The sequence below is a fragment of the Lepisma saccharinum genome, chromosome 18 (genome assembly GCF_977018435.1).
Source record: "Lepisma saccharinum chromosome 18, izLepSacc3.1, whole genome shotgun sequence".
Classification (NCBI taxonomy): Eukaryota; Metazoa; Arthropoda; class Insecta; order Zygentoma; family Lepismatidae; genus Lepisma; species Lepisma saccharinum.
Genome location: NC_139246.1, coordinates 71,998,103 through 72,070,191, shown reverse-complemented (window position 1 = coordinate 72,070,191; position 72,089 = coordinate 71,998,103). Strand labels below are relative to the sequence as shown.

Genomic DNA, 72,089 nt, shown 5'->3' with positions numbered 1-72,089 from the left:
GGCGGGTTAGGGGGCCGAGAAGGACGCAGGCTCGCGGATTTCATTAGCATAGTCACCCTATCGACTTTTATTTAGGCTAGCCCTGCATGTTTTCGTGTATGGTAAGGATGTAGCTTCCATCCTAAGAAATTATTTGAGTTTCGCGCCAAAACTGGATTTTCCGTTGAAACTTGAAAAACCGTCAAGATTTAGCATTTTTCGTGAATTTCAAATGGAGAATCAAACTTTTCCCGTGACTCGAACACTCCACCCACGGCTTACGTTACCCTCACGTTATCTTCACCAACCACCCTGCGTTAGGGGTTAGCGCGATTCACCGCCTGGAGCCAGTTTCAACGGTTTTTCAGGGGCGAAGGTGCATGTAGCTGGGGACAAAATCCGCCATTTTCCAAGATGGAGGCCGCGTTTTTGGAAATATCTCAAAATGGCATTTACGTTTTTTTGTTCTCTTGACTTGATCTACCTCCGTGTGAAATTTGAACTCGATAGCTCGAAATCGATGAAATGGCTTAGGGGGCCGAGAAGCACTTCTTGGGGGGACGAGAAGGACAATGTATTTTCCTTTCTTCAATTTTTCACACTTTGCGTGGTTCGAACCTTATCAAATTTCACAATATGAAAGGAGAGGTACCGAATTACCAGAATACCGAGTTTTGTCTTCCTCGGTTAGCCACAAGTACACTTTAACGGCATTTTCCCGAAATGGCGGGTTAGGGGGCCGAGAAGGACGCAGGCTCGCGGATTTCATTAGCAAAGTCACCCTTTCGACTTTTATTTAGGCTAGCCCTGCATGTTTTCGTGTATGGTAAGGATGTAGCTTCCATCCTAAGAAATTATTTGAGTTTCGCGCCAAAACTGGATTTTCCGTTGAAACTTGAAAAACCGTCAAGATTTAGCATTTTTCGTGAATTTCAAATGGAGAATCAAACTTTTCCCGTGACTCGAACACTCCACCCACGGCTTACCTTACCCTCACGTTATCTTCACCAACCACCCTGCGTTAGGGGTTAGCGCGATTCACCGCCTGGAGCCAGTTTCAACGGTTTTTCAGGGGCGAAGGTGCATGTAGCTGGGGACAAAATCCGCCATTTTCCAAGATGGAGGCCGCGTTTTTGGAAATATCTCAAAATGGCATTTACGTTTTTTTGTTCTCTTGACTTGATTTTCCTCCGTGTGAAATTTGAACTCGATAGCTCGAAATCGATGAAATGGCTTAGGGGGCCGAGAAGCACTTCTTGGGGGGGACGAGAAGGACAATGTATTTTCCTTTCTTCAATTTTTCACACTTTGCGTGGTTCGAACCTTATCAAATTTCACAATATGAAAGGAGAGGTACCGAATTACCAGAATACCGAGTTTTGTCTTCCTCGGTTAGCCACAAGTACACTTTAACGGCATTTTCCCGAAATGGCGGGTTAGGGGGCCGAGAAGGACGCAGGCTCGCGGATTTCATTAGCAAAGTCACCCTTTCGACTTTTATTTAGGCTAGCCCTGCATGTTTTCGTGTATGGTAAGGATGTAGCTTCCATCCTAAGAAATTATTTGAGTTTCGCGCCAAAACTGGATTTTCCGTTGAAACTTGAAAAACCGTCAAGATTTAGCATTTTTCGTGAATTTCAAATGGAGAATCAAACTTTTCCCGTGACTCGAACACTCCACCCACGGCTTACGTTACCCTCACGTTATCTTCACCAACCACCCTGCGTTAGGGGTTAGCGCGATTCACCGCCTGGAGCCAGTTTCAACGGTTTTTCAGGGGCGAAGGTGCATGTAGCTGGGGACAAAATCCGCCATTTTCCAAGATGGAGGCCGCGTTTTTGGAAATATCTCAAAATGGCATTTACGTTTTTTTGTTCTCTTGACTTGATCTACCTCCGTGTGAAATTTGAACTCGATAGCTCGAAATCGATGAAATGGCTTAGGGGGCCGAGAAGCACTTCTTGGGGGGACGAGAAGGACAATGTATTTTCCTTTCTTCAATTTTTCACACTTTGCGTGGTTCGAACCTTATCAAATTTCACAATATGAAAGGAGAGGTACCGAATTACCAGAATACCGAGTTTTGTCTTCCTCGGTTAGCCACAAGTACACTTTAACGGCATTTTCCCGAAATGGCGGGTTAGGGGGCCGAGAAGGACGCAGGCTCGCGGATTTCATTAGCAAAGTCACCCTTTCGACTTTTATTTAGGCTAGCCCTGCATGTTTTCGTGTATGGTAAGGATGTAGCTTCCATCCTAAGAAATTATTTGAGTTTCGCGCCAAAACTGGATTTTCCGTTGAAACTTGAAAAACCGTCAAGATTTAGCATTTTTCGTGAATTTCAAATGGAGAATCAAACTTTTCCCGTGACTCGAACACTCCACCCACGGCTTACCTTACCCTCACGTTATCTTCACCAACCACCCTGCGTTAGGGGTTAGCGCGATTCACAGCCTGGAGCCAGTTTCAACGGTTTTTCAGGGGCGAAGGTGCATGTAGCTGGGGACAAAATCCGCCATTTTCCAAGATGGAGGCCGCGTTTTTGGAAATATCTCAAAATGGCATTTACGTTTTTTTGTTCTCTTGACTTGATCTACCTCCGTGTGAAATTTGAACTCGATAGCTCGAAATCGATGAAATGGCTTAGGGGGCCGAGAAGCACTTCTTGGGGGGACGAGAAGGACAATGTATTTTCCTTTCTTCAATTTTTCACACTTTGCGTGGTTCGAACCTTATCAAATTTCACAATATGAAAGGAGAGGTACCGAATTACCAGAATACCGAGTTTTGTCTTCCTCGGTTAGCCACAAGTACACTTTAACGGCATTTTCCCGAAATGGCGGGTTAGGGGGCCGAGAAGGACGCAGGCTCGCGGATTTCATTAGCAAAGTCACCCTTCCGACTTTGCTTTAGGCTAGCCCTGCATGTTTTCGTGTAAGGGAATCATGCAGCTTCCATCCTGAGAAATATTGTGAGTTTCGCGCCAAAACTGGATTTTCCGTTGAAACTTGAAAAACCGTCAAGATTTAGCATTTTTCGTGAATTTCAAATGGGGAATCAAACTTTTCCCGTGACTCGAACACTCCACCCACGGCTTACCTTACCCTCACGTTATCTTCACCAACCACCCGGCGTTAGGGGTTAGCGCGATTCACCGCCTGGAGCCAGTTTCAACGGTTTTTCAGGGGCGAAGGTGCATGTAGCTGGGGACAAAATCCGCCATTTTCCAAGATGGAGGCCGCGTTTTTGGAAATATCTCAAAATGGCATTTACGTTTTTTTGTTCTCTTGACTTGATCTACCTCCGTGTGAAATTTGAACTCGATAGCTCGAAATCGATGAAATGGCTTAGGGGGCCGAGAAGCACTTCTTGGGGGGGACGAGAAGGACAATGTATTTTCCTTTCTTCAATTTTTCACACTTTGCGTGGTTCGAACCTTATCAAATTTCACAATATGAAAGGAGAGGTACCGAATTACCAGAATACCGAGTTTTGTCTTCCTCGGTTAGCCACAAGTACACTTTAACGGCATTTTCCCGAAATGGCGGGTTAGGGGGCCGAGAAGGACGCAGGCTCGCGGATTTCATTAGCAAAGTCACCCTTTCGACTTTTATTTAGGCTAGCCCTGCATGTTTTCGTGTATGGTAAGGATGTAGATTCCATCCTAAGAAATTATTTGAGTTTCGCGCCAAAACTGGATTTTCCGTTGAAACTTGAAAAACCGTCAAGATTTAGCATTTTTCGTGAATTTCAAATGGAGAATCAAACTTTTCCCGTGACTCGAACACTCCACCCACGGCTTACCTTACCCTCACGTTATCTTCACCAACCACCCTGCGTTAGGGGTTAGCGCGATTCACCGCCTGGAGCCAGTTTCAACGGTTTTTCAGGGGCGAAGGTGCATGTAGCTGGGGACAAAATCCGCCATTTTCCAAGATGGAGGCCGCGTTTTTGGAAATATCTCAAAATGGCATTTACGTTTTTTTGTTCTCTTGACTTGATCTACCTCCGTGTGAAATTTGAACTCGATAGCTCGAAATCGATGAAATGGCTTAGGGGGCCGAGAAGCACTTCTTGGGGGGGACGAGAAGGACAATGTATTTTCCTTTCTTCAATTTTTCACACTTTGCGTGGTTCGAACCTTATCAAATTTCACAATATGAAAGGAGAGGTACCGAATTACCAGAATACCGAGTTTTGTCTTCCTCGGTTAGCCACAAGTACACTTTAACGGCATTTTCCCGAAATGGCGGGTTAGGGGGCCGAGAAGGACGCAGGCTCGCGGATTTCATTAGCAAAGTCACCCTTTCGACTTTTATTTAGGCTAGCCCTGCATGTTTTCGTGTATGGTAAGGATGTAGCTTCCATCCTAAGAAATTATTTGAGTTTCGCGCCAAAACTGGATTTTCCGTTGAAACTTGAAAAACCGTCAAGATTTAGCATTTTTCTTGAATTTCAAATGGAGAATCAAACTTTTCCCGTGACTCGAACACTCCACCCACGGCTTACTTTACACTCACGTTATCTTCCCCTACCACCCTGCGTTAGGGGTTAGCGCGATTCACCGCCTGGAGCCAGTTTCGACGGTTTTTCAGGGGCGAAGGTGCATGTGGCTGGGGACAAAATCCGCCATTTTCCAAGATGGAGGCCGCGTTTTTGGAAATATCTCAAAATGGCATTTAAGTTTTTTTGTTCTCTTGACTTGATCTACCAACGTGTGAAATTTGAACTCGCTAGCTCGAAATCGAAAAAATGGCTTAGGGGGCGGAGAAGCACTTCTTGGGGGCCGAGAAGGACATTGTCTTTTCCTTTCTTCAATTTTTCACACTTCGCGTGGTTCGAACCTTATCAAATTTTACAATCTGAGAGGAGAGGTACCGAATTACCAGAATCCCGAGTTTTGTCTTCCTCGGTTAGCCACAAGTACACTTTGACGGCATTTTCCCGAAATGGCGGGTTAGGGGGCCGAGAAGGACGCAGGCTCGCGGATTTCATTAGCAAAGTCACCCTTTCGACTTTTATTTAGGCTAGCCCTGCATGTTTTCGTGTATGGTAAGGATGTAGCTTCCATCCTAAGAAATTATTTGAGTTTCGCGCCAAAACTGGATTTTCCGTTGAAACTTGAAAAACCGTCAAGATTTAGCATTTTTCGTGAATTTCAAATGGAGAATCAAACTTTTCCCGTGACTCGAACACTCCACCCACGGCTTACCTTACCCTCACGTTATCTTCACCAACCACCCTGCGTTAGGGGTTAGCGCGATTCACAGCCTGGAGCCAGTTTCAACGGTTTTTCAGGGGCGAAGGTGCATGTAGCTGGGGACAAAATCCGCCATTTTCCAAGATGGAGGCCGCGTTTTTGGAAATATCTCAAAATGGCATTTACGTTTTTTTGTTCTCTTGACTTGATCTACCTCCGTGTGAAATTTGAACTCGATAGCTCGAATTCGATGAAATGGCTTAGGGGGCCGAGAAGCACTTCTTGGGGGGACGAGAAGGACAATGTATTTTCCTTTCTTCAATTTTTCACACTTTGCGTGGTTCGAACCTTATCAAATTTCACAATATGAAAGGAGAGGTACCGAATTACCAGAATACCGAGTTTTGTCTTCCTCGGTTAGCCACAAGTACACTTTAACGGCATTTTCCCGAAATGGCGGGTTAGGGGGCCGAGAAGGACGCAGGCTCGCGGATTTCATTAGCAAAGTCACCCTTTCGACTTTTAATTAGGCTAGCCCTGCATGTTTTCGTGTATGGTAAGGATGTAGCTTCCATCCTAAGAAATTATTTGAGTTTCGCGCCAAAACTGGATTTTCCGTTGAAACTTGAAAAACCGTCAGGATTTAGCATTTTTCGTGAATTTCAAATGGAGAATCAAACTTTTCCCGTGACTCGAACACTCCACCCACGGCTTACGTTACCCTCACGTTATCTTCACCAACCACCCTGCGTTAGGGGTTAGCGCGATTCACCGCCTGGAGCCAGTTTCAACGGTTTTTCAGGGGCGAAGGTGCATGTAGCTGGGGACAAAATCCGCCATTTTCCAAGATGGAGGCCGCGTTTTTGGAAATATCTCAAAATGGCATTTACGTTTTTTTGTTCTCTTGACTTGATCTACCTCCGTGTGAAATTTGAACTCGCTAGCTCGAAATCGAAAAAATGGCTTAGGGGGCGGAGAAGCACTTCTTGGGGGCCGAGAAGGACATTGTCTTTTCCTTTCTTCAATTTTTCACACTTCGCGTGGTTCGAACCTTATCAAATTTTACAATCTGAGAGGAGAGGTACCGAATTACCAGAATCCCGAGTTTTGTCTTCCTCGGTTAGCCACAAGTACACTTTGACGGCATTTTCCCGAAATGGCGGGTTAGGGGGCCGAGAAGGACGCAGGCTCGCGGATTTCATTAGCAAAGTCACCCTTTCGACTTTTATTTAGGCTAGCCCTGCATGTTTTCGTGTATGGTAAGGATGTAGCTTCCATCCTAAGAAATTATTTGAGTTTCGCGCCAAAACTGGATTTTCCGTTGAAACTTGAAAAACCGTCAAGATTTAGCATTTTTCGTGAATTTCAAATGGAGAATCAAACTTTTCCCGTGACTCGAACACTCCACCCACGGCTTACCTTACCCTCACGTTATCTTCACCAACCACCCTGCGTTAGGGGTTAGCGCGATTCACAGCCTGGAGCCAGTTTCAACGGTTTTTCAGGGGCGAAGGTGCATGTAGCTGGGGACAAAATCCGCCATTTTCCAAGATGGAGGCCGCGTTTTTGGAAATATCTCAAAATGGCATTTACGTTTTTTTGTTCTCTTGACTTGATCTACCTCCGTGTGAAATTTGAACTCGATAGCTCGAATTCGATGAAATGGCTTAGGGGGCCGAGAAGCACTTCTTGGGGGGACGAGAAGGACAATGTATTTTCCTTTCTTCAATTTTTCACACTTTGCGTGGTTCGAACCTTATCAAATTTCACAATATGAAAGGAGAGGTACCGAATTACCAGAATACCGAGTTTTGTCTTCCTCGGTTAGCCACAAGTACACTTTAACGGCATTTTCCCGAAATGGCGGGTTAGGGGGCCGAGAAGGACGCAGGCTCGCGGATTTCATTAGCAAAGTCACCCTTTCGACTTTTAATTAGGCTAGCCCTGCATGTTTTCGTGTATGGTAAGGATGTAGCTTCCATCCTAAGAAATTATTTGAGTTTCGCGCCAAAACTGGATTTTCCGTTGAAACTTGAAAAACCGTCAGGATTTAGCATTTTTCGTGAATTTCAAATGGAGAATCAAACTTTTCCCGTGACTCGAACACTCCACCCACGGCTTACGTTACCCTCACGTTATCTTCACCAACCACCCTGCGTTAGGGGTTAGCGCGATTCACCGCCTGGAGCCAGTTTCAACGGTTTTTCAGGGGCGAAGGTGCATGTAGCTGGGGACAAAATCCGCCATTTTCCAAGATGGAGGCCGCGTTTTTGGAAATATCTCAAAATGGCATTTACGTTTTTTTGTTCTCTTGACTTGATCTACCTCCGTGTGAAATTTGAACTCGATAGCTCGAAATCGATGAAATGGCTTAGGGGGCCGAGAAGCACTTCTTGGGGGGGACGAGAAGGACAATGTATTTTCCTTTCTTCAATTTTTCACACTTTGCGTGGTTCGAACCTTATCAAATTTCACAATATGAAAGGAGAGGTACCGAATTACCAGAATCCCGAGTTTTGTCTTCCTCGGTTAGCCGCAAGTACACTTTGACGGCATTTTCCCGAAATGGCGGGTTAGGGGGCCGAGAAGGACGCAGGCTCGCGGATTTAATTAGGAAAGTCATCCTTCCGACTTTGCTTTAGGCTAGCCCTGCATGTTTTCTTGTAAGGGAATGACGCAGCTTCCCTCCCACCAAATTTTGTGAGTTTCGCGCCAAAACGGGATTTTCCGTTGAAACTTGAAAAACCGTCAAGATTTAGCATTTTTCTTGAATTTCAAATGGAGAATCAAACTTTTCCCGTGACTCGAACACTCCACCCACGGCTTACTTTACACTCACGTTATCTTCCCCTACCACCCTGCGTTAGGGGTTAGCGCGATTCACCGCCTGGAGCCAGTTTCGACGGTTTTTCAGGGGCGAAGGTGCATGTGGCTGGGGACAAAATCCGCCATTTTCCAAGATGGAGGCCGCGTTTTTGGAAATATCTCAAAATGGCATTTAAGTTTTTTTGTTCTCTTGACTTGATCTACCAACGTGTGAAATTTGAACTCGCTAGCTCGAAATCGAAAAAATGGCTTAGGGGGCGGAGAAGCACTTCTTGGGGGCCGAGAAGGACATTGTCTTTTCCTTTCTTCAATTTTTCACACTTCGCGTGGTTCGAACCTTATCAAATTTTACAATCTGAGAGGAGAGGTACCGAATTACCAGAATCCCGAGTTTTGTCTTCCTCGGTTAGCCGCAAGTACACTTTGACGGCATTTTCCCGAAATGGCGGGTTAGGGGGCCGAGAAGGACGCAGGCTCGCGGATTTCATTAGCAAAGTCACCCTTTCGACTTTTATTTAGGCTAGCCCTGCATGTTTTCGTGTATGGTAAGGATGTAGCTTCCATCCTAAGAAATTATTTGAGTTTCGCGCCAAAACTGGATTTTCCGTTGAAACTTGAAAAACCGTCAAGATTTAGCATTTTTCGTGAATTTCAAATGGAGAATCAAACTTTTCCCGTGACTCGAACACTCCACCCACGGCTTACCTTACCCTCACGTTATCTTCACCAACCACCCTGCGTTAGGGGTTAGCGCGATTCACCGCCTGGAGCCAGTTTCAACGGTTTTTCAGGGGCGAAGGTGCATGTAGCTGGGGACAAAATCCGCCATTTTCCAAGATGGAGGCCGCGTTTTTGGAAATATCTCAAAATGGCATTTACGTTTTTTTGTTCTCTTGACTTGATTTTCCTCCGTGTGAAATTTGAACTCGATAGCTCGAAATCGATGAAATGGCTTAGGGAGCCGAGAAGCACTTCTTGGGGGGGACGAGAAGGACAATGTATTTTCCTTTCTTCAATTTTTCACACTTTGCGTGGTTCGAACCTTATCAAATTTCACAATATGAAAGGAGAGGTACCGAATTACCAGAATACCGAGTTTTGTCTTCCTCGGTTAGCCACAAGTACACTTTAACGGCATTTTCCCGAAATGGCGGGTTAGGGGGCCGAGAAGGACGCAGGCTCGCGGATTTCATTAGCAAAGTCACCCTTTCGACTTTTATTTAGGCTAGCCCTGCATGTTTTCGTGTATGGTAAGGATGTAGCTTCCATCCTAAGAAATTATTTGAGTTTCGCGCCAAAACTGGATTTTCCGTTGAAACTTGAAAAACCGTCAAGATTTAGCATTTTTCGTGAATTTCAAATGGAGAATCAAACTTTTCCCGTGACTCGAACACTCCACCCACGGCTTACGTTACCCTCACGTTATCTTCACCAACCACCCTGCGTTAGGGGTTAGCGCGATTCACCGCCTGGAGCCAGTTTCAACGGTTTTTCAGGGGCGAAGGTGCATGTAGCTGGGGACAAAATCCGCCATTTTCCAAGATGGAGGCCGCGTTTTTGGAAATATCTCAAAATGGCATTTACGTTTTTTTGTTCTCTTGACTTGATCTACCTCCGTGTGAAATTTGAACTCGATAGCTCGAAATCGATGAAATGGCTTAGGGGGCCGAGAAGCACTTCTTGGGGGGACGAGAAGGACAATGTATTTTCCTTTCTTCAATTTTTCACACTTTGCGTGGTTCGAACCTTATCAAATTTCACAATATGAAAGGAGAGGTACCGAATTACCAGAATACCGAGTTTTGTCTTCCTCGGTTAGCCACAAGTACACTTTAACGGCATTTTCCCGAAATGGCGGGTTAGGGGGCCGAGAAGGACGCAGGCTCGCGGATTTCATTAGCAAAGTCACCCTTTCGACTTTTATTTAGGCTAGCCCTGCATGTTTTCGTGTATGGTAAGGATGTAGCTTCCATCCTAAGAAATTATTTGAGTTTCGCGCCAAAACTGGATTTTCCGTTGAAACTTGAAAAACCGTCAAGATTTAGCATTTTTCGTGAATTTCAAATGGAGAATCAAACTTTTCCCGTGACTCGAACACTCCACCCACGGCTTACCTTACCCTCACGTTATCTTCACCAACCACCCTGCGTTAGGGGTTAGCGCGATTCACCGCCTGGAGCCAGTTTCAACGGTTTTTCAGGGGCGAAGGTGCATGTAGCTGGGGACAAAATCCGCCATTTTCCAAGATGGAGGCCGCGTTTTTGGAAATATCTCAAAATGGCATTTACGTTTTTTTGTTCTCTTGACTTGATCTACCTCCGTGTGAAATTTGAACTCGATAGCTCGAAATCGATGAAATGGCTTAGGGGGCCGAGAAGCACTTCTTGGGGGGACGAGAAGGACAATGTATTTTCCTTTCTTCAATTTTTCACACTTTGCGTGGTTCGAACCTTATCAAATTTCACAATATGAAAGGAGAGGTACCGAATTACCAGAATACCGAGTTTTGTCTTCCTCGGTTAGCCACAAGTACACTTTAACGGCATTTTCCCGAAATGGCGGGTTAAAGGGCCGAGAAGGACGCAGGCTCGCGGATTTCATTAGCAAAGTCACCCTTCCGACTTTGCTTTAGGCTAGCCCTGCATGTTTTCGTGTAAGGGAATCATGCAGCTTCCATCCTGAGAAATATTGTGAGTTTCGCGCCAAAACTGGATTTTCCGTTGAAACTTGAAAAACCGTCAAGATTTAGCATTTTTCGTGAATTTCAAATGGGGAATCAAACTTTTCCCGTGACTCGAACACTCCACCCACGGCTTACCTTACCCTCACGTTATCTTCACCAACCACCCGGCGTTAGGGGTTAGCGCGATTCACCGCCTGGAGCCAGTTTCAACGGTTTTTCAGGGGCGAAGGTGCATGTAGCTGGGGACAAAATCCGCCATTTTCCAAGATGGAGGCCGCGTTTTTGGAAATATCTCAAAATGGCATTTACGTTTTTTTGTTCTCTTGACTTGATCTACCTCCGTGTGAAATTTGAACTCGATAGCTCGAAATCGATGAAATGGCTTAGGGGGCCGAGAAGCACTTCTTGGGGGGGACGAGAAGGACAATGTATTTTCCTTTCTTCAATTTTTCACACTTTGCGTGGTTCGAACCTTATCAAATTTCACAATATGAAAGGAGAGGTACCGAATTACCAGAATACCGAGTTTTGTCTTCCTCGGTTAGCCACAAGTACACTTTAACGGCATTTTCCCGAAATGGCGGGTTAGGGGGCCGAGAAGGACGCAGGCTCGCGGATTTCATTAGCAAAGTCACCCTTTCGACTTTTATTTAGGCTAGCCCTGCATGTTTTCGTGTATGGTAAGGATGTAGCTTCCATCCTAAGAAATTATTTGAGTTTCGCGCCAAAACTGGATTTTCCGTTGAAACTTGAAAAACCGTCAAGATTTAGCATTTTTCGTGAATTTCAAATGGAGAATCAAACTTTTCCCGTGACTCGAACACTCCACCCACGGCTTACCTTACCCTCACGTTATCTTCACCAACCACCCTGCGTTAGGGGTTAGCGCGATTCACCGCCTGGAGCCAGTTTCAACGGTTTTTCAGGGGCGAAGGTGCATGTAGCTGGGGACAAAATCCGCCATTTTCCAAGATGGAGGCCGCGTTTTTGGAAATATCTCAAAATGGCATTTACGTTTTTTTGTTCTCTTGACTTGATCTACCTCCGTGTGAAATTTGAACTCGATAGCTCGAAATCGATGAAATGGCTTAGGGGGCCGAGAAGCACTTCTTGGGGGGACGAGAAGGACAATGTATTTTCCTTTCTTCAATTTTTCACACTTTGCGTGGTTCGAACCTTATCAAATTTCACAATATGAAAGGAGAGGTACCGAATTACCAGAATACCGAGTTTTGTCTTCCTCGGTTAGCCACAAGTACACTTTAACGGCATTTTCCCGAAATGGCGGGTTAGGGGGCCGAGAAGGACGCAGGCTCGCGGATTTCATTAGCAAAGTCACCCTTTCGACTTTTAATTAGGCTAGCCCTGCATGTTTTCGTGTATGGTAAGGATGTAGCTTCCATCCTAAGAAATTATTTGAGTTTCGCGCCAAAACTGGATTTTCCGTTGAAACTTGAAAAACCGTCAAGATTTAGCATTTTTCGTGAATTTCAAATGGAGAATCAAACTTTTCCCGTGACTCGAACACTCCACCCACGGCTTACCTTACCCTCACGTTATCTTCACCAACCACCCTGCGTTAGGGGTTAGCGCGATTCACCGCCTGGAGCCAGTTTCAACGGTTTTTCAGGGGCGAAGGTGCATGTAGCTGGGGACAAAATCCGCCATTTTCCAAGATGGAGGCCGCGTTTTTGGAAATATCTCAAAATGGCATTTACGTTTTTTTGTTCTCTTGACTTGATCTACCTCCGTGTGAAATTTGAACTCGATAGCTCGAAATCGATGAAATGGCTTAGGGGGCCGAGAAGCACTTCTTGGGGGGGACGAGAAGGACAATGTATTTTCCTTTCTTCAATTTTTCACACTTTGCGTGGTTCGAACCTTATCAAATTTCACAATATGAAAGGAGAGGTACCGAATTACCAGAATACCGAGTTTTGTCTTCCTCGGTTAGCCACAAGTACACTTTAACGGCATTTTCCCGAAATGGCGGGTTAGGGGGCCGAGAAGGACGCAGGCTCGCGGATTTCATTAGCAAAGTCACCCTTTCGACTTTTATTTAGGCTAGCCCTGCATGTTTTCGTGTATGGTAAGGATGTAGCTTCCATCCTAAGAAATTATTTGAGTTTCGCGCCAAAACTGGATTTTCCGTTGAAACTTGAAAAACCGTCAAGATTTAGCATTTTTCGTGAATTTCAAATGGAGAATCAAACTTTTCCCGTGACCCGAACACTCCACCCACGGCTTACGTTACCCTCACGTTATCTTCACCAACCACCCTGCGTTAGGGGTTAGCGCGATTCACCGCCTGGAGCCAGTTTCGACGGTTTTTCAGGGGCGAAGGTGCATGTGGCTGGGGACAAAATCCGCCATTTTCCAAGATGGAGGCCGCGTTTTTGGAAATATCTCAAAATGGCATTTAAGTTTTTTTGTTCTCTTGACTTGATCTACCAACGTGTGAAATTTGAACTCGCTAGCTCGAAATCGAAAAAATGGCTTAGGGGGCGGAGAAGCACTTCTTGGGGGCCGAGAAGGACATTGTCTTTTCCTTTCTTCAATTTTTCACACTTCGCGTGGTTCGAACCTTATCAAATTTTACAATCTGAGAGGAGAGGTACCGAATTACCAGAATCCCGAGTTTTGTCTTCCTCGGTTAGCCGCAAGTACACTTTGACGGCATTTTCCCGAAATGGCGGGTTAGGGGGCCGAGAAGGACGCAGGCTCGCGGATTTAATTAGGAAAGTCACCCTTCCGACTTTGCTTTAGGCTAGCCCTGCATGTTTTCTTGTAAGGGAATGATGCAGCTTCCCTCCCACCAAATTTTGTGAGTTTCGCGCCAAAACGGGATTTTCCGTTGAAACTTGAAAAACCGTCAAGATTTAGCATTTTTCTTGAATTTCAAATGGAGAATCAAACTTTTCCTGTGACTCGAACACTCCACCCACGGCTTACTTTACACTCACGTTATCTTCCCCTACCACCCTGCGTTAGGGGTTAGCGCGATTCACCGCCTGGAGCCAGTTTCGACGGTTTTTCAGGGGCGAAGGTGCATGTGGCTGGGGACAAAATCCGCCATTTTCCAAGATGGAGGCCGCGTTTTTGGAAATATCTCAAAATGGCATTTAAGTTTTTTTGTTCTCTTGACTTGATCTACCAACGTGTGAAATTTGAACTCGCTAGCTCGAAATCGAAAAAATGGCTTAGGGGGCGGAGAAGCACTTCTTGGGGGCCGAGAAGGACATTGTCTTTTCCTTTCTTCAATTTTTCACACTTCGCGTGGTTCGAACCTTATCAAATTTTACAATCTGAGAGGAGAGGTACCGAATTACCAGAATCCCGAGTTTTGTCTTCCTCGGTTAGCCGCAAGTACACTTTGACGGCATTTTCCCGAAATGGCGGGTTAGGGGGGAGAGAAGGACGCAGGCTCGCGGATTTAATTAGGAAAGTCACCCTTCCGACTTTGCTTTAGGCTAGCCCTGCATGTTTTCGTGTAAGGGAATCATGCAGCTTCCATCCTGAGAAATATTGTGAGTTTCGCGCCAAAACTGGATTTTCCGTTGAAACTTGAAAAACCGTCAAGATTTAGCATTTTTCGTGAATTTCAAATGGAGAATCAAACTTTTCCCGTGACCCGAACACTCCACCCACGGCTTACGTTACCCTCACGTTATCTTCACCAACCACCCTGCGTTAGGGGTTAGCGCGATTCACCGCCTGGAGCCAGTTTCGACGGTTTTTCAGGGGCGAAGGTGCATGTGGCTGGGGACAAAATCCGCCATTTTCCAAGATGGAGGCCGCGTTTTTGGAAATATCTCAAAATGGCATTTAAGTTTTTTTGTTCTCTTGACTTGATCTACCAACGTGTGAAATTTGAACTCGCTAGCTCGAAATCGAAAAAATGGCTTAGGGGGCGGAGAAGCACTTCTTGGGGGCCGAGAAGGACATTGTCTTTTCCTTTCTTCAATTTTTCACACTTCGCGTGGTTCGAACCTTATCAAATTTTACAATCTGAGAGGAGAGGTACCGAATTACCAGAATCCCGAGTTTTGTCTTCCTCGGTTAGCCGCAAGTACACTTTAACGGCATTTTCCCGAAATGGCGGGTTAGGGGCCGAGAAGGACGCAGGCTCGCGGATTTAATTAGGAAAGTCACCCTTCCGACTTTGCTTTAGGCTAGCCCTGCATGTTTTCGTGTAAGGGAATCATGCAGCTTCCATCCTGAGAAATATTGTGAGTTTCGCGCCAAAACTGGATTTTCCGTTGAAACTTGAAAAACCGTCAAGATTTAGCATTTTTCGTGAATTTCAAATGGAGAATCAAACTTTTCCCGTGACCCGAACACTCCACCCACGGCTTACGTTACCCTCACGTTATCTTCACCAACCACCCTGCGTTAGGGGTTAGCGCGATTCACCGCCTGGAGCCAGTTTCGACGGTTTTTCAGGGGCGAAGGTGCATGTGGCTGGGGACAAAATCCGCCATTTTCCAAGATGGAGGCCGCGTTTTTGGAAATATCTCAAAATGGCATTTAAGTTTTTTTGTTCTCTTGACTTGATCTACCAACGTGTGAAATTTGAACTCGCTAGCTCGAAATCGAAAAAATGGCTTAGGGGGCGGAGAAGCACTTCTTGGGGGCCGAGAAGGACATTGTCTTTTCCTTTCTTCAATTTTTCACACTTCGCGTGGTTCGAACCTTATCAAATTTTACAATCTGAGAGGAGAGGTACCGAATTACCAGAATCCCGAGTTTTGTCTTCCTCGGTTAGCCGCAAGTACACTTTGACGGCATTTTCCCGAAATGGCGGGTTAGGGGGCCGAGAAGGACGCAGGCTCGCGGATTTAATTAGGAAAGTCACCCTTCCGACTTTGCTTTAGGCTAGCCCTGCATGTTTTCGTGTAAGGGAATCATGCAGCTTCCATCCTGAGAAATATTGTGAGTTTCGCGCCAAAACTGGATTTTCCGTTGAAACTTGAAAAACCGTCAAGATTTAGCATTTTTCGTGAATTTCAAATGGAGAATCAAACTTTTCCCGTGACCCGAACACTCCACCCACGGCTTACGTTACCCTCACGTTATCTTCACCAACCACCCTGCGTTAGGGGTTAGCGCGATTCACCGCCTGGAGCCAGTTTCGACGGTTTTTCAGGGGCGAAGGTGCATGTAGCCGGGGACAAAATCCGCCATTTTCCAAGATGGAGGCCGCGTTTTTGGAAATATCTCAAAATGGCATTTTATACTTTTATTCCTTTGACTTGGGCTACCTTCGTGCCGAATTTTGATTCCCTAGCTCGAAGTTGAAAATTCTTGAAACAAATTTTCTAAGTCCAAAAACATATAGAAAACAGCAATTTTGAGATTCGGGAGTTTTTTTTTCATTATCTACATGCATATACGATTCATTTAAAAAAATAAAAAAAATGAGGTTTCATGATTTTAGGGTGAAGAGTAACCGAAAATTAGCCGTTTTCTGCTTTGGGGGGTGGGAGGTATCTGGGTGACTTGACACAAGTCTTTCCCAGATTGGGTATAATAACGGCAATGGACGTAGGGGTGCCCAAGAAAGAAGTGATGCTGGGAAAACGTATCACATGTGTGGAAACACGGAATTGGCACCAAAGGTACAAGGGGGGTTTAAGGTATCTGGGTGACTTGACACAAGTCTTTCCCAGATTGGGTATAATAACGGCAATGGACGTAGGGGTGCCCAAGAAAGAAGTGATGCTGGGAAAACGTACCACCTCCGAGGGCGATGAAGCTTGGCTCGAACCAAGCTTGTCGTTTCAGATAGATTTGTCTGTCTGGGCAAAGTTAAGGAGTTGTGTGTTTCCCAGTCTCATACCGTATATCGGTACATAGACCGTCAACCAATGAGCATAAGACTCTAGTCGCAAAAGGGAAAGTTTTCCCAAGCTACCACTCTTTGACTTTAGTTGAGCTTGTATCTGTTGCTTAATGTAAGGATGGAGGTGCAAGTTTGCATAGTTAAAAAAGAGTAAATGAATTCATATTGATATATGGTGGGAATGGTGGCTCTTGTGCATGCTAAGCATGCTCTTGAGCGTGCCCTGTGTATTACGTGGCGAGCACAGGGCGATACAGCACCTTTGCACAGTTTGCGAGTCACGATGAGATGGAACTAACACCTCCGAGGGCGACTAAGCTTGGCTTGAACCAAGCTTGTCGTTCCAGATAGATTTTTCTGTCTGGGCAAAGTTAAGGAGTTGTGTGTTTCCCAGTCTCGTACCGTATATCGGTACATAGACCGTCAACCAATGAGCATAAGACTCTAGTCGCAAAAGGGAAAGTTTTCCCAAGCTACCACTCTTTGACTTTAGTTGAGCTTGTATCTGTTGCTTAATGTAACAATGGAGGTGCACGTTTGCATAGTCAAAAAAGAGTAAATCAATTCATATTGATATATGGTGGGAATGGTGGCTCTTGTGCATGCTAAGCATGCTCTTGAGCGTGCCCTGTGTATTACGTGGCGAGCACAGGGCGATACAGCACCTTTGCACAGTTTGCGAGTCACGATGAGATGGAACTAACACCTCCGAGGGCGACTGAGCTTGGCTTGAACCAAGCTTGTCGTTCCAGATAGATTTGTCTGTCTGGGCAAATGGAAGGAGTTGGGTGTTTCCCAGTCTCGTACCGTATATCGGTACATAGACCGTCAACCAATGAGCATATGACTCTAGTCGCAAAAGGGAAAGTTTTCCCAAGCTACCACTCTTTGACTTTAGTTGAGCTTGTATCTGTTGCTTAATGTAAGGATGGAGGTGCAAGTTTGCATAGTTAAAAAAGAGTAAATGAATTCATATTGATATATGGTGGGAATGGTGGCTCTTGTGCATGCTAAGCATGCTCTTGAGCGTGCCCTGTGTATTACGTGGCGAGAACAGGGCGATACAGCACCTTTTGCACAGGCTGCGAGTCACGATGAGATGGAACTACTACCACCTCCGAGGGCTATGAAGCTTGGCTGGAACCAAGCTTGTCGTTTCAGATAGATTTGTCTGTCTGGGCAAAGTTAAGGAGTTGTGTGTTTCCCAGTCTCCTACCGTATATCGGTACATAGACCGTCAACCAATGAACATAAGACTCTAGTCGCAAAAGGGAAAGTTTTCCCAAGCTACCACTCTTTGACTTTAGTTGAGCTTGTATCTGTTGCTTAATGTAACAATGGAGGTGCAAGTTTGCATAGTTAAAAAAGAGTAAATCAATTCATATTGATATATGGTGGGAATGGCGGCTCTTGTGCATGCTAAGCATGCTCTTGAGCGTGCCCTGTGTATTACGTGGCGAGCACAGGGCGATACAGCACCTTTGCACAGTTTGCGAGTCACGATGAGATGGAACTAACACCTCCGAGGGCGACTAAGCTTGGCTTGAACCAAGTTTGTCGTTCCAGATAGATTTTTCTGTCTGGGCAAAGTTAAGGAGTTGTGTGTTTCCCAGTCTCGTACCGTATATCGGTACATAGACCGTCAACCAATGAGCATAAGACTCTAGTCGCAAAAGGGAAAGTTTTCCCAAGCTACCACTCTTTGACTTTAGTTGAGCTTGTATCTGTTGCTTAATGTAACAATCTAGGTGCAAGTTTGCATAGTTAAAAAAGAGTAAATGAATTCATATTGATATTTTGTGGGAATGGTGGCTCTTGTGCATGCTAAGCATGCTCTTGAGCGTGCCCTGTGTATTACGTGGCGAGCACAGGGCGATACAGCACCTTTGCACAGTTTGCGAGTCACGATGAGATGGAACTAACACCTCCGAGGGCGACTAAGCTTGGCTTGAACCAAGCTTGTCGTTCCAGATAGATTTGTCTGTCTGGGCAAAGTTAAGGAGTTGTGTGTTTCCCAGTCTCGTACCGTATATCGGTACATAGACCGTCAACCAATGAGCATAAGACTCTAGTCGCAAAAGGGAAAGTTTTCCCAAGCTACCACTCTTTTACTTTAGTTGAGCTTGTATCTGTTGCTTAATGTAAGGATGGAGGTGCAAGTTTGCATAGTTAAAAAAGAGTTAATGAATTCATATTGATATATGGTGGGAATGGTGGCTCTTGTGCATGCTAAGCATGCTCTTGAGCGTGCCCTGTGTATTACGTGGCGAGCACAGGGCGATACAGCACCTTTGCACAGTTTGCGAGTCACGATGAGATGGAACTAACACCTCCGAGGGCGACTAAGCTTGGCTTGAACCAAGCTTGTCGTTCCAGATAGATTTTTCTGTCTGGGCAAAGTTAAGGAGTTTTGTGTTTCCCAGTCTCGTACCGTATATCGGTACATAGACCGTCAACCAATGAGCATAAGACTCTAGTCGCAAAAGGGAAAGTTTTCCCAAGCTACCACTCTTTGACTTTAGTTGAACTTGTATCTGTTGCTTAATGTAACAATCTAGGTGCAAGTTTGCATAGTTAAAAAAGAGTAAATCAATTCATATTTACACATGGTGAGAATGGTGGCTCTTGTCCATGCTAAGCATGCTCTTGAGCGTGCCCTGTGTATTACGTGGCGAGCACAGGGCGATACAGCACCTTTTGCACAGGCTGCGAGTCACGATGAGATGGAACTGCTACCACCTCCGAGGGCTATGAAGCTTGGCTTGAACCAAACTTGTCGTTTCAGATAGATTTGTCTGTCTGGGCAAAGTTAAGGAGTTGTGTGTTTCCCAGTCTCGTACCGTATATCGGTACACAGACCGTCAACCAATGAGCATAAGACTCTAGTCGCAAAAGGGAAAGTTTTCCCAAGCTACCACTCTTTGATTTTAGTTGAGCTTGTATCTGTTGCTTAATGTAACAATGGAGGTGCAAGTTTGCATAGTTAAAAAAGAGTAAATCAATTCATATTGATATATGGTGGGAATGGTGGCTCTTGTGCATGCTAAGCATGCTCTTGAGCGTGCCCTGTGTATTACGTGGCGAGCACAGGGCAATATAGCAAGCTTGTCCCACTTGCGAGTCACGTTGAGGTGAAGCAACCACCTCAGAGGTGCATGGACCTCGGTTCAGGCGTCTAGTCTAATTCGAACCCAACTGTTCACCCGCCACGCAAGCAACCGGGGAGGTAGGTATACCAATCGGTATCAATGCCTTCACTGTCGGTCAACCGCCGGTTGCAATTTCGTGGATGGAGTAGGGATCATCCTTTCGGATGAGACCCGAAGCGAACGTTAGCTATGCGTTCAAAGGCAACCCCACTAACGTGGGAAGTTGGTTTTCGAATTTTTTTCCGAAAAGCATTGCTGTATTCATAGTTTTCGGAAAATTCACGGCGCCCATCTTTGTTTCTGCACCTTGTACGAGAAAGTGACAGAGCCGTGCAAGCGGTAAGGTAGCCTTCCTTGGAAGACTGTTTTAACCTTGGGAACTCCGGTTCATCCGAACGACTCTAGGATGAAACCTGCACCAAGGGAAAGCAAGCTAGTTCTGTCTTTTCTCTCCCGGTGACGGCGATGCCTTCTCCGGTTTGCGTTGCATCGTTTCTGAAGTTGACCCGTCCGCTCTGCTCACTTGGGGAACTCCGGCTCGACCGAACGACTGTAAGTCGAAGCCTGCACCGAAGGAAAGCAGCGGACGTGCCATCCTCCTTGGCGAGACAACCTAAACCCGAAGGTTCCCGAGAACTTGGTACGGGTGTCCGTCGAAGCGTGCGTTCTCCGTAGCGCCGTCTTGAGTGGCTGCCTGTTGCCGTACAGGCACGGCTGTTCGCTGGGAGCTCCCAGCCTCCCAGGCAAGGAACAGAACCAGAACGCGGGCACGGTTCCAATCGAAGAAGTCGGTTCGCCGTTCCCGCGCGCAAACGAACGTCTCGAAGTTTCCAGCTTTAAAGAAAGTGGAAGTACGTAGACCTGTAACCGAAGTAGTGGGAGTAGTATAATTATGTTTTCTGGAAAGCGGTGTAACCTTTCGTTCTTCAAGCGTGAGTGTTGCGTTGCCTAAGTTAGTGGCGAGCCGCTTTCCTCGCTTAAAACATGGCACTCTGCCTCGCGCGAGTGCTGCATACGCACAGTATGCACCGTACCCTGGTTGATCCTGCCAGTAGTCATATGCTCGTCTCAAAGCCTAAGCCATGCATGTCTCAGTACAGACTTTACCAAAGTGAAACCGCGAATGGCTCATTACATCAGTTATGGTTCCTTAGATCGTACGCATCCTACTTGGATACCTGTGGCAATTCCAGAGCTAATACATGCTCACGGTGTCTCCGGCCGGGCAACCGGACGGGGTGCCGTTACCATTCAAAAGACCAAACGGTCCGCTTCTGCGGGCCGACTCATTTGGTGACTCTAAGTAACCTCTAGGCAGATCGCACGGTCAAGCACCGGCGACGCATCTATCAAATGTCTGCCTCATCACACTGTGGATGGTGGGTTATTGGCCCACCATGGTGATTACGGGTAACGGGGAATCAGGGTTCGATTCCGGAGAGGGAGCCTGAGAAACGGCTACCACATCTATGGAAGGCAGCAGGCACGCAAATTACCCACTCCCGGCACGGGGAGGTAGTGACGAAAAATAACGATGCGGGACTCATCCGAGGCCCCGTAATCGGAATGGATCCACCCTAAACAGTTGGGTGAACCTATCGGAGTGCAAGTCTGGTGCCAGCAGACGCGGTAAGTCCAGCTCCGATAGCGTATACTAAAGTTGCTGCGGTTAAAAAGCTCGTAGTTGGATCTGGGTCTCGGGCGGTCGGTTCGCCGTCAGGCGTTCAACTGGCCGTACCGGACGTCTTCTCGGTTTCCCCGGTCTGCTCTTCACCGAGTGGACCGGGGGATTCCGGGACGTTTACTTTGAACAAATTAAAGTGCTCAAAGCAGGCTATTCGCCTGGATGCTCCTTGCATGGAATAATGGAACAGGACCTCGGTTCTCTCTGTTGGTTTTCGAACCAGAGGTAATGATTAAAAGGGATTGACGGGGGCTTGAGTATTGCGAGGGGAGAGGTGAAATTCTAGGATCCTCGCAAGACTACCTACAGCGAAAGCATTTGCCAAGAATGTCTTCATTAATCAAGAACGAAAGTTAGAGGTTCGAAGGCGATTAGATACCGCCCTAGTTCTAACCATAAACGATGCCATCCAGCGATGCGCAAGGTTCAAGAACACCGTGCGCGCAGCCCCCGGGAAACCTGAGATTTCGGGTTCCGGGGGGAGTATGGTTGCAAAGCTGAAACTTAAAGGAATTGACGGAAGGGCACCACAAGGCGTGGGACGTGCGGCTCAACTTGACTCAACACGGCAAACTTACCAGGCCCGGACACCGCAAGGATTGACAGATTGAGAGCTCTCTCGTGATTCGGTGGATGGTGGTGCATGGCCGATTTTAGTTGGTGGAGCGATTTGTCTGCTTGATTGCGATAACGAACGAGACTCCTGCCTATTAACTAGGCGTCGGGGTATGTGTTCCCCCGGCGCATCAAACCTCTTCTTAGAGGGACCGGTTGTCGCAAGCAGCAAGAGTGGGAGCTAAATCAGGTCAGTGATGCCCTTCGATGCCCTGGGCCGCACGCGCGTCACACTGAAGGAGACAACGCGTCTTCCCCTGCCGAGAGGTACGGGTAACCGCTGAACCTCCTTCGTGATAGGGACCGGGGATTGCAATTATTCCCCGCGAACGAGGAATGCCCAGTAAGCGCGAGTCATCAGCTCGCGTTGATCGAGTCCCTGCCCTTTGTGCACACCGCCCGTCGATGCATCCGATCGAGTGATACGGTGAGGCCTTTGGACCGGCGCCCTGCGGGGGTTCCACCTTCCGCAGGAACCGTCGGGAAGACGGCCGAACCTGGTCACTTAGAGGAAGCAAAAGTCGTAACAAGGTTTGGGTAGGAGAACCTGCCCAAGGATCATTACCGTACGGTATATCCGCTTCTTCACCTTGTCGTCCATCCGCGAGAGCGTCGAAGGGGGACTAAGACTCCCGGAGCCGGCGGAATGGTACGTAGTTGGTTGTTGAAGGGTCAAGAATCGGTCCTCGGCCCCCAACGGGGGCATTCCCCCTCGCAGGGAATGCCTGGCTGAGCGGGTGTGCGGAGTAAGGCGATTCCCCCTTCGCTCCACTACGTTTGTTTCTAAGGAGGGCTCCTCCGGAGCCCTTCGCCGGAAGTTCAGACCCCGGTTTCGACCGGGGGAGAACTCCCTAACCGGCATAGGTGGCCAGCCGGGGCTTCCGGCAGGTGGCGGATCGCTGGACTTGGGGTTTTGTGGGTACCGCAATGTCGGTACCCCATCACCCAGCCGACCACTTGAAGCTTTGCTTCGTAGCAATGTACGTGACCGGCATTCGTGCCGGCCCGACTATGATTGGCTGATGGTGAATGAATGGTTGTCTTTTGCAGTTAGGTGTAACTCTAGCTGTAGAGTAACTTAAAGAAAGCACGTGGAGAATGAAAAAGTTGCCGGCAGACATGCCATGCATGTCCGTCCGGCCGGCGCTTGCGTCGGCCAGACTGTAATTGCCCGGCACTTGCAAAAGTGCCGGCAGAGATGGCTGTCTTTTGCATTTAGGTTGTAGAGTAACTTAAAGAAAGCACGTGGAGAACGAAAAAAGTTGCCGGGAGACATGCCATGCATGTCCGTCCGGCCGGCGCTTGCGTCGGCCAGACTATAATTGCCCGGCACTTTCAAAGTTGCACGTTAACTGGGGTAGGTGAGACTCGACCTTTAAAGGTATCGCCCCGCTAAAACATGCACCCGAACCCCGTCTCGAGGCCTTGGAGACGGGGGGGTAGGTATCATCCGGGGAGGCTCGCGAGGGCGCTTCCCGATGAACAGACACATCATTCTGCCGAAGTGCGACCTGTCGCACTTCAGCAAACAACAAACAACCCCAGGCGGGGGATCACTTGGCTCGTGGGTCGATGAAGAACGCAGCTAGCTGCGAGTCAATTTGCGATCTGCAAAACAGAGAGCATCGAAGGTTTCGAATGCACATTGCGGCCCGGGTCTTTACCTGGGTCGGTCCTGGTTGAGTGTCGGAAGTTTCTAAATGACGTGCTCTTGCGAGCACAGCGCGTGTAACAGCACGCCACGAAAGTCTCGCGGCCGCCTCTCTCAGCGAGGTAAGAGCGGTCGCGAGGTCGAATCCGAAACAGGATCGTTGGGAGTCGACCTTGAGGTCGTCTTCTCGGAGGACTCCATTCTAGTACAAGAAGTGGAAAGACCGGTCTACGGATCCGCGCGTGCGTGGAAGGGGCCTCGAAGGAGCGGGGTGATCCCGGAGCAGTCCGTATCCCGGAAGCAGCTTTTCGAGCACCACTCGGATGCTCGGAAGGTTAAATTTCCAAAGTTTGGAAAGAAGTGGGGTGGGAGAGCCGGCCGGACGACTCAGCTTCGTCCGGGCGGGTGCCTCTCGTTGAACGCAGGGTAAGTTTCCAAAAGTGGTGGAAGAGCCCGTCCGTTCGGTTCGCGCGGAAGGAGAGCTCGGTTAACTTTAGAGGTTTCCGCCGAAGCTCGATAGCCGCCTTACCGTCCGGATGGGAGGACCTGCGTTGGGCGACGAGGAAGATCCCTCGGACCTCCTAGGAAACCGCAAGTGAAAGTTAGCACCCGACCTCGACTCAGGGTTGACCACCCGCACGATTTAAGCATATCAATATGCGGAGGAAAAGAAAATAACAATGATTCCCTCGGTAGCCGCGAGCGAAAAGGGAGAAGCCCGCCACCCAAGCCTCCGGCACGGTCATCCGAGCCGGCGGGCGATTTGGTGGAAGGGAGCGTCCGTAAATCCCGCTCGGCGGGAGGTTCTAAGTGTAACTTGAAAGGACCAACATCCCACAGAGGGTGCTAGGCCCGTGCGAACCTCCGCCTTGCCGAGTCGGGCTGGGCGCCTTCCCAAGGATTCGGGATGCTCTGGAATGCATCCCTAAGTGGGAGGTAGATTCCTCCTAAGGCTAAATATCACCACGAGACCGATAGCGAACAAGTACCGCGAGGGAAAGTTGAAAAGAACTTTGAAGAGAGAGTTCAAGAGTACGTGAAACCGCCTGGGGGTCAAACGGATGGAGCTCGAGAGTTCGATGGGGGAAGGTGATTCAAGGGTTAAGGACCAAGTCTCCGGCCCCCGAGCGGGGTCGTCCCCTTCCTTAGGGACTTCCCGTCTGCGAGGGTGCGTCCGGGACGGTCCCCCTTCATTCCGCGCCCGGTAGGGCACCGCGGCTCGTTGGGATCCGTCCGAAGGGCCTGGGGTGGAGCTCTCCGGCTCGTCCGGAGAACCCCCGGTGACCCGGACGGAACCCGACGGCTCACGGGCAGGCCTGGGGATCCGCCGCCGTTTTTAGGCGGAAGGCGTAGAGGTCGCAGCTCGCTGTGGCGTGCCTGGCAGTGTCCCCCCGTCCCCCGCTCGTCCGGGGGGGTTCGCGGGGGTCGTACTGTGAGCCCCGGGCCCGTGCGGTGTTCAACGAGTGGCCCATCCGACCCGTCTTGAAACACGGACCAAGGAGTCTAGCGCGTGGGCGAGTCTAAGGGAATCACTAAACCCGAAGGCGCAGTCAAAGCGACTGGGACGATCGAGGTGACCCGGAGTCGCTCAACGAAGGGCCCTCGCGCAGTCCCGGGGCGATCCCCCACCTCCGGGTGCGGGGATCGTACCTAAGAGCCCACTCGCTGGGACCCGAAAGATGGTGAACTATGCTCGGCCAGGACGAATCCAGGGGAAACCCTGGTGGAAGTCCGAACCGCCTCTGACGTGCAAATCGACCGTCTGAGCTAAGCATAGTGGCGAAAGGCCAATCGAACCGTCTAGTAGCTGGTTCCCTCCGAAGTGTCCCTCAGGACAGCTGGCGCTCGCAAGGGGGGTCCATCCCGGTAAAGCGAATGACCGGGGGCCTCGGGGCCGAAACGGCCTCGACCCACTCTCAAACTCTGAACGGGATGGAGGTCCCGCTTGCCCCTAGGGCGAAGCGGGGCCTTCTTTTCAGGACCCGAGTGCTCAGTGGGCCGCTCCTGGTAAGCAGGACTGGCGCTGTGGGATGAACCAAACGCCGGGTTAAGGCGCCTGAATCGACGCTGCTCAAACCATGAAAGGCGTCGGTTGCTCAAGACAGCAGGGCGGTGGCCATGGAAGTCGGCATCCGCTAAGGAGTGTGTAACGACTCACCTGCCGAAGCAACCGGCCCTGAAAATGGATGGCAATCGAGCGTCGTGCCTATACCCGGCCGCCGCCGCAATGCTCCATGCATAGGCAACTATGTAAGAATGACGCGGCGGTGAGTAGGAGGGCGCGGCGGTGAGCGTGGAAGGGTCTGGGCGCGAGCCTGCCTGGAGCCGCCGTCGTTGCAGATCTTGGTGGTAGTAGCAAATAATCTGATGAGACCTCGCTGAGGTCAGACGTGGAGAAGGGTTCCGCCTCAACAGCAGTTGCAGGCGGGTGAGCCGGTCCTTAGACCGCGGAGAACTCCCACCGATGCGTCGGGTCAGTTTCGCGTTGCCATTACCAACTTGTTTGTTGTAGTGGTTAGCGCGACGCGCCGGCGTCTCGGCCGCGGTCGAAAGGGAAGTGGGGTATCCAGCCCTCCGCCGCGTCTCGGGACCGGGAGTGCGTCGCGGGTTCCCTCGAAGTCCGTAAGTCCAGGTAACTGGTGGCACCAGGAGAATCCGTCGGGTCCCGGGGGCAGAGTTGTCTGTTCTGTCAGAGCGATCCCCTACGCTCCCCGGAATCTTCCCAGAAGGAGAAGGGGACACTGGGGAAAGCTAAGAGAACCGTAGTTGGGTGCGGTTTCCCCGGGTGCCCGTCGGACCTTGAAAATCTTGGTGGGAACAGCGCAGCAGAGTCCCGAGGCCTGGCCGTACCCGAATCCGCATCTGGCCTCCGAGGTAAAGAGCCTCTTGACGATAGACTAATGTGGGTAAGGGAAGTCGGCAATCTGGATCCGTACCTTCGGAACAAGGATTGGCTCTGGGGACCGGGGCCGGTCGGGGCCCGGGGGGCCACCGCGGGTTCGGTCCGGCGTGGGTCTTCGCGAGGGGCGGGCTCCTGCTCGTCCCGAGCGTGGACCGCGCGTCGGACTTCCGCGAGCGTCCCTGGGCTCTCTGAGGGGAACGCACCGAACCCCTTGCCCCCCTCGGGGGCGCCGGGGGGAACGTGCCTCCCCTCGAGTCGGCCGCCGACGAACGGTCGACTCAGAACCGGCACGGACCAGGGGAATCCGACTGTTTAATTAAAACAAAGCATCCCGACAGCCCGAGAGGGTGTTGACGGGATGTGATTTCTGCCCAGTGCTCTGAATGTCGCGCTGAAGAAATTCAGGGAAGCGCGGGTAAACGGCGGGAGTAACTATGACTCTCTTAAGGTAGCCAAATGCCTCGTCATCCAATTAGTGACGCGCATGAATGGATTAACGAGATTCCCTCTGTCCCTACCTACTGTCTAGCGAAACCACAGCCAAGGGAACGGGCTTGGAGAATGTCAGCGGGGAAAGAAGACCCTGTTGAGCTTGACTCTAGTCTGCCGCTGTCGGGAGACGTGACGAGGTGTAGCATAAGTGGGAGGGCTCCTTCGGGTGCCCGCCGGTGAAATACCACTACTCTCACGGTTTCCCGACTCACCCGGTTGGGCGGGACGCGGGCGTCGGGGCTCCGGCCTCGTCGCACGCCGTTCACGAACCAAGGCCCCACCGGCCGGCCGTGCCTCGCGTGCGGACCGGCCAAGGGGCCGACCCGATCCGGGGACAACGGCAGGCGGGGAGTTCGTCTGGGGCGGAACATCTGTCAAAGGATAACGCAGGTGTCCTAAGGGCGGCTCACCGAGGCCAGAAACCTCGGGTAGAGCGAAAGGGCAAAAGCCGCCCTGATCCGCACCCTCAGTACGGGTGGGACCCGGGAAACCGGGGCCTATCGATCCTCCCCGTCCGAAGGATCTTCGGCGGGAGGTGACAGAAAAGTTACCACAGGGATAACTGGCTCGTGGCCGCCAAGCGTTCATAGCGACGCGGCTTTTTGATCCTTCGATGTCGGCTCTTCTTACCGTGGGGACGCAGCGCTCCCCGAGCGTATGATTGTTCACCAACCAACAAGGAACGTGAGCTGGGTTTAGACCGTCGTGAGACAGGTTAGTTTTATCCTCCTGGCGTTTAGAACGCGGCCAAGGTAATCCTGGTTAGTACGAGAGGAACCCCAGGTTCGGACCAATGGTACCGCGCCGGTTCGATCGAACCTTGGTGCGAAGCTACGTCCGACGGCTGAAGCCTGAACGCCTCTAAGGCCGAAGCCGTGCCCGGAGCTGCGTGACCGTGGGTCCCTGCACTCTGAAAGGCAGAACCACCAACGCTGGACCCCTTCGCCGGGGACCGGTAAGGCGGGGAGCCACCAACCACCCCCCCAAACCGGGGGGTGAGGCTCCCCGCGAGTAGTGCCATCGAGACTCCGCCCACTTGCCCCACTGACCGAGGTCTTTGGGATTCTAGATGGGGATTCAAGGGGTAATCAAAGCACTCGGAAGTTGGGACCCTGAACCACTCGTAGACGACTTGAGTATCTGGCGGGGCGTCGTGAGCGGTGAAGCCTCCGTACGGTGGCGACCCGTTGAAAGGCAGCCCTCGCTTGCAGGTTCGTGCTGTCGGCTGCACGGCACCTGAAACAACTAATATTCTCTTTAAGGAGGTCCCTCCGGGACCTTCGCCGGGAGTCCAGACCCCAGTTTCGACCGGGGGAGGACACCCAAACCGGCAGCCGGCACCTTAACTGGTGCTGCGCACCGGGGCTTCCAGCAGGTGGCGATTCGCTGGACTTTGGGGTTTCGACCCAGCCGACCAAAGAAGAAGAAGAAGGACCTCTTGGAGGCAACAACTTGACTCCAAGCCAAGTTGCGAATGAAAAATGTTCTTTCTTTTGCAGTTAGAAACTAACTGTAGAGAACGAAAGCAGCAGTTGAACACTGTGCAGGCAGAAAGATTTGTCTTTTAGACAAAGACAGAGCAGAGCCAAGCTGGGAGGAAAGTGGAGGAGAGGTGTGTATGTATGTTGTAACTTAATGCTAAGTTAACGCTCCCACCTCCGAGGGCGAAGGAGCTTGGCTTGAACCACGCTTGTCTGTCTGGCAAAGTTAAGCAGTTGTGCGTTTCCCAGACTCTTACCGTATATCGGTACATAGACCGTCAACCAATGAGCATAAGACTCTAGTCGCAATTGGAAAGTTTTCCCAAGCAATTACCCTTTGACTTTAGTTGAGCTTGCATCTGTTGCTTAATGTAACGAAAGAGGTGCAAGTTCCATTCTCCTAGAATTTTTGCCTTTGACGGTAATCTCTGGAGCAAAAGCCGAATGGAAAGTCAAGCTGGGAAGCTTCATTCTCCCAGATCTTTTACCTTTGACTGTAATCTCTGGAGCAAAAGCCGAATAGAAAGTCAAGCTGGGAAGAAAACAGAGGAGGATGATATTGTGTCAATGCTACATTGCCTTGCTTGTACAACTTTCTTGGGAAGCTTTATTCTCCCAGAATTTTTGCCTCTAACGGCAATCTCTGGAGCAAAAGCCGAATAGAAAGTCAAGCTGGGAAGAAAACAGAGGAGGATGATATTGTGTCAATGCTACATTGCCTTGCTTGTACAACTTTCTTGGGAAGCTTTATTCTCCCAGAATTTTTGCCTCTAACGGCAATCTCTGGAGCAAAAGCCGAATAGAAAGTCAAGCTGGGAAGAAAACAGAGGAGGATGATATTGTGTCAATGCTACATTGCGTTGCTTGTCCAAGTTTCTTGGGAAGCTTTATTCTCCCAGAATTTTTGCCTTTAACGGCAATCTCTGGAGCAAAAGCCGAATAGAAAGTCAAGCTGGGAAGAAAACAGAGCCACATTGCGTTGCTTGTACAAGTTTCTTGGGAAGCTTTAATTTCCCAAGATTTTTGCCTTTAACGGCAATCTCTAGAGCAAAAGCCGAATAGAAAGCCAAGCTGAGAAGAAAACAGAGCCACATTGCGTTGCTTGTACAAGTTTCTTGGGAAACTTTATTCTTCCAGAATTTTTGCCTTTAACGGCAATCTCTGGAGCAAAAGCCGAATAGAAAGCCAAGCTGGGAAGAAAACTGAGGAGGAGAATTGTTTGTGCGTGTGTGCCTTTGCCACATTACCGTGCTTTTAGAAGTTTGTCGAGAAGCTTCATTCACCCATAAATTTTACCTTTCACGGCAATCTCTGGAGCAAAAGCCGAATAGAAAGCCAAGCTGGGAAGAAAACACAGGAGGATGATATTGTGTCAATGTAACATTGCGTTGCTTGTCCAAGTTTCTTGGGAAGCTTTATTCTCCCAGAATTTTTGCCTTTAACGGCAATCTCTGGAGCAAAAGCCGAATAGAAAGTCAAGCTGGGAAGAAAACAGAGCCACATTGCGTTGCTTGTACAAGTTTCTTGGGAAGCTTTAATTTCCCAAGATTTTTGCCTTTAACGGCAATCTCTGGAGCAAAAGCCGAATAGAAAGCCAAGCTGGGAAGAAAACAGAGCCACATTGCGTTGCTTGTACAAGTTTCTTGGGAAGCTTTATTCTCCCAGAATTTTTGCCTTTAACGGCAATCTCTGGAGCAAAAGCCGAATAGAAAGTCAAGCTGGGAAGAAAACAGAGCCGCGTTGCTTGTACAAGTTTCTTGGGAAGCTTTATTTTCCCAGAATTTTTGCCTTTAACGGCAATCTCTGGAGCAAAAGCCGAATAGAAAGTTAAGCTGGGAAGAAAACTGAGGAGGAGAATTGTTTGTGTGTGTGTGCCTTTGCCACATTACCGTGCTTTTAGAAGTTAGTCGAGAAGCTTCATTCACCCATAAATTTTACCTTTCACGGCAATCTCTGGAGCAAAAGCCGAATAGAAAGCCAAGCTGGGAAGAAAACACAGGAGGATGATATTGTGTCAATGTAACATTGCGTTGCTTGTCCAAGTTTCTTGGGAAGCTTTATTCTCCCAGAATTTTTGCCTTTAACGGCAATCTCTGGAGCAAAAGCCGAATAGAAAGTCAAGCTGGGAAGAAAACAGAGCCACATTGCGTTGCTTGTACAAGTTTCTTGGGAAGCTTTAATTTCCCAAGATTTTTGCCTTTAACGGCAATCTCTGGAGCAAAAGCCGAATAGAAAGCCAAGCTGAGAAGAAAACAGAGCCACATTGCGTTGCTTGTACAAGTTTCTTGGGAAACTTTATTCTCCCAGAATTTTTGCCTTTAACGGCAATCTCTGGAGCAAAAGCCGAATAGAAAGTCAAGCTGGGAAGAAAACAGAGCCACATTGCGTTGCTTGTACAAGTTTCTTGGGAAGCTTTATTTTCCCAGAATTTTTGCCTTTAACGGCAATCTCTGGAGCAAAATCCGAATAGAAAGCCAAGCTGGGAAGAAAACTGAGGAGGAGAATTGTTTGTGTGTGTGTGCCTTTGCCACATTACCGTGCTTTTAGAAGTTTGTCGAGAAGCTTCATTCACCCATAAATTTTACCTTTCACGGCAATCTCTGGAGCAAAAGCCGAATAGAAAGCCAAGCTGGGAAGAAAACACAGGAGGATGATATTGTGTCAATGTAACATTGCGTTGCTTGTCCAAGTTTCTTGGGAAGCTTTATTCTCCCAGAATTTTTGCCTTTAACGGCAATCTCTGGAGCAAAAGCCGAATAGAAAGTCAAGCTGGGAAGAAAACAGAGCCACATTGCGTTGCTTGTACAAGTTTCTTGGGAAGCTTTAATTTCCCAAGATTTTTGCCTTTAACGGCAATCTCTGGAGCAAAAGCCGAATAGAAAGCCAAGCTGGGAAGAAAACAGAGCCACATTGCGTTGCTTGTCCAAGTTTCTTGGGAAGTTTTATTCTCCCAGAATTTTTGCCTTTAACGGGAATCTCTGGAGCAAAAGCCGAATAGAAAGTCAAGCTGGGAAGAAAACAGAGCCACATTGCGTTGCTTGTACAAGTTTCTTGGGAAGCTTTATTTTCCCAGAATTTTTGCCTTTAACGGCAATCTCTGGAGCAAAAGCCGAATAGAAAGCCAAGCTGGGAAGAAAACTGAGGAGGAGAATTGTTTGTGTGTGTGTGCGTTTGCCACATTACCGTGCTTTTAGAAGTTTGTCGAGAAGCTTCATTCACCCATAAATTTTACCTTTCACGGCAATCTCTGGAGCAAAAGCCGAATAGAAAGCCAAGCTGGGAAGAAAACACAGGAGGATGATATTGTGTCAATGTAACATTGCGTTGCTTGTCCAAGTTTCTTGGGAAGCTTTATTCTCCCAGAATTTTTGCCTTTAACGGCAATCTCTGGAGCAAAAGCCGAATAGAAAGTCAAGCTGGGAAGAAAACAGAGCCACATTGCGTTTCTTGTACAAGTTTCTTGGGAAGCTTTAATTTCCCAAGATTTTTGCCTTTAACGGCAATCTCTGGAGCAAAAGCCGAATAGAAAGCCAAGCTGGGAAGAAAACAGAGCCACATTGCGTTGCTTGTACAAGTTTCTTGGGAAGCTTTATTCTCCCAGAATTTTTGCCTTTAACGGCAATCTCTGGAGCAAAAGCCGAATAGAAAGTCAAGCTGGGAAGAAAACAGAGCCACATTGCGTTGCTTGTACAAGTTTCTTGGGAAGCTTTATTTTCCCAGAATTTTTGCCTTTAACGGAAATCTCTGGAGCAAAAGCCGAATAGAAAGCCAAGCTGGGAAGAAAACTGAGGAGGAGAATTGTTTGTGTGTGTGTGCCTTTGCCACATTACCGTGCTTTTAGAAGTTTGTCGAGAAGCTTCATTCACCCATAAATTTTACCTTTCACGGCAATCTCTGGAGCAAAAGCCGAATAGAAAGCCAAGCTGGGAAGAAAACACAGGAGGATGATATTGTGTCAATGTAACATTGCGTTGCTTGTCCAAGTTTCTTGGGAAGCTTTATTCTCCCAGAATTTTTGCCTTTAACGGCAATCTCTGGAGCAAAAGCCGAATAGAAAGTCAAGCTGGGAAGAAAACAGAGCCACATTGCGTTGCTTGTACAAGTTTCTTGGGAAGCTTTAATTTCCCAAGATTTTTGCCTTTAACGGCAATCTCTGGAGCAAAAGCCGAATAGAAAGCCAAGCTGAGAAGAAAACAGAGCCACATTGCGTTGCTTGTACAAGTTTCTTGGGAAACTTTATTCTCCCAGAATTTTTGCCTTTAACGGCAATCTCTGGAGCAAAAGCCGAATAGAAAGTCAAGCTGGGAAGAAAACAGAGCCACATTGCGTTGCTTGTACAAGTTTCTTGGGAAGCTTTATTTTCCCAGAATTTTTGCCTTTAACGGCAATCTCTGGAGCAAAATCCGAATAGAAAGCCAAGCTGGGAAGAAAACTGAGGAGGAGAATTGTTTGTGTGTGTGTGCCTTTGCCACATTACCGTGCTTTTAGAAGTTTGTCCAGAAGCTTCATTCACCCATAAATTTTACCTTTCACGGCAATCTCTGGAGCAAAAGCCGAATAGAAAGCCAAGCTGGGAAGAAAACACAGGAGGATGATATTGTGTCAATGTAACATTGCGTTGCTTGTCCAAGTTTCTTGGGAAGCTTTATTCTCCCAGAATTTTTGCCTTTAACGGCAATCTCTGGAGCAAAAGCCGAATAGAAAGTCAAGCTGGGAAGAAAACAGAGCCACATTGCGTTGCTTGTACAAGTTTCTTGGGAAGCTTTAATTTCCCAAGATTTTTGCCTTTAACGGCAATCTCTGGAGCAAAAGCCGAATAGAAAGCCAAGCTGGGAAGAAAACAGAGCCACATTGCGTTGCTTGTCCAAGTTTCTTGGGAAGCTTTATTCTCCCAGAATTTTTGCCTTTAACGGCAATCTCTGGAGCAAAAGCCGAATAGAAAGTCAAGCTGGGAAGAAAACAGAGCCACATTGCGTTGCTTGTACAAGTTTCTTGGGAAGCTTTATTTTCCCAGAATTTTTGCCTTTAACGGCAATCTCTGGAGCAAAAGCCGAATAGAAAGCCAAGCTGGGAAGAAAACTGAGGAGGAGAATTGTTTGTGTGTGTGTGCGTTTGCCACATTACCGTGCTTTTAGAAGTTTGTCGAGAAGCTTCATTCACCCATAAATTTTACCTTTCACGACAATCTCTGGAGCAAAAGCCGAATAGAAAGCCAAGCTGGGAAGAAAACACAGGAGGATGATATTGTGTCAATGTAACATTGCGTAGCTTGTCCAAGTTTCTTGGGAAGCTTTATTCTCCCAGAATTTTTGCCTTTAACGGCAATCTCTGGAGCAAAAGCCGAATAGAAAGTCAAGCTGGGAAGAAAACAGAGCCACATTGCGTTTCTTGTACAAGTTTCTTGGGAAGCTTTAATTTCCCAAGATTTTTGCCTTTAACGGCAATCTCTGGAGCAAAAGCCGAATAGAAAGCCAAGCTGGGAAGAATACAGAGCCACATTGCGTTGCTTGTACAAGTTTCTTGGGAAGCTTTATTCTCCCAGAATTTTTGCCTTTAACGGCAATCTCTGGAGCAAAAGCCGAATAGAAAGTCAAGCTGGGAAGAAAACAGAGCCACATTGCGTTGCTTGTACAAGTTTCTTGGGAAGCTTTATTTTCCCAGAATTTTTGCCTTTAACGGAAATCTCTGGAGCAAAAGCCGAATAGAAAGCCAAGCTGGGAAGAAAACTGAGGAGGAGAATTGTTTGTGTGTGTGTGCCTTTGCCACATTACCGTGCTTTTAGAAGTTTGTCGAGAAGCTTCATTCACCCATAAATTTTACCTTTCACGGCAATCTCTGGAGCAAAAGCCGAATAGAAAGCCAAGCTGGGAAGAAAACACAGGAGGATGATACTGTGTCAATGTAACATTGCGTTGCTTGTCCAAGTTTCTTGGGAAGCTTTATTCTCCCAGAATTTTTGCCTTTAACGGCAATCTCTGGAGCAAAAGCCGAATAGAAAGTCAAGCTGGGAAGAAAACAGAGCCACATTGCGTTTCTTGTACAAGTTTCTTGGGAAGCTTTAATTTCCCAAGATTTTTGCCTTTAACGGCAATCTCTGGAGCAAAAGCCGAATAGAAAGCCAAGCTGGGAAGAAAACAGAGCCACATTGCGTTGCTTGTCCAAGTTTCTTGGGAAGCTTTATTCTCCCAGAATTTTTGCCTTTAACTGCAATCTCTGGAGCAAAAGCCGAATAGAAAGTCAAGCTGGGAAGAAAACAGAGCCACATTGCGTTTCTTGTACAAGTTTCTTGGGAAGCTTTAATTTCCCAAGATTTTTGCCTTTAACGGCAATCTCTGGAGCAAAAGCCGAATAGAAAGCCAAGCTGGGAAGAAAACACAGGAGGATGATATTGTGTCAATGTAACATTGCGTTGCTTGTCCAAGTTTCTTGGGAAGCTTTATTCTCCCAGAATTTTTGCCTTTAACGGCAATCTCTGGAGCAAAAGCCGAATAGAAAGTCAAGCTGGGAAGAAAACAGAGCCACATTGCGTTGCTTGTACAAGTTTCTTGGGAAGCTTTAATTTCCCAAGATTTTTGCCTTTAACGGCAATCTCTGGAGCAAAAGCCGAATAGAAAGCCAAGCTGGGAAGAAAACAGAGCCACATTGCGTTGCTTGTCCAAGTTTCTTGGGAAGCTTTATTCTCCCAGAATTTTTGCCTTTAACGGCAATCTCTGGAGCAAAAGCCGAATAGAAAGTCAAGCTGGGAAGAAAACAGAGCCACATTGCGTTGCTTGTACAAGTTTCTTGGGAAGCTTTATTTTCCCAGAATTTTTGCCTTTAACGGCAATCTCTGGAGCAAAAGCCGAATAGAAAGCCAAGCTGGGAAGAAAACTGAGGAGGAGAATTGTTTGTGTGTGTGTGCGTTTGCCACATTACCGTGCTTTTAGAAGTTTGTCGAGAAGCTTCATTCACCCATAAATTTTACCTTTCACGGCAATCTTTGGAGCAAAAGCCGAATAGAAAGCCAAGCTGGGAAGAAAACACAGGAGGATGATATTGTGTCAATGTAACATTGCGTTGCTTGTCCAAGTTTCTTGGGAAGCTTTATTCTCCCAGAATTTTTGCCTTTAACGGCAATCTCTGGAGCAAAAGCCGAATAGAAAGTCAAGCTGGGAAGAAAACAGAGCCACATTGCGTTTCTTGTACAAGTTTCTTGGGAAGCTTTAATTTCCCAAGATTTTTGCCTTTAACGGCAATCTCTGGAGCAAAAGCCGAATAGAAAGCCAAGCTGGGAAGAAAACAGAGCCACATTGCGTTGCTTGTCCAAGTTTCTTGGGAAGCTTTATTCTCCCAGAATTTTTGCCTTTAACTGCAATCTCTGGAGCAAAAGCCGAATAGAAAGTCAAGCTGGGAAGAAAACAGAGCCACATTGCGTTTCTTGTACAAGTTTCTTGGGAAGCTTTAATTTCCCAAGATTTTTGCCTTTAACGGCAATCTCTGGAGCAAAAGCCGAATAGAAAGCCAAGCTGGGAAGAAAACACAGGAGGATGATATTGTGTCAATGTAACATTGCGTTGCTTGTCCAAGTTTCTTGGGAAGCTTTATTCTCCCAGAATTTTTGCCTTTAACGGCAATCTCTGGAGCAAAAGCCGAATAGAAAGTCAAGCTGGGAAGAAAACAGAGCCACATTGCGTTGCTTGTACAAGTTTCTTGGGAAGCTTTAATTTCCCAAGATTTTTGCCTTTAACGGCAATCTCTGGAGCAAAAGCCGAATAGAAAGCCAAGCTGGGAAGAAAACAGAGCCACATTGCGTTGCTTGTCCAAGTTTCTTGGGAAGCTTTATTCTCCCAGAATTTTTGCCTTTAACGGCAATCTCTGGAGCAAAAGCCGAATAGAAAGCCAAGCTGGGAAGAAAACTGAGGAGGAGAATTGTTTGTGTGTGTGTGCGTTTGCCACATTACCGTGCTTTTAGAAGTTTGTCGAGAAGCTTCATTCACCCATAAATTTTACCTTTCACGGCAATCTTTGGAGCAAAAGCCGAATAGAAAGCCAAGCTGGGAAGAAAACACAGGAGGATGATATTGTGTCAATGTAACATTGCGTTGCTTGTCCAAGTTTCTTGGGAAGCTTTATTCTCCCAGAATTTTTGCCTTTAACGGCAATCTCTGGAGCAAAAGCCGAATAGAAAGTCAAGCTGGGAAGAAAACAGAGCCACATTGCGTTTCTTGTACAAGTTTCTTGGGAAGCTTTAATTTCCCAAGATTTTTGCCTTTAACGGCAATCTCTGGAGCAAAAGCCGAATAGAAAGCCAAGCTGAGAAGAAAACAGAGCCACATTGCGTTGCTTGTACAAGTTTCTTGGGAAGCTTTATTCTCCCAGAATTTTTGCCTTTAACGGCAATCTCTGGAGCAAAAGCCGAATAGAAAGTCAAGCTGGGAAGAAAACAGAGCCACATTGCGTTGCTTGTACAAGTTTCTTGGGAAGCTTTATTTTCCCAGAATTTTTGCCTTTAACGGAAATCTCTGGAGCAAAAGCCGAATAGAAAGCCAAGCTGGGAAGAAAACTGAGGAGGAGAATTGTTTGTGTGTGTGTGCCTTTGCCACATTACCGTGCTTTTAGAAGTTTGTCGAGAAGCTTCATTCACCCATAAATTTTACCTTTCACGGCAATCTCTGGAGCAAAAGCCGAATAGAAAGCCAAGCTGGGAAGAAAACACAGGAGGATGATATTGTGTCAATGTAACATTGAGTTGCTTGTCCAAGTTTCTTGGGAAGCTTTATTCTCCCAGAATTTTTGCCTTTAACGGCAATCTCTGGAGCAAAAGCCGAATAGAAAATCAAGCTGGGAAGAAAAGAGAGGAGGATGATATTGTGTCACTGCCACATTGCGTTGCTTGTACAAGTTTGTTGGGAAGCTTTATTGTCCCAGAATTTTTGCCTTTGAGGGCAATCTCTGGAGCAAAAGCCGAATGGAAAGTGAAGCTGGGAGGAAAACATAGGAGGATGTTATTGTGTCACTGCCACATTGCCTTGCTTGTACAAGTTTCTCGGGAAGATTTATTCTCCCAGAATTTTTGCCTTTGACGGTAATCTCTGGAGCAAAAGCCGAATGGAAAGTGAAGCTGGGAAGAAATCATAGGAGGATGTTATTGTGTCACTGCTACATTGCGTTGCTTGTATATGTTTCTTTGGAAGCTTTATTCTCCCAGAATTTTTGCCTTTGACGGTAATCTTTGGAGCAAAAGCCGAATAGAAAGTCAAGCTGGGAAGAAAAAAGAGGAGGATGATATTGTGTCACTGCAACATTGCGTTGCTTCTATATATGTTTCTTGGGAAGCTTTATTTTCCCAGAATTTTTTTGCCTTTGACGGTAATCTCTGGAGCAAAAGCCGAATAGAAAGTCAAGCTGGGAAGAAAACTGAAGAGGAGAATTGTTTGTGTGTGTGTGTGCCTTTGCAACTTTACCGTGCTTTTACAAGTTTGTCGAGAAGTTTTATTCTCCCAGAATTTTTGCCTTTCACGGCAATCTCTGGAGCAAAAGCCGAATGGAAAGTGAAGCTGGGAAGAAAACATAGGAGGATGTTATTGTGTCACTGCCACATTGCCTTGCTTGTACAAGTTTCTCGGGAAGATTTATTCTCCCAGAATTTTTGCCTTTCACGGCAATCTCTGGAGCAAAAGCCGAATAGAAAGTCAAGCTGGGAAGAAAACAGAGGAGGATGATGTGTCAATGCCACATTGCGTTGCTTGTACAAGTTTCTTGGGAAGCTTTATTCTCCCAGAATTTTTGCCTTTCACGGCAATCTCTGGAGCAAACGCCGAATAGAAAGTCAAGCTGGGAAGAAAACAGAGGAGGATGATATTGTGTCAATGCCACATTGCCTTGCTTGTACAAGTTTCTTGGGAAGCTTTATTGTCCCAGAATTTTTGCCTTTGACGGCAATCTCTGGAGCAAAAGCCGAATAGAAAGTCAAGCTGGGAAGGAAACAGAGTGTGTGCGTGTCATTGCCACATTGCGGTGCTTGTACAAGTTGAAAGTCATTTCTTCTTGCTGTGCTCTCGCTTTCGCCAAGAAAGTTTAGGTTTTTTTTATTATTATTATTTGTTGCAAGTTTTAGACTACATCGATCAGTAATTTTCCCAAGGTGCATAGTTAGCCTTTTTAAGCTGAAAGCAAACTTTATCACTGTAATTTTTTGCGAAGGAAACACGTTCATTTCTGAGCATCCGAACGAGCACACTTGGGATTTTTGCTTCCAAAAAATTACTCTAGCCTTTGCGCTTAACTTCCCTTGCTTTAATTATTGAAGTATAATGTTGCATCTTCCATCCTATCGAATTTTGAAACATTCCCGCCAAAAGTGACTTTTCAATTCAAACTTGAAAACCGTTCAAATTCAGTATTTACACTGAATTTCAAATGGAGAATCAAACATGGTCACCCATGGTCTTTCGCTACAGTTTTGTGTTTTAGAAACCGTTTATAGGGTGCTTGCTGCCCAGATGGCTGGGAAGTAGACTTTCGTCACTCGATGGTGGGAGAAACCGGTCTTGCACGTTTCTCATATACCTGCTTTGGGAGACCAGGTACATTTCTCCCCAACCCCCTCCCTTCTTCTTCGGCCGGTCGGTCGCGTAAATTCGAACTGGAAATCTTTTTGGGCAACCTTTTCTTCTTCCCTTCATTGTATTGCTTAATTTGAAGCAGAAAGGAAGCCATAATCTCAAGATGGATTTCAGGTGAGTGTGTGGATTTTAAAATGAGCTATTTGTTGTGTTATTTGTTGATTTATTATGTGCCACGCGCATAACGATGTCTTGTCATTAAACGAAGGCCATTTTTCTCCAACAGTACAGAAGCTATGCTGCCTTCGGGTAACCATGCAACGCCCGTATTTGGAGGTTTGGCAGTCGAGGACATCGAATTTTTAGAGTCAATTAACGGGGCTTTGATTGAACTTCAAAATGAAGAAAGGGAACTTCAACTCCCCTACCCAGAGACCATGTCGGTGGAGCAGCTGGAGGCATCTTTGAAGATCGTCAACGAGTTAATTGTAAGTCCAATCAGGTGACGAAGAGGTTTCACTTGTATTTTCGTGTGTGCAATATTCTAAATTGTTATGTCCGTTTCTACAGCTATTTTTCTTTCATTTTTGTCTTTGCAGCGACAAGAAACACAGGTACAGATCGTCAACGAGTTAATTGTAAGTCCAATCAGGTGACGAAGAGGTTTCACTTGTATTTTCGTGTGTGCAATATTCTAAATTGATATGTCCGTTTCTACAGCTATTTTTCTTTCATTTTTGTCTTTGCAGCGACAAGAAACACAGGTACATTAAGAGCCACAACAGCAGCAGCCACACCAAATGCAACAACAGCATCTACAACAACAACAACAGATTGAGGAGGCTCCGACACCCCCACCTCTACCCGCACTGAAGAAGAAGAAGAAGAACAACAACGTAAGGCGGAAGGTGAGTTATTCGTAGAAATTCAAATGTTCGCTCTGTGCCTGTATTTAATTGTAAATCGATAAATCTCTGCGTGTCGGTGTTAAACTCATGCCTTTGTCTTCCCTCTTTGTATTTTGCAGAAGATCTGCCCAGAGTGCGGGGAGGAGTCGGCAACTGTTCCACGGCACCTTCGGAGGAGGCACTTATATTCCAACAAGCAGATGGAGGACTACTTTGCCTCCTCTGAGGGGATGAGGAAGATAAAAAATCCTGACCGGCGCGTCAATTGTAAGGTCGACGGCTGCCGGGGAAGCGTCATAAAGAAGGGCCAGCACCTTATTCAAGATCATTCATTGAAGCGGGGTACAAGAGAGTACAAGAGACTGATGGCGCTTTCCCGGGGGTGGGTGAGGGTTGACGACGAGGAGAAGGTTGCAGCTTTGTAAATATTTTTAGTTTAATTGTGGTTGTTGTTATCATTATTATAAACATCGAGGTGTTTAATATTTTGCTTTTCGTTGATTTAATATTGTAAATAATATTTCTTGTGTGTTTAATTATGTTTATTTTTTATTGATTATTATCTACGATTATTATTTTATATTCATTGTTTCTTGTATTGTATCATTCGGCTTCTTTGATTTGTAAATATCTATGTGCTTTCTATTTTCTATTGTTATTTTTTTATAAGATTTGGTAATTTATTTTGATTGTATGTGATTCATTGTCTTATTTTTTCTATTGTTATTTTGTTAAATAAAATTATTTTTCTTTTTTTTAAAAATAAATGTGGAATTTTATTTAAACCATCTTTGCTTCTTGTTTTTGTAATGAATATTTTGGTTTTGATAAAATTAAAGAAATGAGTAATGATAATCGTTAATCGCAACGACTGTGGTTGATGATGATTGAATTGTTTAAAGTCCACTTTATGCACAGAAAGGCTAATCAGGACTGGACCTACAGTTTAAAGTGGAATTCGAACCATTTGGTTTAATCGCAAAAATGAATATTTAATCGTTAAGTCCACTTTATGCACAGAAAGGCTAATCAGGACTGGACCTACAGTTCAAAGTGGAATTCGAACCATTTGGTTTAATCGCAAAAATGAATATTTAATTGTTAAGTCCACTTTATGCACAGAAATGCTAATCAGGACTGGATCTACAGTTTAAAGTGGGACTCGAACCATTTGGTTTAATCGCAAAAATTAATATTTAATTGTTGTCTCAAGTCCACTTTATGCACAGAAAGGCTAATCAGGACTGGACTTTATGCACAGAAAGGCTAATCAGGACTGGACCTACAGTTTAAAGTGGGACTCGAACCATTTGGTTTAATTGCAAAAATGAATATTTAATTGTCAAGTCCACTTTATGCACAGAAAGGCTAATCAGGACTCGACCTACAGTTTAAAGTGGAATTCGAACCATTTGGTTTAATCGCAAAAATGAATATTTAATTGTTAAGTCCACTTTATGCACAGAAAGGCCAATCAGGACTGGACCTACAGTTTAAAGTGGGACTCGAACCATTTGGTTTAATTGCAAAAATGAATATTTAATTGTTAAGTCCACTTTATGCACAGAAAGGCTAATCAGGACTGGACCTACAGTTTAAAGTGGGACTCGAACCATTTGGTTTAATCGCAAAAATGAATATTTAATTGTTGTCTCAAGTCCACTTTATGCACAGAAAGGCTAATCAGGACTGGACTTTATGCACAGAAAGGCTAATCAGGACTGGACCTACAGTTTAAAGTGGGACTCGAACCATTTGGTTTAATCGCAAAAATGAATATTTAATTGTCAAGTCCACTTTATGCACAGAAAGGCTAATCAGGACTCGACCTACAGTTTAAAGTGGAATTCGAACCATTTGGTTTAATCGCAAAAATGAATATTTAATTGTTAAGTCCACTTTATGCACAGAAAGGCTAATCAGGACTCGACCTACAGTTTAAAATGGGATCCTATATATGCACAGTTTCCATTGAGGCAGAAATGCTGTAGCGTCCTTGCGACTCCATCGAAGCACAAATCATGTAGCGTGCTCTGGGAGCACAGTGAACATGGAAACACAAAGCCTACGTTCGAGCGTGCTTATCCTCAGTTGACGTCTCTGCAACCTCTTGAAGAGGTCTCTCTTCTATAGCTGGAGCAAGACGGTGAGCGGTCACGGTGGAACTTGATCTGGCACCTCCCCTGGATGGTGAGTTTAATCTTCGTTTTAAGTGAAGGTAGTGATTCAACATTCTGCATTGGTTTAGACACGTTTACGGCATTTTATCCGAATATTTGTTCTCATTCAAAATATCAACTTTCTGCAGGGTTTTAAAGCACTTTCGCATCTGCCTTTCGTCATTCCGCTACACCTGGGGTGATATGATTGACAGCTTTATCTGGGTACACTTGTAATCCTCTTACCTGTATGTGCTCTTTATGTTTCACGGTTGGTTGGTTCCCGGCCACCTGGGGTTTTCTGATTGACAGCTTTATCTGGGTACACTTGTAATCCTCTTACCTGTATGTGCTATTTACGTTTCACGGTTGGTTGGTTCCCGGCTACCTGAGGTGGCCGGCCACCTGGGGTTTTCTGATTGACAGCTTTATCTGGGTACACTTGTAATCCTCTTACCTGTATGTGCTCTTTATGTTTCATTGTGAATGAAAATGGTAATTAAGATGTAAAGTAAAATTTTGCTTTCTTTTGTCTCCAGGAAAGCAAGCGTACACGCAACAGGAAGGTGTGCCCGGCTTGCGGAATTTCCATGATGGACGTCCCGAGGCATCTCCGAAACAAACACGGATGGAGCCGCGAGAAGTCTTCTGCATTCCGTTACTTGCCAAGCTCTTTGAGGAAAAGCATTCAAAAGAGACGTTTGAAAGTTTGCCCGATTTCCGGCTGCCCTGCTAAGGTGAGGAGGTTGGACCAGCATGCGGTGGTGGTTCACGGATACGACAGGAATTCCAAGGACTACAGAGGTCTGCTTGCAGAGGAGCGGCGAAGGAGAGTCAACGCAAGCTCGTGCCGAGAGGATGAAGATGGTGCTGGTGGAGAATATGAAGAGGATGTAGTGGATGCAAGATCTGTGATATCGGAACGATTGTATGCAGATTTTCGGTCGTGGCTTGGGACGCTGGATGGCGGGCTCGTAAGGGAACGTCGGATAGTGGATGAACATGCATTTCAGGCAAAGTCGGCGATTGACTTTGCTTGCTTGGAACATCTGAACGAGTTAGCTTCGGCTCGAGGGATCTCCAAGACTAGAGCTTTTTTCGAAGACAGCCTGGCCGACCGAAGACCGGGAACTTGCCTCTCCTACCTCGGTTCTCTGTCGAACCTTGTGAAATTTGCGCTGCAGCGGAAATTGGTTTCTTCCGAGCAAGCTGGATGCTGTCTGGGTCACTACCAGAAATGGGCAAAGTCGTTCCGAGTTCTGGAGAAGAAGAGGCGATCCGAGGTAATGGAAATAGAACAGAAAAATGCCGTAACCCCCGAAAATGTGTCAAAGTTTGAAAATGGGCCGGTATCCCGGCGCTTCGAGGAGATTTTGCGGAAGGTAACTTCGGACGAAAGCTTCACGCCATCAAGAGCTGATCGCACCACTGTCCGCAACTACTTGTTGTTGCAGATTCTACTCTCCACCGCGCAAAGGCCGTCAGCAATAGTAAACATGACACTGAAGGAATTCCAGGAGACTTCCTGCTTGCAGGTACAGGTGGAGGAAGGGAAACGTGATGTGCACGTCATTAGAGTTCATGATCACAAGACTGCGGCACACTGTGGACCTGCTAACATTTGCGTCACCCAAAAAGTGTACGGCCATTTGAAGACCTACGTTGAAAACATTAGACCCGGCTGTTTCCCCGATCACGACTTTGTCTTCGTTACCGACGGAGGGAAGAGGATGTCGGTTTCCCAATTTTCACACTGCATACAGAGTATATGGGCCCAGGCTGGGTGCAACACCAAGATTACCTCCAGGGTTATGAGAAAGACGGCTGTTTCTCTTGTACACTCCCAAGCGCCGAACGAAAGGAGCGATCTGGCAGGTTTGATGAGCCATTCGCTCACCACGGCTGAGAACACTTACAAGTTTTACACGCGTCCCTACCAGAGTGCTTTAACATCGGTAACCCTTCAAAACATGCTGAGGAAACCAACCAGAGCACCACACTCGGATGCAATAAGAAATGAGGACATTCAGCCTTTGTGAAATTGACACGTGTATGTTTCAGTTTGGGTTGTGGCGCAGTGTAATTTGAAATATGTTTGAACAAATGTATAATTATCTCTCATCTATAGTATAATTTGAAATAAGGCTAGATCGATCGTTCAAGTATGATGCAATCACCTAAAGCTGTTCGCGTTGCTATGTAGCACAAGTCACGGTCTCCAGAGTACACCCTGATCTTTGCGACTCCCTGTTTGACTTTTGGCATCCCTTAACTTCGCTTATAAAAGGAAGCGTGTCATCTTCTCTCTGTTGCATTTGGGGTTTGTGCTACTTTCCGCACAGTTCTTTGAGCTTCATGGAGGAACCTAAAGACCAATGCACCTCGGTGAGCATCGACAAATTTGAGGGAGAAGGTGGATTCTTGCGAGTCCTGCCTCACCAGGCAGAGGAAGTTGGCCGCATCGAGTTGGAAGGCCTGAAGCCGGGGGAGACCGAAAGCGTTCAAACTCTAACCACTCTCCCAGAGTTGCAGGAAACGGAGTCAAACTCGCTAGTTCCAAAGGATGTCGCCTTTACGATGGGGCTCTTGCGAGCGTAAAGAAGGATCAAGGAAAAGGCCATGGTAATTTTTTACTTTCATTCTCTGTGCGTGTATTCAAGTGTGAAGTTTTTTTTCTAATCAATCTATATTATAATTGTAATAATTTATCTTGATATTGTAACTTTTTGTTACATTTGTTTGTATGCTTGCTTACTTATATTTCATTTATCACGTATTAAGAACATCATTCTTACGTATTTAGTACACATTACAACGTGCATTTGGGCATGATTGTTTTGCACAAGGTACTTGCTCCCATTGTTGCTTACTCCTTTGAATGGTGTTCTATTCCACGTAAACTCAGAGTCCATTTTATGCAGTTGAGGTAATCACGTCGGTGTCATGTTGGCCGGGATTCGAACCCACGTCCACTGCATTGCCAGGATAGCAATATGATGCATGTTCTAAACATTTTTTTCCGATTCATCTTTAAAATTGTGCGATCGGAAAGCTTGATTATAATTACTTGGAACTTCTTATCTTTTCAGGTTACCGGCAGCGAGCGGAAGAGGATGAAAAAGGTCTGTCCCGAATGTGAAGCCAGTTTAGTCAACGTCCCGAGACATCTCCGCAGGAAGCATTCCTGGAGCCACGAGAGATCTGCGGGCTATCGCTACACGCCGGGAGGATTGAGGGAATGTATCAGGGCAGGGCGTCGCAAGGACTGTCCTCTTCCTGGTTGTCCCTCGAAGGTGAAAAGGTTGGATAAGCACTGCAAGTTTGTTCACGGTTACAAGAAGAACGCGATGCCTTTCGGAAAGTTCACGGCCGAGTCGTCTAACTGCTTGGAGCAGGTTGCCAACCACAACTACGAGAAAGAACAAGCATGTCGCCCCAACCCCGAAATGGACTCGTTTGCCGAATTCCGGGAGTGGTTGAGATCGACGGATGGGAGCACCGATTCTAGGATTGCAGCACAGCACATGTCACAGGCGAAGTCGGTCATCGACACCGCCGGTCTGGAAAGTCACGACGAAATCGCCAAGGAACCGGCAATTGCCAAAGTCGGTCTCTTCTTTCGAGATCAAATACGGGATAGAAGACCTGGGACGTGTCTATCTTATCTAGGTTCCATTTCTCGTTTTGTTAAATTTCTTGAGCTTCGGAGGAAGGCCATTTCATCAGACGAGGCAGAACGCTGTCTCGCCGAGTATCGTGAGATTGGAAGATGGTTACGTGCTTCGGGGAACAAGAAAAGATAAAAAAAACTTTGATATAAAACTTTTTGAAAGCTCGTTGGTGGCTGTAGGCCTTATGCATTTTGACTGAAATATTTGCTGTTGGTATTTTTAAAATCAGATAATTTTTCAATCTTCAGTATACGTTAATGAGGCTGAAACTTTGTATTGTTTTTTCTCTTGGACATTGAAAACGAACGAATCGCATACTGAAGAAACTTTACGAACTTGAATGTGTATCTTGCAAATTTAATGTAAAGAACAGTGTTTTCTATTTTGTGTATTGTGGAGTGCAGTTAGTTTAAATAAATCACTCATTGATAATAAAAAATGTACTTTCACTCTGTTGCATGTAATTTGAAATAATAAATGAACATTTAATTTAAAACAAATATTCAGAAGTTCTACGAACTTGCATGTGTATCTCCCAAATTTAATGTAAAGAAAAGTGTTTTCTATTTTGTGTATTGTGGAGTGCAGTTTAAATAATTCACTTATTGTTAATAAAGAAATATGTACTTTCACTCTGTTGCATGTTATTTGAAATAATATAAGAACATTTAATTTAAAACAAATATTGAGAAACACTTTCTTTATTCCACTCTAAAAATGTCTTTCTCAACTGGTTCCACAAATAGTTCCACGTATATGTGCTACATCCGGAGGTTGGATTTTGGTTACCACGAGAGAACCTAACCTAACCTAACCTAACCTAACCTAACCTAACCTAACCTAACCGACTCGCTATATTGGAGCATCTCCGACCCTAATTGTTGGGTTTCTTTTGGTACTTAGTTTTCCTTTCAGGACAAGGTATTTGGTCTTGTTTAAGGACAGTTGGAGTTTTGCTTGACTGCACCATTCCTTAAGTGTCCGTAAGGAGTCGTTGACCGCCAGTTCCACACCTCTTCTGGAGTTTCCCGAGCATATCAGCACAATATCGTCCTCGTAGGCTATTACACCGTCTATGTGGTCATTATTTGCGAGAGCCTGCAGGCAAGGCTCCAAGTTCAAATTCCATAGGTGCGGTCCCAAGACCGAACCCTGTGGGCAGCCCTTGGTTGTGGTTTTTGACACTGTTTCTCCGTGTAGGTCCAGGTATACCTTTCTCCCTCTGAAGTAATCCTCCAAAATGTGAGTCAGGGTGGCTGGGCAGTCCAATTCTCGCAGGGTTTTGAAGAGGTGGGGCCACCAGAGATTGTCGAAAGCTCCCGTTATGTCGGCGAAAACCGCCACAACCAGCTTATAGTGTCTGATAGTGCTTTCAGACACTTTCTTTAAGGATGCCCCCTCGGGGGCATTCGCCGGGAGTCCAGACCCCGGCCGGTTTCGGCCGGCCGGGGGAGGACTTCCAAAACGGCGGCATTCACGCAAGTATTCGCCGCCGGGGCTTCCGGCATGTGGCGGATAGCTGGACTTGGGGTTTTTGGGTCCGTGTACGGCACGGGACCCTACAACCCAGCCGACCAAAATACTGACACCCCAGGTTAACCTGGGAGTGCGGAAAGGCTTGGACAATGTCAGCGGCGGGGAAAGAAGACCTTGTTGAGCTTGACTCTAGCCTACCGCTGTCGGGAGATGTGACGAGGTGTAGCATAAGTGGGAGGGCTCCTTCGGGTGCCCGCCGGTGAAATACCACCAATCCCGACGGTCGGCTTTTGCTGTAGAACACTGGAAATGGGCGTTGATGGTGCTTGGCGGAGGTAGGTGAATGCGGATGATTCTGCACTGAAGAGAAATCGGTGCAGGGTAGCCGAGTGCTGGGCTGAAGAGAGTGTCGTCTTTAAGACATACACTTGCGGAGCTTGAGACTCTAGTCTGCACGTGTGTGCCTGCCTCCTTAAATCGAGCCTTCGAGGACGGGACCTATATAATAGGAGCTTGAGTTGGCTGCATTCAAGTATGACGCCCTGGAACTCGTCGGCAATCTTCCGTAGCTCACCGCCTTCACATCAAGCTGCCGCCAGCGACGTGGAGAGTCACACGGCACCGACGCGGAGGAAGATTATTCTCCCGCAGTTACCAGTTTACTTGGTGACATCCGATCCAATGTTTGTATAGGTGAGCTACTTTCTCTCTAAAAGAAAGGTGACAGGACTTGCCCGGCAGTAACATCCATCGGAGGAGTGCCTACACCCGGGGCTCTCCGCCGGAAGTCCAGACCCCGGCCGGTTTCGGCCGGCCGGGGGAGGACTTCCTAACCGGCGGCATTCACGCAAGTATTTGCCGCCGGGGCTTCCGGCATGTGGCGGATAGCTGGACTTGGGGTTTTTGGGTCCGTGTACGGCACGGGACCCTACAACCCAGCCGAGCTTGAGACTCTAGTCTGCACGTGTGTGCCTCCGTGAATCGAGCCTTCGAGGACGGGACCTATATAATAGGAGCTTGAGTTGGCTGCATTCAAGTATGACGCCCTGGAACTCGTCGGCAATCTTCCGTAGCTCACCGCCTTCACATCAAGCTGCCGCCAGCGACGTGGAGAGTCACATCCAAGTAATGCTCAGCACCGACGCGGGGGAAAATTATTCTCCCGCAGTTACCAGTTTACTTGGTGACATCCGATCCAATGTTTGTACAGGTGAGCAATTTTCTCTCTAAAAGAAAAGTGACAGGGCTTGCCCGGCAGTCACATCCATCGGCAGCGCAGGTGCGCGCAATGTTTCCACCGAAGTGAAGTCACAGCCAGGCCAAGTGTAGCAATAGAACCTGATTGAAACAAGCAACTCCTACAGTAGGAGGGCCTCCACCCGTGGCTCTCCGCCGGAAGTCCAGACCCCGGCCGGTTTCGGCCGGCTGGGGGAGGACTTCCAAACCGGCGGCCGGCACGCATGTATCGGTCGCCGGGGCTTCCAGCATGTGGCGGATAGCTGGACTTGGGGTTTTTAGGGTATCCCGTGACTTGGTTGCCCTACGACCCAGCCGACCAAAAGACATGTATCCCAGTTGAGCTCGCTGTAGAGCACTGGAAATTGACCGGCACTTGTAAATGTGCCGGCAGATAGAGGTGTCTTGTGCAGTTAGGTTGAGCTTAACTGTAGAGCACCGGACCAAAAGCACGTTAATAATGATTGAAATTGACCGGCATTTGAGCCGGCCAGCATTCAACCGTATTTCGGTTGATTGAGCTTAAGACTCTAGTCGCATTTAATGAAAGTGCATGAATGAATGAATGCAATGGAGTAGGAGGGCTTCCACGCGGAGCTCTCCGCCGGAGGACTTCCAAACCGGCGGCCGGCACGCATGTATCGTTCGCCGGGGCTTCCGGCATGTGGCGGATCGCTGGACTTGGGGTTTTTAGGGTATCCCCGTGACTTGGGGGCCCTACGACCCAGCCGACCAAAATACTGACACCCCAGGTTAACCTGGGAGTGCGGAAAGGCTTGGACAATGTCAGCGGCGGGGAAAGAAGACCTTGTTGAGCTTGACTCTAGCCTACCGCTGTCGGGAGATGTGACGAGGTGTAGCATAAGTGGGAGGGCTCCTTCGGGTGCCCGCCGGTGAAATACCACCAATCCCGACGGTCGGCTTTTGCTGTAGAGCACTGGAAATGGGCGTTGATGGTGCTTGGCGGAGGTAGGTGAATGCGGATGATTCTGCACTGAAGAGAAATCGGTGCAGGGTAGCCGAGTGCTGGGCTGAAGAGAGTGTCGTCTTTAAGACATACACTTGCGGAGCTTGAGACTCTAGTCTGCACGTGTGTGCCTGCCTCCTTAAATCGAGCCTTCGAGGACGGGACCTATATAATAGGAGCTTGAGTTGGCTGCATTCAAGTATGACGCCCTGGAACTCGTCGGCAATCTTCCGTAGCTCACCGCCTTCACATCAAGCTGCCGCCAGCGACGTGGAGAGTCACACGGCACCGACGCGGAGGAAGATTATTCTCCCGCAGTTACCAGTTTACTTGGTGACATCCGATCCAATGTTTGTATAGGTGAGCTACTTTCTCTCTAAAAGAAAAGTGACAGGACTTGCCCGGCAGTAACATCCATCGGAGGAGTGCCTACACCCGGGGCTCTCCGCCGGAAGTCCAGACCCCGGCCGGTTTCGGCCGGCCGGGGGAGGACTTCCTAACCGGCGGCATTCACGCAAGTATTTGCCGCCGGGGCTTCCGGCATGTGGCGGATAGCTGGACTTGGGGTTTTTGGGTCCGTGTACGGCACGGGACCCTACAACCCAGCCGAGCTTGAGACTCTAGTCTGCACGTGTGTGCCTCCGTGAATCGAGCCTTCGAGGACGGGACCTATATAATAGGAGCTTGAGTTGGCTGCATTCAAGTATGACGCCCTGGAACTCGTCGGCAATCTTCCGTAGCTCACCGCCTTCACATCAAGCTGCCGCCAGCGACGTGGAGAGTCACATCCAAGTAATGCTCAGCACCGACGCGGGGGAAAATTATTCTCCCGCAGTTACCAGTTTACTTGGTGACATCCGATCCAATGTTTGTACAGGTGAGCAATTTTCTCTCTAAAAGAAAAGTGACAGGGCTTGCCCGGCAGTCACATCCATCGGCAGCGCAGGTGCGCGCAATGTTTCCACCGAAGTGAAGTCACAGCCAGGCCAAGTGTAGCAATAGAACCTGATTGAAACAAGCAACTCCTACAGTAGGAGGGCCTCCACCCGTGGCTCTCCGCCGGAAGTCCAGACCCCGGCCGGTTTCGGCCGGCTGGGGGAGGACTTCCAAACCGGCGGCCGGCACGCATGTATCGGTCGCCGGGGCTTCCAGCATGTGGCGGATAGCTGGACTTGGGGTTTTTAGGGTATCCCGTGACTTGGTTGCCCTACGACCCAGCCGACCAAAAGACATGTATCCCAGTTGAGCTCGCTGTAGAGCACTGGAAATTGACCGGCACTTGTAAATGTGCCGGCAGATAGAGGTGTCTTGTGCAGTTAGGTTGAGCTTAACTGTAGAGCACCGGACCAAAAGCACGTTAATAATGATTGAAATTGACCGGCATTTGAGCCGGCCAGCATTCAACCGTATTTCGGTTGATTGAGCTTAAGACTCTAGTCGCATTTAATGAAAGTGCATGAATGAATGCATGCAATGGAGTAGGAGGGCTTCCACGCGGAGCTCTCCGCCGGAGGACTTCCAAACCGGCGGCCGGCACGCATGTATCGGTCGCCGGGGCTTCCGGCATGTGGCGGATCGCTGGACTTGGGGTTTTTAGGGTATCCCCGTGACTTGGGGGCCCTACGACCCAGCCGACCAAAAGACATGTATCCCAGTTTAGCTCGCTGCAGAGCACTGGAACTTGCAAATGTGCAGTTAGGCACTTGTGCCGGCCAGCATTCAACCATATATCGGTTGATGGAGCTAAAAACTCTAGTCGCATTTAATGAAAGTGCATGAATGAATGTAATGTTTGGTTAACGCTGAAACCTCCTGTGTTGATGGTGCTTCGCAGAGCCGCAAACCCATGCGAATGCTGTGCGGGGAGAAGTTTGTGGAGAAGGGTTATTCTCCCAGCACCTTTAATTTTAGCGGCAATCTGTGGAGCAAAACCCGTATAGAAAGTCAAGCTGGGAAGAAAACAGAGATAAAAATTTCTGTGTCCCATTGCCACATTGCGGTGCTGGTAGAAGAAGTTTGTGGAGAAGGTCTATTCACCCAGAACTTTTACCTTTAACGGTAATCTCTGGACCAAAAGCCGAATAGAAAGTCAAGCTGGGAAGAAAACAGAGGAGGGTGATATTGTGTCACTGCCACATTGCGTTGCTTGTGCAAGTTTCTTGGGAAGCTTTATTCTCCCAGAAATTTTGCCTTTAACGGGAATCTCTGGAGCAAAAGCCGAATAGAAAGTCAAGCTGGGAAGAAAACGTAGGAGGAAGAGATTTGTGCGGGTGTCACTGCCACATTGCGTTGCTAGTACAAGTTTGTTGGGAAGCTTTATTTTCCCAGAAGTTTTGCCATTAACGGCAATCTCTGGAGCAAAAGCCGAATAGAAAGTCAAGCTGGGAAGAAAACAGAGGAGGATATTATTGTGTCACTGCCACATTGCGTTGCTTGTACAAGTTTCTTGGGAAGCTTTATTATCCCAGAATTTTCGCCTTTAACGGTAATCTCTGGAGCAAAAGCCGAATAGAAAGTCAAGCTGAGAAGCTTCATTCTCCCAGATCTTTTACCTTTGACTGTAATCTCTGGAGCAAAAGCCGAATAGAAAGTAAAGCTGAGAAGAAAACTGAGGAGGAGAATTGTTTGTGTGTGAGCCTTTGCAACATTACCGTTCTTTTAGAAGTTTGTGCAGAAGCTTCATTCACCCAGAACTTTTACCTTTAACGGTAATCTCTGGACCAAAAGCCGAATAGAAGGTCAAGCTGGGAAGAAAATAGAGGAGGATGATATTGTGTCACTGCCACATTGCGTTGCCTGTACTAGTTTCTTGGGAAGCTTTATTCTCCCAGAATTTTTGCCTTTAACGGGAATCTCTGGAGCAAAAGCCGAATAGAAAGTCAAGCTGGGAAGAAAACAGAGGAGGATATTATTGTGTCACTGCCACATTGCGTTGCTTGTACAAGTTTCTTGGGAAGCTTTATTCTCCCAGAATTTTTGCCTTTAACGGCAATCTCTGGAGCAAAAGCCGAATAGAAAGTCAAGCTGGGAAGCTTCATTCTCCCAGATCTTTTACCTTTGACTGTAATCTCTGGAGCAAAAGCCGAATAGAAAATAAAGCTGGGAAGCTTTATTCTCCCAGAACTTTTACCTTTGACGGTAATCTCTGGAGCAAAAGCCGAATAGAAAGTGAAGCTGGGAAGAAAACGGAGGAGGAGAATTGTTTGTTTGTGTGCGTGCCTTTGTTACATTGCGGTGCTTTTACAAGTTTGTGGAGAAGCTTCATTCACCCACAATTTTTACCTTTAACGGTAATCTGTGGAGAAAAACCCGAATAGAAAGTGAAGCTGGGAAGAAAACTGAGGAGGAGAATTGTTTGTGTGCGTGACTTTGCCACATTGCGGATAAGTTGAACATCATTTCTTACTGTGCTGTCGCTTTTTCCGTCAGTAGTTTTCCCAAGGTGCAAAGGTAGCATATTTAAGCTGAACTTTATTACTGTAATTTTTTGCGAAGGAAAGATGTTTGTTTCTGTCGTTTAGAATGAAAAGTTTTGCCGGCAGAAAACGTATGCATGACTTTGCAACTTGCAAATGTGCCGGCAGAGACTCTAATCTCGTGGAATGAGGTTGAAGAAATCAATCCACATTCGAAGCCAAGCTGTGTTGATTGTGTGTGTGTGTGTGTATATATATATATATATATATAAACACTTCATGCAAAGTGCGGTTAACGCTCCCACCTCCGTTGTTGATTGATGGTGGTTTGTGGAGATGGTTTATTCCCCCAGCACAGTTTCTTTTAACGGTGATCTTTGGAGCAAAAGCCGCATAGAAAGTGTAGCTGGGAGGAAAACAGAGTAAAAGTTTGTGGAGAATGTTTATTCACCCAGAATTTTTACTTTTAACGGTAATCTGTGGAGCAAATCCCGCATAGAAAGTAAAGCTTGGAAGAAAACAGAGTGTGTGCGTGTCATTGCCACATTGCGGTGCTTGTACAAGTTGAACGCATTTCTTCTTGCTGTGCTCTTGCTTTCGCCAAGAAAGTTTAGGGTTTTATTTTTTTATTTTTTATTATTTGTTGCATGTTTTACACTACATCGGTCAGTAATTTTCCCAAGGTGAATAGTTAGCCTTTTTAAGCTGAAAGCAAACTTTATCACTGTATTTTTTTGCGAAGGAAACAGTAACGGTAATCTGTGGAGCAAATCCCGCATAGAAAGTAAAGCTTGGAAGAAAACAGAGTGTGTGCGTGTCATTGCCACATTGCGGTGCTTGTACAAGTTGAACGTCATTTCTTCTTGCTGTGCTCTCGCTTTCGCCAAGAAAGTTTAGGGTTTTATTTTTTTTATTATTTGTTGCAAGTTTTACACTACATCGATCAGTAATTTTCCCAAGGTGCATAGTTAGCCTTTTTAAGCTGAAAGCAAACTTTATCACTGTAATTTTTTGCAAAGGAAACACGTTTATTTCTGTCAGCATCCGAACGAGCACACTTGGGATTTTTGCTTCCAAAAAATTACTCTAACCTTTGCGCTTAACTTCCCTTGCTTGAATTATTGTAGTATAATGTTTCATCTTCCATCCTATCGAAATTTGAAACATTCCCGCCAAAACTGACTTTTCTATTGAAAAGTCAGTCGTTTTCCCAAGGTGCGTAGGTAGCATTTTTAGCTGAAGGGGAACTTTATCACTGTAATTTTTTGCTAAGGAAATATGTTTGTTCGATCCTCACAGGGTTTAAAGTTTTCTTTGATTTGTCTTTCTCAACTGGTCTCGTATATCGTTCCTCTTATTTGTGCAACAGTCTCGGAAAGAAAATATGGACTTTCGTTACATCCGGAGGTTGGATTTCGGTTACCACGATCGAAGCAGATAACCTAACCCCTAATCCAAATTGGTCTTTCTGCTGCAAAACCCATGCTCTCTCGTTACATTCATGGGTTTTATGAGACCGGGAATTGGGTGTTTGCTCCAGAGCTGGTATACTTGCAACTGGTCTTATCTCAGCTGGCTTATTTGCACCCAAAACAGCACACGATACGTGCTTCCAAAAATGTTCTCTAAATATCGCGGTTAGCTTTCCTTGCATATATTCGTGTAGGGGAAGGAAGAATCTTAGCTCCTACTAGCTTTGTTCCAGAAATTCCGTTTCGATTCCATGTTAAAGATCGTGTAAATTTAGCATTTTCCCTGAATTTGAGGTAGGGAATCAAACCTTTCAGGTGACTCGAACCCTCAACCTGCTGGTTACTGTACCTTCATGTTATCCTGCCAGGTCCTTCCCCTTTCACCCTGGCTTAGGGGTTAGGATTTTCTTTCATTTCAAGTTTTGAAATGGGATGTTTTCTGCAGTTTGAGGTCCAAAAATTTGCAAGAAATGAAGTTGGCCATTATCGGTCTTTTGTCCATAATTTTGTGAAAGTGTTACAAAATGGTGAAAATGAACGTAAGTCCAGTTTCGAGACATTCTTTTGTAACGCATATTAGAGTCATTTAAAAATGTGCACTTCTTGGATGGAGCGAGAGATAGGATGGCGCTCCTTCAAGTTTCTGATTTTTTTTTAAACTTTGAGCTAGAGAGCTCAATTTTTGACCAACGATAAAGAATATTAAACGAATCCGACGTGTAAATGCGTTTCCAACATATCCCAAAAATAAGGCCGCCATTTTGGAAAAGGAATTTTTCTCCATTTTCTTGAATTTTATCATACTAATCGCTACTTGATTTTTGTGAAACTGTTATATCCTCGAAGAGGAGTTCCCACGTTATTATAATCCAAAGTTTGGTTTATCTCGCTTAAGGGGGAATGCATTTTTTAAGATGAAATTTCCGTTCCTGCTCGAGGAGAGATTATCGCGTTTTCGGCCCTTTTTCTAGCATTTTCTCATACTTAGCTCCACGCTAGCGTTGTGCTGCTGTATTTTCCTTATGGGGGATGTCCCACTCTACCAGATTCCAAAGTTTTGATCTTCTCGGTTACCCGGAAATACTTTTTTTTTTTTTTGCCATTTTGTGCCTGGAGAAAACTGGCACGGACTTTTTACATATTTTTTTCATGCTAAGCTCGGTGCTGTACTTTCCTTAAAGCGGAGGTCAGACATTACCAAAATTATATTACTTTTGTTTTTCTTGGTTAACTGGAAATAACGTTTTTTTGACCAAAAACGCCAGCTGGTGATCTTGCATGGTCGGCCATATTGTCGTTATTTCAGGCCTTCAGGAAATTTATACCATATCCAAATTCATTCTCTTTCGAAATATTTACTTTATGCAATCCCCCACGCCAAGTGCATTTTTCAAATATCCCGCCAAAATTAACTGTTTTTCAAATGGATTCCATATGGCATTCTCAGCCTTGATTTTCGCTCGGGTATCACAATTTTCGGGTGCCTTGTTATCGAGATTAAGAAATAATCGAGGAATGAGAAAAATAATCTAGTAACGGCGCAGGCTATCCGATTTGCTTTCCAAAAATACACTCTCGTTCTCCTGCTTCCCTCCATCCAAAAATTATGACTATTGGATCAAAATTAATTTTCTATTAAATTGTGAAAATTACCATTTTCACTCAAGAATCATACTTTTCAAGTGACTCGAACACTCAACCCCATTCTTACTTTACCGTCAGGCAATCCTTCCACGTTCGCTAACCTGGCCATTCGGAAAGCGTTTTCCTGCACTTTAAGCAATGACATTGCAGTTTCCCAAGTCGAAAAGTGTCTTTCCGTACTGGTCTCAAAAATCTTTCCACTTACATGTGCTACATACCCAATCTGGATTTCGGCGGCCTAGGATAGGAGCAGATAACCTAACCCTAATCCAAATTGGCCTTCGTGCTGCAAAACCCATGGTCTTTCGTTACATTTTTGGGTTTATGAAACCGGGAATTGGGTGTTTGCTACAGGGCTGGTTTAATTGCAACTCGTCTTATTGAAGCTGGGTTAATTGCAGCAGACTTGTGATTTTGGCTTCATAAAATGTACTCTACGCATCGCGTTTAGCTTCCCTTGCATATATTCTTGTAGTGGAAGGACGAGTCATGCTATCTACAGAAATTTGAAACTTTTCTTCCAAAACTTTATATTTTATTAAATTTTAAAAAACGGGTAAAATTGACCATTTCCGCTGAATTTCGAATGGAGAATCAAATGTTCCCGTGACTCGAACCCTCAACCTCCTGGTTACTTTACCGTTAGTCTGTCTTCCAGGGACCTTTCTCTGTCACCCATTCTTAGGGCTTAGCGAAATCTTTAATTTGAAGTTGACAAATGTGCATTTTTACACCTGTACGGCAATGCAACATAAGTTTCCTTGCGGCAAAGGGTGGAGCAGACTTGCGATTTTTGCTTCTTCACATCACTATCATCTTTCCTTGCTTAGATTATTACAGTGTAGGGATGCATCTTGCTTCCTGCAAGAAATTTTCACTTTCTTCAATATTTTATTCAATTTTAAAAAATGGGTAAAATTGACCATTTCCGCTGAATTTCGGATGGAGAATAAAATTTTCCAGTGACTCGAACCCTCAACCTCCTGGCTACTTTACCGTTAGTCTGTCTTCCAGGGACCTTCCTCTGTCACCCATTCTTAGGGCTTAGCGAAATCTTTAGTTTGAAGTATAGAAATAGGTATATTTGTACATGGACCGCATAGCATCAGAACGGGCAGACTTGTGATTCTTGCTTCCAAAAATCTACCCTACCCATCGCGCTTAGCTTGGTGGGGAAACCGGTCTTGCACGGTTCTCAGACACCTGCTTTGGGAGACCAGCTTCATTTCTCTCCCACCCCATCCCTTCTTCTTCGGCCGGTCGGTCGCGTAAATCCGATTGATTGACCAATAAATGACCTCGTAATTTAAATTCGAACTGGAAATCTTCCTTGGGCAACCGTTTCTTCTTCCCTTCATTGTATTGCTTGTCTTGGAGCTGAAAGGAAGCGAATCCAAAATCTCAAGATGGATTTCAGGTGAGTGGGTGGATTTTAAAATGCGCTATTTTGTTGTGTTATTTTGTGCCAAGCGCATAACGATGTCTTTTCATTAAACGAATACCTTTCTTCTCCAACAGTAACGATCCTATGATGCCGAATTATGCAACGCCAGTCCAAGGAGGCCTTACCGACGAAGATGTTGCATTCCTGGACTCCATTTCCGGCGAATTGGTGTAGCTTCAACTTGACAAGAGGGAGTTACGAATCCCGGAACCCGAGACCATGTCGGTGGAGCAACTGGAAAGATCCTTGAAGATCGTAGACGAGTTAATAGTAAGTTGAGTACGGTAACAGAGACGATGTTTCACGTGTATTTTTGAGTGTGCAATCTTTTAAAATGTTGTTGCCGTTTCTACAGCTATTTTGTTTTCATTCTTGTCTTTGCAGCGACAAGAAACACAGCAGTTCCCACCGCAACAGCATGTAGAGGAGGTGATGCCAGAACAACAACAACAACAACTTGAGGCTCCGGCTCCCCCACCTCTACCCGCACTGAAAGAGAAGAGGAACAACATAAGGCGCAAGGTGAGTAATTCGTTGAAATTCAAATGTTCCCTCTCTGCCTGTATTTAATTGTAAATCGATAAATCTATGCGTGTCAGTGTTAAACTCATGCCTTTGTCTTCCCTCTTTGTGTTTTTCAGAAGATCTGCCCAGAGTGCGGGGAGGAGTCTGCTACAGTTCCGCGACACCTGCGGAGGAGGCACTCTTACTCGAGGAAGATGATGGAGATGTACTTTGCCTCCTCCGAGGGGAAGAGAAGAATCAAGAATGCTGGCCGCCGCCTCAGGTGTAGGATGGAGGGCTGCCAGGGGACTGTTGTGAAGATGGGGCAGCATCTTGTGCAACAGCACGGGATGGTGAAGGGGACGAGGCAATATAAGGATCTGACGGCCCTTTCCAGAGGCTGGGTTCGGGCATCGTAGGAGGCGACGGATTATTTTATAAATATGTTTAACTTCTTGGTTTCTTTGTTTTTGTTATTATTTTGATCAATATTTTTTGAATAATTTCTCTAATTCAAAATATGTTATGCGTTTTTTTTTCTATTGATATTTTTATAAAATTTGGTATTTCCCATAATTATTTTAATTGTGTTTGATTGTTTTTATTTAAGAAATAAAAGTATATTTCCGTTTTAAAAACTGTACGTGAGGAATTTCATTTAAACCATTTTTGCTTCTTGTTTTTGTAATGAACATTTTGGTTTTGTTAAAGGTTAAAGAAATGAAATACATATAACAGTGATGATATAACCGTGGTTGATGATGATCGAATTGATGTCTTTAGTCCACTTTATGCACAGAAAGGCTAATCAGGACTGGACCTACAGTTTAAAGTGGTATCCAAACCACTTGTGCCTCCAAAGGGTACGAAAAATGAAATAATGAATGATAATACCTGAATAACGCCTGAGTTAATCGCTAGGAGCGTGGATGATGACGAGAAGATGAACCGGGTTAATCGCTACGAGCTTGGGCCATCATGAATGAAATGTGTTAAAGGTTGAATAGAAAATAAAAATCAAAGTACCTGTGTTAATCGCGACGACCGTGGGTCATGATGAGATGGTGATGAAGTCATGATGGAGGATGGAAGGATCTTCTGCCAGTCTCGTCTGATCGCTACGATGGCGATGAATGATTATCGCGTAGAGATTCGCGTCCTAGGGAAGCACAGTTTCCACTGAGGCACAAATCCTGTAGCGTCCTTGGGATTCCATCGATGCACAAATCATGTAGCGTGCCTTAGGAGCACAGTCAATATGGCAACACAAAGCCTACGTCCGAGCGTGCTAATTTCCTCAGTTGACGTCCCTGCAACCTCTCGAAGAGGTCTCTCTTCCATAGCTGGAGCAAAACTGTGCGCGGGCGAGCGGTCACGGCGGAACTTGTCCTGCCATCTCCCCTGGACGGTGAGTTCAATCTTCGTTTTAAGTTAAGGTAGTGATTCGAACTCGTATTTTTTTTCTCATTCATTTTCGTAAAGAAAACTGGACACTTTTTGAATGTTTCTCATTTTGGTGAAGAGAACTTAAAATTTTTACACTTAAAGAAAAGTTGAAATATATTTTGGTAGTATTGGTTTAGACGAGTTTACGGCCTTTTATCAGAATATTTGTTCTCATTCAAAATATCAACTTTCTGCATTGTTTTAAGCACTTTCGCATCTGCCTTTCGTCATTCGGTGTGTTATGATTCATAGCTTAATCGGCGTACACTTGTAATCCTCTTACCTGTATGTGCTCTTTATGTTTCATTGTGAATGAAAATGGTATTTAAGATGTAAAGTAAAACTTTGCTTTCTTTTGTCTCCAGGAAAGCAAGCGTGCACGCAACAGGAAGGTGTGCCCGTCTTGCGGAATTTCCATGATGGACGTCCCGATGCATCTCCGAAACAAACACGGATGGAGCCGCGAGAAGTCTTCTGCATTCCGTTACTTGCCAAGCTCTTTGAGAAAAAGCGTTCAAAAGAGACGTTTGAAAGTTTGCCCGATTTCCGGGTGCCCTGCTAAGGTGAGGAGGTTGGACCAGCATGCGGTGGTGGTTCACGGATACGACAGGAGTTCCAAGGACTACAGAGGTCTGCTTGCAGAGGAGCGGCGAAGGAGATTCGAGGCACGTTCGTGCCGAGAGGATGAAGATGGTGCTGGTGGAGAATATGAAGAGGAGGATGTATTGGATGCAAGATCGGTGATATCGGAACGACTGTATGCAGATTTTCATTCGTGGCTTGGGACGCTGGATGGCGGGCTCGTAAGGGAACGTCGGATAGTGGATCAGCATACGTTTCAGGCAAAGTAGGCGATCGACTTTGCTTGCGTGGAACATCTGAACGAGTTAGCTTCTGATCGAGGGATCTCCAAGACTAGAGCTTTTTTCGAAGACAGCCTGGCCGACCGAAGACCGGGAACTTGCCTCTCCTACCTCGGTTCTCTGTCGAACCTTGTGAAATTTGCGCTGCAGCGGAGATTGGTTACTTCCGATCAAGCTGGATGCTGTCTGGGTCACTACCAGAAATGGGCAAAGTCGTTCCGAGTTCTGGAGAAGAAGAGGCGATCCGAGGTAATGGAAATAGAACAGAAAAATGCCGTAACACCCGAAAATGTGTCAAAGTTTGAAAATGGGCCGGTATCCCGGCGCTTCGAGGAGATAATGCGGAAGGTAACTTCGGACGAAAGCTTCAAGCCATCGAGAGCTGATCGCGCCACCGTCCGCAACTACTTGTTGTTGCAGATTCTACTCTCCACCGCGCAAAGGCCGTCAGCAATAGTAAACATGACACTGAAGGAATTCCAGGAGACTTCCTGCTTGCAGGTACAGGTGGAGGAAGGGAAACGTGATGTGCACGTCATTAGAGTTCATGATCACAAGACGGCGGCACACTGTGCACCTGCTAACATTTGCGTCACCCAAAAAGTGTACGGCCATTTGAAGACCTATGTTGAAAACATTAGACCGGCTGTTTCCCCGATCACGACTTTGTCTTCGTTACCGACGGAGGGAAGAGGATGTCGGTTTCCCAATTTTCACACTGCATACAGAGTATATGGGCCCAGGCTGGGTGCAACACCAAGATTACCTCCAGGGTTATGAGAAAGACGGCTGTTTCTCTTGTACACTCCCAAGCGCCGAACGAAAGGAGCGATCTGGCAGGTTTGATGAGCCATTCGCTCACCACGGCTGAGAACACTTACAAGTTTTACACGCGTCCCTACCAGAGTGCTTTAACATCGGTAACCCTTCAAAACATGCTGAGGAAACCAACCAGAGCACCACACTCGGATGCAATAAGAAATGAGGACATTCAGCCTTTGTGAAATTGACACGTGTATGTTTCAGTTTGTGTTGTGGCACAGTGTAATTTGAAATAAGTTTGAGCAAATGTATAATTATCTCTCATCTATAGTGTATTTTGAAATAAGGCTAGATCGATCGCTCAAGTATGAACAAATGCATTTTGTGTATTTTTAATCATTTTCTTTCATCTTTAGTGTAATTTGAAATAAGGTTAGATCAATCCTTCAAGTACGAACAAATTTATTTTCAAACAATATCTCTCATCTTTGTTGTGATCACTGTTGATAAGGCAAAATGTTTTCCGACAAGTGGTGCTCTCATTATTTTAATCGTGTAAGTGTACTCTAGGTATCATTGTTTAACGTAATTGCTATTTTTGTGAGGCATTGTATAGATTACGCAATAAAACATGGAAATTACTTACATTACTATTTTTCTAATGATGTGTAAGAATCTACCTGCAATTCAATATTTCTGTGAAAGAAAACTTGACCTATCCTTGTGGAAAGAGTACCGTTACAAGTGCCTGCGTCCAGGATGTTGATTGATTGACGGATAATTGCCAAGGTAAGGACAAGTGATGATACACCGGGATTTGTCCTGCTAACCACTACCCCACGGAGGTCGGCATCAGGATGTATAGGTAAAAGGAAGGTTCGATGTAATGAATTACGTATTCAACAACGTAACTACACAAATGATTAATTATGATAGTTTATTTAATAGCTGGACGCTTTGTAATAAAGGGGTCACGGGTTCGAAACACATAGTGCTTCGTACTGTAGGTAAATTCCCGATTAGCCTTACCGTCCTAGAATTAATTTCATTCATTCCATTCCTGTGATTCATTTCTAATTCGCTATTCTGACACTTTTCGCTAATCGCGAAGACGGGGATGAGTGGTGATGCAATCAAATTGATTTCACAGATGCAGCTCCCCATCGCCTAAAGTTGTTCGCGTTGTTATGTAGCACGAGCCACGGTCTCCAGAGGACACCCTGATCTTTGCGACTCCGTGTTTGGCGTTTGGCGTCCATTATCTTCGCTTACAAAATGAAGTGTGGCATCTTCTCTCTGTTGCATTTGGGGTTTGTGCTACTTTGCGCACAGTTCTTTGAGCTTCATGGAGGAACGTGAAGAGCAATGCACCTCGGTGAGCAGCGATGCTGTTGCACCCATCGACAATTTTGAGGGAGAAGGTGGATTCTTGCGAGTCCTGCTTCACCAGGCAGACGAAGTTGGCCGCATCGAGTTTGAAGGCCTGAATCCGGGGGAGAACGAAACCGTTGAAACTCTAACCACTCTCCCAGAGTTGCCGTAAACGGAGTCAAACTCGCTAGTTCCAACTCCGAACTTTACGGTGGGACTCTTGCGAACGTTCAGAAGGATCAAGCAACAGGCCACGGTAATTTTTTACTTTCATTCTGTGTTCGTGTATTCAAGTGTGAAGTTTTCTTTCTAGTCGTTTCAAATTATTCTAATCAATCAATCTTGTAATTGTAATATTTTATCTTGATATAGTTTATATCTAATTATCATAATTAATGTAGTTACTATGATTGGATCTTAACGGTGCACGGGTAACTTATTCTTACATTCGTTTGTATGCTTGCTTACTTATATTTTATATATCACGTATTAAAAACATCATTATTACGTATTTAGTACACATTACAACGTGCATTTCGGCATGAACGTTTTGCACAAAGTACTGGCTCCCATTGTTGCTTACTCTTTTCAATGTTGTTCTATTCCACGTATACTCCCAGTCCATTTTATGCAGTTGAGGTAATCACGACGGTGTAATTTTGGCACAAACGTTTTTTAAAACAGATTTCATCTGGCTTGCCGGAATTCCAACCCACGTCCACTGCACTGCCAGGATAGCAATATGATGCATGTTTTAAACTTTTTTGTCCGATTGTGCGATCGGAAAGCTTGATTTTAATTACTTGGAACTTCTTATCTTTTCAGATTACCGGCAGCGAGCGCAAGAGGATGAAGAAGGTCTGTCCCGAATGTGAAGCCAGCTTAGTCAACGTCCCGAGACATCTCCGCTGGAGGCATTCCTGGAGCCACGTAAGATCTGCGGGCTATCGCTACACGCCGGGAGGATTGAGGGAATGTATCAGGGCAGGGCGTCGCAAGGACTGTCCTCTTCCAGGTTGTCCCTCGAAGGTGAAAAGGTTGGATAAGCACTGCAAGTTTGTTCACTGTTACGAGAAGAACGGGATGGAACATCATCAGCTCATGCAGAAGATGGCTTTCGGAAAGTTCACGGCCGAGTCGTCGAACTGCTTGGAGCAGGTGGCCAACCACAACGACGAGGAAGCTCATCTGTCGAATGAGCTCCCCATGGACCCGTTTGCCGAATTCCGGGAGTGGTTGAGATCGACGGATGCCAGCACCGATCCGAGGATGGCAGCACAGCACATGTCACAGGCGAAGTCGGTCATCGACACCGCCGGTCTGGAACGTCACGACGAAATCGCCAAGGAACCGGCAATTGCCAAAGTCGGTCTCTTCTTTAGAGATCAAATACGGGATAGAAGACCTGGGACGTGTCTATCTTATCTACGTTCCATTTCACGTTTTGTTAAATTTCTTGAGCTTCGGAGGGAGGCCATTTCGTCAGACGAGGCAGAACGCTGTCTCGCCGAGTATCGTGAGATTGGAAGATGGTTACGTGCTTCGGGGAACAAGAAACGATCAAAACAATGTTAAATTACACTTGTTAATTAAACTGAAACATTGTATTGTTTCCTCTCATGGACATTGGAAACGAACTTGAATGTGTATCTTGCAAATTTAATGTAGAGAAAAGTGTTTTCTATTATGTGTACTGTGGAGTGCAGTTTAAATAAATCACTCATTGTTAATAAAGAATTTTGTACTTTCACTCTGTTGCATGTGATTTGAAATAATAAATGAACATTTAATTTAAATGAAATATTGAGAAACTTTACGAACTTGAATGTGTATCTTCCAAATAAAATGTAAAGAAAAGTGTCTTCTATTTTGTGTATTGTGGAGTGAAAGTTTAAATAATTCACTTATTGTTAATAAAGAATTATGTACTTTCACTCTGTTGCATGTGATTTGAAATAATAAATGAATATTTAATTTAAAACAAATATTGAGAAACTTTACGAACTTGAATGTGTATCTCCCAAATTTAATGTAAAGAAAAGTGTGAATTATGTAAATTCACTCTGTTGCATGTAATTTGAAACAATAAATGAACATTTAATTTAAAACAAATATTGAGAAACATTTTGTTTAATCCAGTCGATAAATCTCTTTCTCAACTGGTTCCATAAATCGATCCTCGTACATGTGCTACAATATAGTCTTTCTTTACATCCGGAGGTTGGATTTTGGTTACCACGACAGAAGCAGATAATCTAACCTAACCCAACCTAACCTAACCTAACCCAACCTAACCTAACCTAACCAGTAGACAAATCTCTTTCTCAACTGGTTTCCTAAATCGATCCTCGTATATGTGCTACAATACAGTCTTTCGTTCTATCCGGATGTTGGATTTTGGTTACCACGAGAGAAGCAGATAACCTAACCTAACCTAACCTAACCTATCCTAACCAAACATAACCTAACCTAACCCAACCCAACCCAACCCAACCCAACCTAACCCAACCCAACCTAACCTAAGACAACCTAAACCAACCTAACCTAACCTAAGCCAACCTTATCTAACCTAACCCTAACCAACCTAACCTAAACCAACCTAACCTATCCTAAGCCAACCTTATCTAACCTAACCCAAACCAACCTAACCTAAACCAACCTTACCTAACCTAACCCAACCCCACCTAACCTAACCTAACCTAAACTATTCTGAATTCAACTGATCCAGGCCCTCCTGATGTATCAGTCATCAAGTCCATCCACAATTTCTGTACTCTCCTCGGCAGCTACTTCCGTCGGAACAAGGCTGAGTTTAAAATTATGGTATATTTAAGGGTTCCATTCCAACTGGGACATTATGTCTGAATATTTCCGGACATCTATGGGAATCTGTTCCTTGTACTGGCATGGCATATGACTTAGGGGTCTCATTTTGTTAGGGTGCACGTAGACCATACTGGAGCTTCTTTCTGGTGTGAATAACTCTCATGCAGAATATGGCGAGTAGGAGATTCCATCATGAACACCGCAGCCTCTATAAACTGTGGTGGTTTTCTTGGTAATTATTTCTACAAGTGGTGTGAGATCTTTGAAGTCGGTTTGCTGCATGCATGTTACATGAAATTTCATTTTTTCTGTTTGAACTGCTCATCAAATCTGCCCACTCAACTGTTGTATATTGTATATTAACACTAGCACTACCAGGAAATTAATTATACAAGAACTACCAAAGGGGTCATTTTGACCCATTGTGTTTTAAAGGTTTTTTAGGTTGTAATTGAGCATTCCTTTCGCAACCAAGATTTGATGTGACTGAATACAAAAATGAATATGCATTAAAAACCACACTAACTTCAACCAGGTATCAAACTCAGGTCTCCCACACCCAAGGCGGTTGAACAATATGTGTATAAATATACAATTGAAATCTATCTAAAGATAAGCTGAGGAATATTTATTATACCAATAGATTTAGTTAAAATATAAGATATGAGCAAATACACGAGTACAGGGTTAGGTTATGTTAGGTTAGGGGAGAGTGTTAAGAGTAAATTTAAGTTCTGATAATAATAATAGTATAATATTGAGGCATATAGCTATATATTTCAATGCGTATCTGAACAATACAACCACCTTTGTTCCTAAAATAAAGTTTTTCAATCAAAATCAAAATCATAAAAACATTCTTGTACTTACTCGAAAATCACAAAACACAGTACCCCTCTTTATTCAGGGCATTTGTGGAACACGATGTCCTTTCGAACCACATTAGTGCATGATAAGCAGACAAATTTCTTGCATCGGAAACAATGAATGGGAGTTTTATTTCCCTTACACTTCCCGATTTCGCACTTCTTCCTTTTTCCGGTAGAAGTCGTAGATGATGCTGGCAAATATTATTTTGAAACACGCTCTTGTCCCTTTTTCTCAGAAAGTTCTTTAGCCAACTTGATGAGAAAATTCTTTCAACTAATTTTCCTATTGGTAATACACTTTTACAAGACATGAGAGTTTATGGCGGCCAAATCAAGTAGGTTATATAAAAGAGCTGTACCGGCCACCTTCTGCAATCAGGCTTGACAGAATATTTACGTGCCATTTGGTTTACAATGTCTACACCAACTTTCTGCTGGTTGTAAAACAAAATTGTTTCTGGTTTCTTCTTTTCGTGAGCAGTCATTACCTGTACGACAGTGTGAAGGGTGCTCAATATCAGTACGTTTTCATTTTTCTTGCATTGACATGCTGTTAGTGTGATATCGTCCACGGTTTTGACTACGTCTGATGTATACAAATCTCTATTATGTGAACGTACTAAAGCTGGAATTTCCCTCCTGTTGCTTAAGATAGTACCAAGCAAACGTATTTCGTTATTTTTTTAGATCCCTTTGCAAGGTGTAGAGAGTAAGAAAGTTGTCACACGTTACATGCAATCCCGAGTGTACGAAGGGTTTCACAAGCTGTAGAACTACATGTTTAGAAAGAGAGATGTTTGTTGGCCTCTTTTCATCTTTTCCTAGATATGGAAAACTATTTACAATATATTTGTTTTTCACTTCAACAAGCATTCAAAATTTGACCCCATATTTGTCCGGCTTGCTACCCATGAACTGAATAAACTGACCGCGAGATTTCATAGGAAAGAGCTGTTCACCAATAGTGCAATAAGTATCGGGATTGTAGCACCTTTGGGAATTTTCTATGAACTGATACCAAATATCAGAAAATAAGCAAAACCTGTCAGTTTTACGTCTTTCGCTTCTCATAGATTTGAGATCATATCTTATAAATCTCATTATTTCATTCTGGGCATGACATTCCCAAAGAAGCTGCAGCCCAAGTTTTCAGACCAGACACACTTTACACTTACGCCATTCATCCCCATTGCTCCACGGAAATACAACAAGGCAATAAATGCACCAAGCTCATCTAGAGAAATCGAAAAATTAGGATCATTTAAAACTCGACGGGCCTCAGCTTCTGTACACTTTTTTATATTTCTCAGCATGGTATCAGTTACAATCAGTCTTAATGCACTCGCAAGTATCATCCACATTACGCGTAGCATGTGACGTGGTCCTGGTTTGGTCTGATCCGGAGTCACTTCACTATCACTAATTTGAGTAGAATTCCCTAGTTCAGATCCTTAACTTGAATCACCATCACTATATTAAACATCTACTTCAGAACTGGAGACATCTTCTTTGTCAAGGTCTGTAACATCTTGGTTTTCAGTCACTGCCTTTTTCACCAGAAACACTATCGTGAATATCCTGCAACTGTGCTAGAATCTCTGCCCCTGTAAGTAGTTTACTCCCTGCAGACTAAATAATTTACAAACACAAAAACACGTTGCTTCAAAACAACCGCAATGGCTATTCACAATTGTTTCAGGGGCATCTACAATACACTTTCATAAAAAGGTATCAACAAGAATCGAAAAAGTCGTGTTTTTTATCCAGGGTTAAAAAATAGGCATTTGTCAAAATGACCCCCCCGGTAGTTCTAGGTAAGTCATCATCTTTAAAAAAATCCAGGAATAATTTATATCTGATATTTGGGGTGTAATCACAATGATTAGAGAAAAGAAAAGTAACGCCATCTGTTGAGCATATTTTAATTAATGTTCAAATTAAAGAATGATGATTGACGTTGAGGGGTCAAAATTACCACTTTAGTAGTTCGTGAGTTAAAGGAAAATGTGAATGACCTCCTGGAAGATTGTCCCTTTGTGTTGGAACGTTTCGTATTCTGAATTCTAATATTTTGCATCATGTATGTGTTCTGTGTTGCCAAGCCAAGTCCTAGAATGTGTGCAAAATGAACTCTGCATCCCCCTTAATTTTGTTCCAGCATTTCTTTGAACAAGTACATGGCTCACCTATCGTCCTGGCTGGAACATCCGTTGTGTGCTCATCGTTTCTTTCTGGCTGGAGGATGTTTCACAGGAGAAGCACTGTCGTCCTTGTGATGTGAAGGTAATTCTGAAATGGATCAGAGTAACAAATTTATTTGAATAAGCAAACTAGCATGAAGCAATAACAGTCCAATCCACTGGACAAACAGAAATTTCAGAAACACATCATCCTTGCAAATGACAAAACAATTCTGATTATTTATCTTTACATTATTTCTAACATACTTTTCCTGTTGATTGACTGATTGATTTGTTGTTTTAAGTCTACTTTATGCACAATGAGGCTAATCGGGACTAGACCTACAGTTTAAAGTGGAATTCGAACTACTATGTGCCTCCACCGGGAGTTGCACCCGGGACGCGTATTTCACATGTGCACATTGAAATAGAGATTGGGGGCATGGTTTGTGTATGAATGCTCCCTATTGGCTAGCAGACTGCCTTAATGATATAGGATAGGACACTGGCATTTATTTCATTGACTTGTGCGAACACTTTCTGTAAACCACAGACTACAAGCAGAACCATCTAGTGGGAAAAATACAACGCAACCTGATAGTAATCAATACTCGAAAAGCGAGTAGACTTTCTTATTGGAAATAAAAGCGGCAATATTTTTAAAAATGTTTCTATGGTGGTACTGAAAATCATAATTTTGGAACAGGCTTTTTCATAAATAATAGAATTATCTCGGCTCTTAAAACAGTAGAATTTATTAATGATAGGATATCATATGCAGTTTTACAGGGTTGGTGGTGTAAAATTATTTTAATAAACATACATTCACCAACGGAAGATAAAGATGATAATACTAAAGAAGATTTTTATACAGAGTTAGAACAGGTCTTTGATAAATTTTCTCAGTATGATATCATTCTGTTAGGTGACAGTAATGCACAGATTGGCAAAGAAGAGACATTTAAACCCACGATTGGTAAAGAAAGTCTTCATGAATTAAGTAATGATAATGGTAAAAGATTAATTACTTTTACAACCTCAAAAAATTTAATTGTGAAAAGTACCACTTTTAAACATAAAGATATCCATAAATATACCTGGTCTTCTCCAGATGGTAAAACTCATAATCAGATAGATCATATTCTCATTGATAAGAGAAGGCATACTAGTATAATTGACGTTCGTACACATAGAGGTGCTGACTGTACCAGTGACCATTATTTAGTAATTGCTAAATTAAGAGAAAGACTCTCAGTGATAAATCATAAGCAACAAAATCTAAAAGTTCTAAAATTTGATACAGGAAAGTTTACTGATGAAAGAATTAAGAAAGATTACCAAATGAAACTGTCAAATAGATTTGATGTTTTGCAGGATTTAAATGATGCTGAAAACATAAATTAAACAGACGTAAATAAGAATTGGGAGCACATACGTAATGCAATAGAATCAGCAGCTAAAGAAAGTATAGGATACCATAAACCGAGAAAAAGTAAGCCATGGTTTGATAATGAATGTCATAATCTAATAGAAATAAGAAATCAGGCTAGACTTAGGTGGTTAAATAACTCTGATGATACAAATCTAAACAATTATAATAGAATAAAGCGAGAAGTTAACCGCACGTTTAGAAGTAAAAAAAGAGATTACTTGAAAAGCAAAATTAACGAAATTGAAACAAACAGCAAAAATAAAAATATGAGAGATTTATATAAAGGTGTAAATGAGTTTAGAAAGGGGTGGCAACCTAAAGTAAACTTGATAAAAGATAAAGACGGTGATTTTCTAGCTGACCCAAGCGATATTCTAAATAGATGGAAGAACTACTTTAATGACCTTTTAAATGTCCATGTAGGAGATAAATCAGAAGTAAATGAAGTCCACACAGCAGAACCTTTAGTTCCAGAACCTAACTTGACTGAAGTTAAAGATGCTATTAAAAGGCTAAAGAATAACAAAGCACCTGGCATTGATTTAATACCAGCTGAGTTAATTAAATATGGTGGAAATTCATTAATATGTCAAATTCATAAATTAATTTGTTTAATATGGAATAAAGAAGAAATCCCTCAACAGTGGAAAGAATCCATAATTGTTCCTGTGTTTAAAAAAGGTGATAAAATGAACTGCAATAATTACCGTGGAATTTCTCTACTCTCAACAACATACAAAATATTGTCTAACATTCTTTTAACAAGACTAACCCCATATGCTAATGAAATTATAGGTGATCATCAATGTGGATTTAAACGTAACAGATCAACTACTGATCAAATTTTTCACATCAGACAGACACATGAAAAAAAGTGGGAATATAATCAAAATGTCCATCAGCTATTCATTGATTTCAAAAAAGCATATGACTAGGTCAAAAGAGATAAATTATATAATATATTAGTCGAGTTTGGAATACCTAAGAAGCTTGTTAGTATGATAAAAATATGTACCAGTGAAACAGAAAGTAAAATTCGTGTGGGTATTAATATGTCTGACAAATTTACAATTCATGATGGGTTAAAACAAGGAGATGCATTATCTCCATTGCTCTTTAATTTTGCCTTAGAATATGCTGTTATGAAGGTAAAAGAAACTAAAGAAGGACTAAAATTAAATGGTGTGACTCAGTTGTTAGCATATGCAGATGATGTAGACTTACTGGGGGATGATGTGAATACAATTAAGAATAATGCTAAAATATTTTTCAAAACTGCTAAAGAGATAGGTTTGGAAGTTAACAAAGAGAAAACTAAATATATGCTTACAGGCCGAAACCAAGTGTTAGGTAATAATCAAAATCTAATTATTGATAACAACTCGTTTGAACCAGTTTCCAAATTCAAATATTTAGGAGTAATATTAACAAATGAAAATTATATTAAAGAGGAAATAAAAAGTAGGCTTAATTCAGGAAATGCATGTTACTTTTCTCTTCATAAACTTTTGTCTTCTCGTTTAATATCTAAAAAACTAAAAGTTAAAATATACAAAACAGTAATTTTGCCTGTAGTATTATATGGATGTGAAACTTGGTCCCTTACATTGAAAGAGGAACATAAATTGAGAGTTTTTGAAAATAAGATCCTTAGGAAAATATTTGGACCTAAAAGGGATGACGAGACAGGTGAGTGGAGAAGGTTACATAATTTAGAACTACATAATTTGTATTCATGTCCAGATATTATTAGAATAATGAAATCAAGAAGACTTAGGTGGGCAGGCCATGTGGCACGAATGGGAGAGGAAAGAGGAGTTTACAGGATTCTTGTTGGGAAACCTGATGGTAAGAGACCAGTAGGAAGGCCAAGACGAAGATGGAGGGACAACGTTGAGATGGACCTAAGGGAAATCGGGTGGGATGGAAAAGAGTATATAGATGTTGCTCAAGATAGGGAAAGATGGAAGGCCTGTGTTGCTGCAGCCATGAACCTTCGGGTTTAAGAAGGCTAGAGAGTTAATTAGTTAGTGCGTTGGATGAAAATTCTTATAGGATTATTTAATATATTGGGTCATTTTCCGCTTTTCGTCAGATGCAAACAAGGAACATTTTTAATTCTTACTTTAAAAATCTGTCCAAACCTTGTGTAGCCTCAAAACCTTAATTTCGACTATATAAGCGCGCGGCTATTTGTTTTCTAAAAAGTTGTTACAAACCAGATATTACATATTGGAAACAACAACACAAGATGAAAAGAGAGGAGTTTCAAAAAAGAAAAGTAGATGGCAGCACAAGGTGAAGGAATATAAATAAATCGCTGGAGGATAACTATGGATTTAGTGAAAGTGAACTACAATAGAAAGATGTAGAAAAGATCAAAGCAATGTATAAA

At 45.0% G+C, this 72,089-nt stretch overlaps 3 non-coding genes across 3 annotated transcripts; all 3 read left to right on the top strand.

Moving 5' to 3' along the window:
* Positions 1–20,711: 20,711 nt before the first annotated feature.
* On the top strand, positions 20,712–22,542 carry LOC146002720 (small subunit ribosomal RNA). Its single transcript, XR_014443756.1, has one exon. It is a non-coding gene; the product is annotated as a small subunit ribosomal RNA (ribosomal RNA).
* A 973-nt stretch (positions 22,543–23,515) lies between these two features.
* Positions 23,516–23,667, top strand: LOC146002715 (5.8S ribosomal RNA). Its single transcript, XR_014443751.1, has one exon. It is a non-coding gene; the product is annotated as a 5.8S ribosomal RNA (ribosomal RNA).
* Positions 23,668–24,239: 572 nt separating this feature from the next.
* On the top strand, positions 24,240–28,240 carry LOC146002716 (large subunit ribosomal RNA). The gene has a single exon (XR_014443752.1). It is a non-coding gene; the product is annotated as a large subunit ribosomal RNA (ribosomal RNA).
* Positions 28,241–72,089: the final 43,849 nt, after the last annotated feature.